Raw genomic sequence first — 69,638 nt, 5'->3', positions numbered from 1 at the left:
TGAAGGCGTGAAGTCCAGCAGAACATTCAGTGATGCACTTCACTATCTCAGACTTTAACTCTTCATCAGGGATATGAGTGTCAAAAAATCCCGGAGTATCAATCACTGAAATGTCTTTTCCATTGATCTTCTCCTGTTTTATCTGAGTACCATGGTTTGCAGAGCTGGGACCGCCTTTTACAGTGAAGCCCAGTTTGGTGTCTTTGCCCAGGATGGTGTTTCCAGTGCTGCTTTTACCCTGTCCAGTTTTACCAAGCAGCACGATCCTCCGTTCCTCAGCTAATAAACAGGAAACAGACAGACACAAGTTCAGGGACATGATGACAGCAGGTATGAAGTGGAAGTGAAGTCATTGTCATTGTGATACACAGCACAGCACACGATGACACAACCAGTGTGGTTAAGAGTGTGTGGGGACAGTGCTTTTGCTCAGTGGCATAATATGTGTTAGTAAGTGACCCATTTTGTCCAATCTTAAAAAAGAACCGATTATGAAGAATAGTTTTATGTATTAATCAAAGCAATGAAAACATTTCAGGACAGTGGTGGTGACCTGGGGTGTAAGAAAGTGGGCTCATATCTAAAGGGTTTCGGGTTCGAATGCCGATCTGCCAAGGTGCCACTAAGGTGCCACTGAGCAAAGCACCGTCCCCACACACTGCTCCCCGGGTGTCCACTGCTCACCAAGGGTGATGGTTAAATACAGAGGACACATTACAGATTCATCCGTCAAGCACACCTTGAAGGTTCGCAGAAAAATGATAGATAGGTACTTACTCATGGTTGGGTTTGATGCTCGGTCTGAAAACACTGAAGTGCTGCTGCAGAGCGAAGTGAGTCTGTGTGAAGGAAGAAAGTGAGGCTCACACCTCAACTTCCTGGAACGCCCCACGCTCAAGATGCTTCTTCAAACATTAAACCAGACAAAAGCTGAAATGGAAAGATCTCAAGGATGCGTGTGGCAGCGGGGGGGAGGTTGAGAATGGGCGAAGAAGAAAGTGGTCGTAACTCCAAATAATGATTGTTTTAATCATTTAAGGGTGGTAGTAGCCTAGTGGGTAAAACACTCGCCTATGAACCAGAAGACCCAGGTTTAAACCCCATCGTGTCCCTGAGCAGGACACTTAACCCTGAGTGTCTCCAGGGGGGGACTGTCCCTGTAACTACTGGTTGTAAGTCGCTCTGGATAAGGGCGTCTGGTAAATGCTGTAAATGTAGATGTAAATTTACCTATTACAAAATGATACGAGCAGCATTAGTCATTTTTTTTAGAACCATTTCAACTAAATCCCTTTTTATCACGATTAATGGCTCTTGTAGCTATGCAGTAACCGCATAAATACTCCAGGTGATGTAAACTCAGGACTTCCTGCTGTGTGGGTTCCTTTCATTTTCACATATTCTCTCTTCTTCTCTGTTGTAAAAAGGCCTGAAGAAGACGGACCACATTTAATAAAAAAAATATTAAACGTGATTAAATAACCTGAAACGATGGAATGAAAGAGACCGGCCATTTTTAATTGTCTTTTAATGAGCAACATAGATTACCTGGTTACCGCAGTAGGAAGGAGGATTGGATTGATTTCCAACACATGTCGTACATACCAAAGATCGGGGAAGCTGTTTGCATGTTGAACTTTCTGTTGCAGGTTTGAGCATCTGCAGCGTCGCGTTGATGCCGAAGCACTCGAGCCCACGCCGCCAGTGGTTTCCTACCACAGGCCATCAGACATCGGAACGCTCAGGGACCTTCCAGTTTCGACTGGCATGAGCAAATCGCACATGTTTGTTTCATTATTGAGAGGTTTTGAGTTTGGAAAGTGCAGTGATCGTTTCTGCTCCTTCGTTTCCCATCTTTACGTCTATGGTCGCTGCTGCTGCCTTGCTTGCTGCTCCGTGCCATCAACAGCTTGAGCACCAACATGCCCTCCAACTACGACAGGTACTGCACCCACTGGGCCTGCAACAGCACGAATCGCTCTGAAGTAGAGTGATATTGCACATGCTAAAAAAGGCACCCATTGTCACGGTCCTGGTGTGGGACCAGAACGTGAGCGCGTGTTTGAAGAAACGAGAAACCCCGTTGCGATTGGACGGGGGTTTCATGTGTGAACGAGAGGCCGGCGTGAGCCGCAACTCCACATGGATGCTGTCGTCCACATTCTAGGTTGAATCGGGGAAGGGACAGGATGAGAGGGAAGAGTGGAGCGGTGAGGAGACGAGCAGGTTTGAGAGTTTAGAAAGTGAAAGTGAAGTGATTGTCACATGTGATACACAGCAGCACAGCACTCGGTGACACATCAAAATTTGTCCTCTGCAGTTAAACCATCACCCTTGGTGAGCAGTGGGCAGCCATGACAGGCGCCCGGGGAGCAGGGTGTGGGGACGGTGCTTTGCTCAGTGGCACCTTGGCGGGGCCACGTCCCTTAACCGCCAGGCCACCACTGTCCCAGATGGAGACGGAGAAGGAGCCGAGTCGAGTTGACGAATGCTAATCAAAGACTGAGCCGCTGGCAGGAGTCATGTAACCTCATCTCCGTGTTGCTCCCGGTCACATGGATGGAATCATGTGACACCCATGAGCATTCCTACTGAAAGACTTCTTCAAAGTCTCCTTGGCCTTCTCTCGGATTTGACCCAGAGTCAGGGTCCCGGTGCTTTCATGTCTAATTCTCTTCTCATCCTCCTGAATTCTTCTCTCAACATCCTGCAGCATCTCGTTGGTGTAGAAGCCTCCGCCGTTCTGTTCCACCACCTGCTCTATGGTGTTGAGCTGCTTCTCCACCTGAATTCATGTTACTTCTGTATTCATGCTGCTGCTGGTTCCAGTATTTCTTGTCGATCACATGTGCTCCTACTTTTGATGCACACCAATTTGCCTGCTTGGCTAACAGGTCTACAGAGGATGCTGTAGCTGTTGCTCTTCATGCTACCCTGTCCCACCTGGAGCACCTGGGGAGCTATACCTCCCCTTATAGACTTTAGCTCTGCTTTTAACACCATCCTCCCTCACAGATTGGTGTGTAAGCCGTCAGATCTGGGACTCCCAAATTCCACCTCTCTCTGGATGAAGGCCTTCCTGACAGAAAGGGTCAGGATGGGCCCTCACATCTCATTTACATTTACATTTACATTTACGGCATTTGGCAGACGCCCTTATCCAGAGCGACTTACAACGTGCTTTTCAAGTTACCATCGATGAAGAGATCAATTCCGGTTCACTAGGACCCCAACTATGAATACATCTATTTAATTCACTCTGTTGTAGATTCTGTACACAAAGTTCGACAACAAGAAAATTACAATTTAATCTAAATATTCTTTAAAGAGGAAGGTCTTGAGCTGTCGTTGAAGGTGCTCAGTGACTGAGCTGTTCTGACCTCGAGGGGAAGTTCATTCCACCACTGAGGGGCAAGACGGAGAAGAGTCTAGATGAGCGTCTTCCTTTTACCTTCAGAGATGGAGGGACCAGGCGAGCAGTACTGGAGGCTCGTAGTAAACGAGGTGCAGTACGAGGTGTAATAAGGGCTGTGAGGTAGGATGGTGCTGCTCCATGTTTGGCTTTGTAGGCCAGCATCAGTATTTTGAACCTGATGCGTGCAGCTACTGGGAGCCAGTGAAGGGAACGTAGCAGAGGGGTGGTGTGGGAGAATTGGGAAGGTTGAAGATCAGTCGTGCTGCTGCATTTGTATGAGTTGAAGAGGTCGGATGGTACATAGGGTAGACCAGCTAGAAGGGAGTTGCAGTAGTCCAGTCGTGAGATTACTAAGGACTGAACCAGTAGTTGGGTGGCCTGGGTTGACAGGGTAAAGGCGGATTCGTCTGATATTGTAGAGAAGGAATCTACATGAGCGGGAAAGATTGCTGATGTGAGTTGAGAATGTAAGAATGGACATCGCGGGAGCCTGCTTTGTCTTGCATAACAGATGTCTGCAAGAAGTGTAACATTCCTGTGTCGACGGTTGTGGGTGAAGATTCGACACCCCGGTTTTTACATGTCTTTTGTCCGACATCAACGTGCGAAGTATCAGCCGTCAGGACCGCCCACCCTCTTTGTCTTCACCAAATGGGAGGCACCGGGGGCGTGACATCAGAAACAACAGGTTCTGATTGGTCAGTGACAACTTCCTGTAGGCCAGTGACAACTTCCTGTAGGCCAGTGACAACTTCCTGTAGGCCAGTGACAACTTCCTGTAGGCCAGGGGTATAAAAGCCTGCGCACATGTGGAAAATGGGACTCTGGGCTCTCTTGCTCAGAGGTTTTTCCATCGGAAACCGGAAGGTTTCTGAGTCTTTCTCTCCTCCTCTTTTTCACTTCTCCCTCTTTACTCTTTCTTCTCATTTTTACTTTCTCTGTAACCTTGGTACCTTTTTACATTCAATATTCACATGTAACCACAATAATTATTTACCGGTGTTAATAAATTAGAAACTGTTCATTTTTAACCTCTATTGTGCCATGCCTCTTTCTGCCAGGTAACATCAAATTGGAGTGGTTGAATACAGTGCTTTGTGTGGAGGGAGAAAGAGTTTTTTTTCTACTCACTCTATTCTCTTCTCCCACACCACATGGTCTTTTTTACAAATGGTGATCCCGACGTGATACCTTTGCTCGGATGTGGATCTGTGACCGTAAGTCTCTTTTTACTGCATAGGGAGGAATAGAATCTATGTGCTTTAATTTAAAAAAAAAGGATCTACATATCCTAAAAGCCCGGGACCGTAGAAACCGAGGCATTTCTAAAATCCAGGTCCACTCCGACAAGGTATAAAATGAACATAGACTAATTACTGTATCACTTACAATGTGGCATGTAGATATGGCTGGCACAATAGATGAACCACAAACCAAACTGTAACCAGTAATACCAGGATTTTGTGACATTTTAGATTACCGGTATTCCATTGAAACATCATAAACCATGTCCCACGGTGAACAATTTGATAAGAACTGATCAGGGATTGGAAATTGCACTGTTAAATTAATTGTTTTTATTTTAATTCATGTTCAGAGTTGGTTGTCTATTGTTACGCCAAGGTTGCGGGCTGTTGCAGAAGGAGAGAGCTGCGAGTTGTCTAGGTAAATAGCAAGATCCTGATGTGGTGAAGAATCTGCTGTGAATGAATATTAGTTCAGTTTTGGTGGGATTGAGTTGGAGGTGATGGGCTGCCATCCAAGACGAGATGTCTGTTAGACATGCAGAGATTTTGGAAGCAGCATGAAGATCAGAGGGGGAAAGGAGAAGAAGGAGTTGTGTGTCGTCAGCATAGCAGTGGTAGGATAATCCATGTGAGGAAAATACCTCACCAGTGATCCTCGTGTAGGAGGGAGAAAAGGAGAGGACCTAGCACCGAGCCTTGAGGGACACCAGTGGAGAGTCTACGTGAGGTAGAAGGTGGATCCTTTCCAAGTCACTTGGTAAAGATCGCTCATCAAGGTAGGAAGCAAACCACTGCCATGCTGAGCCCGAATTCCAAGCCTCTTCAGGATTGACAAGAGATCTTGTGGTTAACGGTGTCAAATGCAGCAGATAGGTCGAGGAGAATAAGAACTGATGACAGTTTTGCCAATCTGGCTGCATGTAGCTGCTCGGTAACCGCCAAAAGGGCAGTCTCGGTGGAATGAGTTGTTCTGAAGCCAGACTGGTTAGGATCCAGGAGGTTGTTCTGTGATAAATGGAGTGATAGCTGGTTGTAGACACAGCGCTTAAGGATTTTGGATAGAAATGAGAGGAGGGAAACTGGTCTGTAATTGTTAATGTCTGTAGGATCGCAGTGGGTTTCTTTAGGATTGGAAGAACCCCTGGCTGTTTTGAAGGCGGATGGTACGTGGCCAGATGAGATTGAGCTGTTTATGATATAAGAAATGAAAGGGATGAGGTCAGGGGGAGATAGTTTGAAACATTGCAGAAGGTATTGGATCTAGTGGACAGGTGGTTGGGTTGCCTGTGGATATAATCTGAATGATTTCATCAGATGTGATCTTAGAAAATTGATTTAGAGTAGTTTGTCGAATTTTCAGAGGGAAGAGTAGGATTAGTGGTGGAGAATGTCTCACAGATTTTTCAATCTTCCCTGTGAAGAAGTTGGCAAAATCATCAGCTGTTAATGAAGTTGGGGCAGGGGGAGTCGGGGGGTTGAGTAGGGATAAGAAATGTTGTGGAGTTTTTGAGGGTTGTGGGCAGAGGCTTCTAGTTTTGCTTTGTAGAAAGCAGTTTAGCAAGTAGTGAGGTTAGAAGAAAATTTGCGCAGAAGACATCTCTCCTCGGTCATCAGCGTCAGCACTGGCCTCTCCTCAGGGCTGTGTGCCAAGACCACAATAGCAACATCGTTTGTGTCAAATTTGCAGATGACACCACTGTGGTGGGGCTTAATTACTGGGAGGAGATGAGTCTTCCTAAAGGCTACGAGGTGGATCTGCTGTCAGTGTGGAGCACAGACAATACCCTGCTCACGAACACACCAAAGACCAAGGAGACTGTTTGCGGATTTCAGGAAGAGGAAAACAGAACCAAATCGGTGGGGACAGTGAGGGGGAGGGTTTCACGAAGGACCTGTCCTGGGCTGTGAACTCAACAGAGCTGGTAAAGAAGGTTTTTTAAAGTCTTTAAAGGAGACTGCTGGTGTCCTTCTACCGCTGTTGCATTGAGAGCTTCCTGTGCTGAGGCCTCTGCGTGTGGTTTTCTAGCTGCAGGAACTCATGGCTGTTCTTTACCCGCTCTGGACGAGCTGCACAGCTCTCGCTGCCTCAAGAGAGCATTCAACATCTCAAAGGACTCCTCACATCCCGATCATGACCTGTTCGGAGCATTCAGGAGCGTTGAAAACCAGGAGAAACAGACTAAACACAGCTTCTACCCTGTTGTCATCAGGACATGTAATGTGCTGTTAACATTGGCATGTTATTGTTTCAATTTGTGTTGCATTTATTACAAAAAAACGAAATATGTCACTTGTCTCTTGCGCCGTCCCATTCAATTCAAAGAACTTTATTAGTCCCCTGACGGGCAATATAGTTCCATCAGTCATAACACGTAAGTGATTTTTCTTAAATTAACACTACACAGATTTAAGGAATCATCAAGTTCATTTTATTGAACAGGACATTTCAGCTGCACTGACAATGAAGAATAATGATAGAAGCCGAAATTGGCTTCTATCCAGTCAAATCCCTCTAGTATACATCACTGTCATTGGAATAACCAATCACATCATGTGAATCAGGCTGTGAAAGAAACACACATCATCGGGATTAAAAGCAGAGCAGATGTGTTAGTGAGGTGTTACGTTATCATTATTTTTTTTCCCATTGAAATGAACAAGTCATCTTAGATTTAGATCAGATTTTGGGGCACTAAGATGACCAACAAAAAATTTAATCTAGTTGAACGTATTTATCTCCTATTTGTTATGTTATGTCATGGCCAGGCACCGCGATTGGGCATTGATCACTCGTGGCTGAATCTGATTAAACGAGAGTGATCAGGCTTTTAATGGAAGTTCCTGCACTGACGTGGACACGCTTAACGTGGCCTCACTTAAGGTTGTCTGAAGAAGCAGTCACGTTGCTAATGGACTTTTGTATTATTTATGTGTATGTGTACACATGTTAAGACCACTGATGTGCTGTGGGATGGGAAAATACTGGAAAGATTCTGTTCAAGGTGTTTTGGAAAGTAATTATTGCATTTATGTTAAGTAAAACTGTTTTGTACTATTATGAAAATGGTTGTTCAATGGGCTGAAAGCACAAGTATGTGGGTTGATTCTGTAAAAGTGATAGCAGATATTGAACGAATGTAATATTCGAATGTGTATTCCTGTTGAGATTAACCTGTGAGAAGACTGAAAACGTAATGTCATTCAGGAAATGAGAATATGTAAAATTGTTTGTAAAGTTGAGTGTAAAATCTATTTTTCTTGAGATAAAGAAAATGACTGCACGAGTGAACGATTCCTGCCTGGTTTTTCTCTGTTAAATACAGAAACCGCAGACACAAATACTTTTTTTAAAATCTGTCACAGTCCCGGGGCGCTGGGATCTGTAACACACCTCGTATACTCCGAGCCTCCAGTACTGCTCGCCTGGTCCCTCCATCTCTGAAGGTACGAGGAAGACGCTCATCTAGACTCTTCTCCGTCTTGGCCCCTCGGTGGTGGAAGGAACTTCCCCTCGAGGTCAGAACATCACAGTTGCTGAGCATTTTCATTTCAATGGAAGCTTAGATGTTCCTCTTTAGAGAATATTTATATTAGCTTGTAATTTGTCTTATAGTCTGATTAATGCAAGAAAAAACTACAACTGAGTGAATAAAACTGATTGTTTTCATGGTTTAGTTCTAGTGAACCAGAATTGATCACTTCATTGATCTGGATCAGGGAATCTGCCAAATGTAAATATAATGTACATTTTTATTTTATTTCAATATACATTGAAACAGAATAATTAAAATACATTTCCATTCAAATACAAATGTACAGTGCATCCTTTGTTTAGAGCTTGGAATTTAGTTTGTGTAACAATTTCACAAGAATTTTCACTGCCACAAAAAAAAGAACATTTACTTCAGCTGATGCAATTCTGTTTTCAAATTCTGGACTTCAGCTACACATGCGCACGGCAAATGCTACCCTGCATACATGAAAAAAAGCCAAATAAATGTTCACCAGAACAAATTACAATGAATTTATGGAATATTCTTAAAACAAGCTTTGCTGTTCATCTCTATTAAGGATCTACAGTTAGGATAGTCGGGAGGAAATGTTCTAAAAAGCTGTAAACAAGTCTGAACAAAATGTTTTTTGTAATTGTTTTGTCGAAGAAGGAAAGAAGCAACGCATATCCATCAGGCATTTTTGGACTTGGATATGAGCTTTGACAGTTTTTACCTCCCTTTAATCCATGTTTGGTCACGTCTATGGTTGCTGACGCTGCCTTATCTATTACTTCGGTTAAACTCTCTGTGCCATCAACAGCACTGGCTCCAACAACTCCTCCAACAACTCCTCCAACTACAACAGGTACGACAAACAATGGACCAGTAACTATTCCTAACACTGCTGGTGTTAGACCCAGTAATGCACCCAGGAGCGATTCCTACTGTAAAACCAGCTGCTTTCTTCACATTTACACAACACATTCACCTTGGCCTTCTCTCTGCTTCCAGCTGATGTCAGGGTCCCATTACTCTCCTGGACAATTCTCTGCTCTTCCTCCTGGATTCTTCTCTCAACCTCCTGCAGCATCTCGTTGGTGTAGCAGCAGCCTCCGCCATTCTGTTCCACCACCTGTTCTATGGTGTTGAGCAGCTTCTCCACCTGAACTTTGTTACTCCTGTATTCATGCTGGTCCTGGTTCCAGTATTTGTTGTCGATCACATGGGCTCGACCTCCACACTTCTGCACGAGCATCTTCAGCTCATTGTTCTCTTCCACAAAATCATCAATGGTCTGATCTTCATCTAGCTGGTCACCATGAGTGAAGAGAACCAAACTGTACTTTAGAGCATTCTCACCAAAACGATTTGGTGATCATCTTCACCACTTCTATCTCTTGTTTTGTGTATCTGTCCACTTTTAGCACAATGATGAAGGCGTTGAAGTCAGCAGAACATTCAGTCATGCACTTCATTATCTCAGACTTTAACTCTTCATCAGGGAGATGAGTGTCAAAAAAATCCAGGAGTAATCAATCACTGAAATGACTTTTCCATTGATCTTCTCCTGTTTTTATCTGAGTACCATGGTTTGCAGAGCTGGGACCGCCTTTTACAGTGAAGCCCAGTTTGGTGTCTTTGCCCAGGATGGTGTTTCCAGTGCTGCGTTTACCCTGTCCAGTTTTACCAAGCAGCACGATCCTCCGTTCCTCAGCTAATAAACAGGAAACAGACAGACACAAGTTCAGGGACATGATGACAGCAGGTAATGAAGTCATTGTCATTGTGATACACAGCACAGCACACGATGACACAACCAGTGTGGTTAAGAGTGTGTGGGGACAGTGCTTTTGCTCAGTGGCATAATATACATTTACATTTACAGCATTTTTCAGACGCCCTTATCCAGAGCGACTTACAATCAGTAGTTACAGGGACAGTCCCCCCCTGGAGCAACTTAGGGTTAAGTGTCTTGCTCAGGGACACAATGGTAGTAAGTGAGATTTGAACCCGGGTCTTCTGGTTCATAGGCGAGTGTGTTACCCACTAGGCTACTACCACCCTACTAATATGTGTTAGTAAGTGACCCATTTTGTCCAATCTTAAAAAAGAACTGATTATGAAGAATAGTTTTATGTATTAATCAAATCAATGACAACATTTCAGGACAGTGGTGGTGACCTGGGGTGTAAGAAAGTGGGCTCATATCTAAAGGGTTTCGGGTTCGAATGCCGATCTGCCAAGGTGCCACTAAGGTGCCACTGAGCAAAGCACCGTCCCCACACACTGCTCCCCGGGTGTCCACTGCTCACCAAGGGTGATGGTTAAATACAGAGGACACCTTACAGATTCATCCGTCAAGCACACCTTGAAGGTTCGCAGAAAAATGATAGATAGGTACTTACTCATGGTTGGGTTTGATGCTCGGTCTGAAAACACTGAAGTGCTGCTGCAGAGCGAACTGAGTCTGTGTGAAGGAAGAAAGTGAGGCTCACACCTCAACTTCCTGGAACGCCCCACGCTCAAGATGCTTCTTCAAACATTAAACCAGACAAAAGCTGAAATGGAAAGATCTCAAGGATGCGTGTGGCAGCGGGGGAGGTTGAGAATGGTCGAAGAAAGTGGTCGTAACTCCAAATAATGATTGTTTTAATCATTTAAGGGGTGGTAGTAGCCTAGTGGGTAAAACACTCGCCTATGAACCAGAAGACCCAGGTTTAAACCCCATCGTGTCCCTGAGCAGGACACTTAACCCTGAGTGTCTCCAGGGGGGGACTGTCCCTGTAACTACTGGTTGTAAGTCGCTCTGGATAAGGGCGTCTGGTAAATGCTGTAAATGTAGATGTAAATTTACCTATACACAATGATACGAGCAGCATAAGTAATTTTTTTAGAACCATTTCCAACTAAATCCCTTTTTATCACGATTAATGGCTCTTGTAGCTATGCAGTAACCGCATAAATACTCCAGGTGATGTAAACTCAGGACTTCCTGCTGTGTGGGTTTGTCAGGATTGCCTGCAGCTGGGCTCCACACCGGAACCCAATCCTGACGCCCCATAAATGCCGGAAGTTTCCGCCCGTTCGGGGTCGCTGGCATTTTCGTGGACTCTGCACGAACTTGACCTGGTTTTGTTATGAGTGTTTTGAGTTCTGGCAATCGCCCACACGCCTACGGGTTAGTTTCAGTTCGTTATTAAGTTAAATCGTTTTCGGCCACCGCGCCGCTGTTTATTTGTATTTCTTTATTGTTTGTTGTAATAAAAACCCCTTCCCAGAATGTCAGACCTCTGCGCTTCCTTCCCCCGTAAGTCCGTAGTCGTGACAGAATGCCAGCGACCCACCCAAAAGCGCAGAGGTAAAAAGCAGAGGAGAAGAAACGCCGCGAAGGACGCAGCCCGGCGCGCGAACGCGGACGGCAGGGGAGAGACGCGCCGCCCGTTCTGGTGGAGCGTTTCTCCCCGAGAAGCCGTGGTACGCGGCGCCGCGTGATGACGTCACCCCCCGGGAAACTCCGCGAAACCCGGAAGCGACAACGTCGGCGGGTGAGTGGGCGGAGCGAGGACGTTGGCGTCGGCAGCAGCGAGGAAGTGACGTGGGCAGCGAGCGCAGTAGATGCGACCCCCACGATCTTCGCCATGTCGAGCCAAGAACTCTGCGCTCTGCTGGCAAGGCTCCCCGTGGACTGGGACGACACGGACGACGACGAGAGCACGGGAGACGAGAGTTGGGCTCCGCCCATCGCACCAGTCTGCGATCGTCGCAAGGTCCGTGGGGACCCACGTCACTTCCAGGGGGGTGAGAAGCGACAACAACGGCGGCGTCCCTCCAGCGAGGGGATGGGCAGCCTCCAGCCCGAATGGCCAGAGTACTGTCCCTGGGAGTTGATCGCACCCTGGGCCAGGATGTCCGCAGGGTGGACGACCCTCGGAGTCACAGGTGGGAGGACACGGATGACGAAAGCGACAATGACGTGGATTTTCGTTGGGCAGTCGGGGCCGGGATGGCTCCACCCAGCGCGCGCGTCCGAGATTGTCGCGACATCCGTGAAGATCCACGTGACTTCCGAGGGTATGAGGTCGACACGGACCAACACGAGGATGACGCCGATTGGGCAGTCGGTGCCGGGATGGCTCCGCCCATCGTGCCCGTCCGTTGCGAGGTCCGTGGAAACCCACGTCAGTCCCAGAGGTGCGACAACAGTGAGGAGGAGGACAGCGATGCGGGCGTAAGCTGGTGGAACAGGGCGACAGGAGGTCGCCAACCAGCAACTGCACTGTCGGAACTGCCTCACAGGGAAGATGCCCTCCCAGTTCCAGTCGCCGACCCGCCTTCCCTCTGCTCGGACGTTCCCCAGCTGAACGGCAGCGCATCACCAGCGCCCCTGCATGCTGGAGAAGACGTCCACCACCCCCCACGCCACACGCCCACCACCATCTCCAGCGACGCTGCCTGGCAGCAGGGAGAGACCGACAGGAGTTTTCGGGACTTCCAGCAGAGACTGAGGGCGGAGTTTGATCGGCCAGAGCCTGAGCCAGGGATTGAACTCTGCCCCTCCACCACATCCAGCGCCAGTCAGGATCCGGGGCAAGAAGACCAAGCACTGGCGGGGCGACGAGAAGGTCGCGCCTCCCGAGATTCTGACTGTGCCCCCTGAGGAGGTCCCGGAGAGCTCAGAGAGGGAACCAGACGACCCTCTCTTCTGTCTGTCTCTGTCTGTGTGTGTGTGCGTGGCATATGTGTCCGTATGTCGCCCCCACTTCCCCTCTTTGTGTCCACCAGATGGTGACCCAGCAGCAGAGCCGAACCCCAGGGAGGGAGTTCCCAACCTGACTGCACCGGTCCAAGGCGAGGTGGACGAGCCCCAAGGTACCCCTAAGTCCAGCCGGGGGGGGTGCTCCCCCAAAGAATTTTTTGGGGGGGTGCAGTTCGGGTTGGGGACTCCTCCTGAGGGGAGGGGAGGTGGGGAAGCGATGGAGCTGGGTCCTCCGGTAGCCAGTGAGGAGGGGCGGGCCAGGCATGGGCCTGCGTCTGCCTCCAGAGGGGTGGAGCGCCATAGAGCCCCCGGGTAGGCATGAGGACCCAGCTGGGACAGGCAGGAAGAGGGCCTGCTTGTCCCAACGGACGCAGAAGGGGCTAGCCGGATGGTCTGGCAATGCCCCCCCTTGGCACCAGGGCCGTGCAGCGAGAGGGGCTGCATAGTCCCAGAAGGCACCAGCCTGGGGTGCCTGGAACAGTCGCCGGAGGCTCTGGGACAATCTCCCTGCGCGGTGCAGGGGGTGACACAAGACGTGTCAGAGGGGACATGTGGAGACAGGGCCCACACGTACCCAGATGGATCGGCCCTGATTATTGTGTGCAGGTACGGGAGTCCGGGGGCCGCCATGCGGGACCACGCCGGGGAGCCAGGCCGAGGGTCCGGGGCCGCAAAGCGGGACCACGCCGTGAAGCCAGGCCGAGGGTCCGGGGCCGCCAAGCGGGACCACGCCGGGGAGCCAGCCCGAGGCAACCGGGGCGCCACGCCTGACCACGCCGGGGAGCCAGCCCGAGGCAAACCGGGCCGCCACGCCTGACCACGTCCGGGGAGCCAAGGCCCGAGGCACCGGGGCCGCCACGCTGACCACGCCGGGGAGCCAGCCCGAGGCACCGGGGGCCGCCACGCCTGACCACGCCGGGGAGCCAGCCCGAGGCACCGGGGCCGCCAGACCCTGACCACGCCGGGGAGCCAGCCGAGGGACCGGGGGCCGCCACGCCTGACCCCACGCCGGGGGAGCCAGCCCGAGTGGACCGGGGCCGCCACGCCTGACCACGCCGGGGAGCACAGCCCGAGGGACCGGGGCCGGCCACGCCTGACCACGCCGGGGAGCCAGCCCGAGGGGACCGGGGCCGCCACGCCTGACCCACGCCGGGGAGCCAGCCCGAGGGACCGGGGGCCGCCACGCCTGACCACGCCGGGGAGCCAGCCCGGGGGACCGGGGCCTCACACGCCTGACCACGCCGGGGATCCAGCCCGAGGGACCGGGTCCTCCAAGGGGAGGATACAGCAGGGCAGGAGCCCTGTGGTTGCCGCCGTCCGCCCCGCCGCCTCCACTGATGGTACTGTTGGGGCTCCGAGGACGTAGCCCTTGGAGGGGGGGCTCTGTCAGGATTGCCTGCAGCTGGGCTCCACACCGGAACTCAATCCTGACGCCCCATAAATGCCGGAAGTTTCCGCCCTTTCGGGGTCGCTGGCATTTTCGTGAACTCGCTGCACGAACTTGACCTAGTTTTGTTTTCATGTGTTTTGAGTTCTGGCAATCGCCACACGCCTACGGGTTTGTTTCAGTTCATTATTTACGTTAAATTGTTTTCGGCCATCGCGCCATTGTTTATTTGTATTTCTTTATTGTTTGTTGTAATAAAAACCCCTTCCCAGAATGTCAGACCTCTGCGCTTCCTTCCCCCGTAAGTCCGTAGTCGTGACAGGGTTCCTTTCATTTTCACACATTCTCTCTCTTCTTCTCTGTTGTAAAAAGGCCTGAAGAAGACGGACCACATTTAATAAAAAAATATTAAACGTGATTAAAATAACCTGAAACGATGGAATGAAAGAGACCGGCCATTTTTAATTGTCTTTTAATGAGCAACATAGATTACCTGGTTACCGCAGTAGGAAGGAGGATTGGATTGATTTCCCACACATGTCGTACATGCGCATGATACCAAAGATCGGGGAAGCTGTTTGCATGTTGAACTTTCTGTTGCAGGTTTGAGCATCTGCAGCGTCGCGTTGATGCCGAAGCACTCGAGCCCACGCCGCCAGTGGTTTCCTACCACAGGCCATCAGACATCGGAACGCTCAGGGACCTTCCAGTTTCGACTGGCATGAGCAAATCTCACATGTTTGTTTCATTATTGAGAGGTTTTGAGTTTGGAAAGTGCAGTGATCGTTTCTGCTCCTTCGTTTCCCATCTTTACGTCTATGATCGCTGCTGCTGCCTTGCTTGCTGCTCCGTGCCATCAACAGCTTGAGCACCAACATGCCCTCCAACTACGACAGGTACTGCACCCACTGGGCCTGCAACAGCACGAATCGCTCTGAAGTAGAGTGATATTGCACATGCTAAAAAAGGCACCCATTGTCACGGTCCTGGTGTGGGACCAGAACGTGAGCGCGTGTTCGAAGAAACGAGAAACCCCGTTGCGATTGGACGGGGGTTTCATGTGTGAACGAGAGCCGGCGTGAGCCGCAACTCCACATGGATGCTGTCGTCCACGTTCTAGGTTGAATCGGGGAAGGGACAGGATGAGAGGGAAGAGTGGAGCGGTGAGGAGACGAGCAGGATTGAGAGTTTAGAAAGTGAGAGTGAAGTGATTGTCACATGTGATACACAGCAGCACAGCACTCGGTGACACATCAAAATTTGTCCTCTGCAGTTAAACCATCACCCTTGGTGAGCAGTGGGCAGCCATGACAGGCGCCCGGGGAGCAGTGTGTGGGGACGGTGCTTTGCTCAGTGGCACCTTGGCGGGGCCACGTCCTTAACCGCCAGGCCACCACTGTCCCAGATGGAGACGGAGAAGGAGCCGAGTCGAGTTGACGAATGCTAATCAAAGACTGAGCCGCTGGCAGGAGTCACGTAACCTCATCTCCGTGTTGCTCCCGGTCACATGGATGGAATCATGTGACACCCATGAGCATTCCTACTGAAAGACCAGCTGCACTTTATTCAAAGTCTCCTTGGCCTTCTCTTGGATTTGACCCAGAGTCAGGGTCCCGGTGCTTTCATGTCTAATTCTCTTCTCATCCTCCTGAATTCTTCTCTCAACATCCTGCAGCATCTCGTTGGTGTAGAAGCCTCCGCCGTTCTGTTCCACCACCTGCTCTATGGTGTTGAGCAGCTTCTCCACCTGAATTCATGTTACTTCTGTATTCATGCTGCTGCTGGTTCCAGTATTTCTTGTCGATCACATGTGCTCCTACTTTTGATGCACACCAATTTGCCTGCTTGGCTAACAGGTCTACAGAGGATGCTGTAGCTGTTGCTCTTCATGCTACCCTGTCCCACCTGGAGCACCTGGGGAGCTACACCTCCCCTTATAGACTTTAGCTCTGCTTTTAACACCATCCTCCCTCACAGATTGGTGTGTAAGCCGTCAGATCTGGGACTCCCAAATTCCACCTCTCTCTGGATGAAGGCCTTCCTGACAGAAAGGGTCATGATGGGCCCTCACATCTCCTCGGTCATCAGCGTCAGCACTGGCTCTCCTCAGGGCTGTGTGCCAAGCCCACAACAGCAACATCGTTGTGTCAAATTTGCAGATGACACCACTGTGGTGGGGCTTAATTCTGGAGGAGATGAGTCTTCCTACAGGCACGAGGTGGATCTGCTGTCAGTGTGGAGCACAGACAATAACCTGCTCACGAACACACCAAAGACCAAGGAGACTGTTGCGGATTTCAGGAAGAGGAAAACAGAAACCAAACCACTTTACATTGGTGGGGACAGTGATGGGGAGGGTGTTCACGAAGGACCTGTCCTGGGCTGTGAACTCAACAGAGCTGGAAGGTTTTTAAAGTCTTTAAAGAGACTGCTGGTGTCCTTCTACCGCTGTTGCATTGAGAGCTTCCTGTGCTGAGGCCTCTGCGTGTGGTTTTCTAGCTGCAGGAAATCATGGCTGTTCTTTACCCGCTCTGGACGAGCTGCACAGCTCTCGCTGCCTCAAGAGAGCATACAACATCTCAAAGGACTCCTCACATCCCGATCATGACCTGTTCCGGAGCATTCAGGAGCGTTGAAAACCAGGAGAAACAGACTAAACAACAGCTTCTACCCTGTTGTCATCAGGACATGTAATGTGCTGTTAACATTGGCATGTTTATTGTTTCAATTTGTGTTGCATTTATTATAAAAAAACGAAATATGTCACTTGTCTCTTGCGCCGTCCATTCAATTCAAAGAACTTTATTTGTCCCCGACGGGCAATATAGTTCCATCAGTCATAACACGTAAGTGATTTTTCTTAAATTAACACTACAACAGATTTGAGGAATCATCAAGTTCATTTTATTGGAACAGGACATTTCAGCTGCACTGACAATGAAGAATAATGAGCCGCTCCCAGATTCCACATCTATCCTACATCACAATGCGCTGGAGGCCTTCATGAATGCATTGGTTTGTGAAGAAATTGGCTTCTATCCAGTCAAATCCCTCTAGTATACATCACTGTCATTGGAATAACCAATCACATCATGTGAATCAGGCTGTGAAAGAAACACACATCATCGGGATTAAAGCAGAGCGGATGTGTTAGTGAGGTGTTACGTTATCATTATTTTTTTTCCCATTGAAATGAACAAGTTCATCTTAGATTTAGATCAGATTTTGGGGCACTAAAGATGACCAACAAAAATTTTTAATCTAGTTGAACGTATTTATCTCCTATTTGTTATGTATGTCATGGCCAGGCACTGCGAATGGGCATTGATCACTCGTGGCTGAATCTGATTAAACGAGAGTGATCAGGCTTTTATATGGAAGTTCCTGCACTGACGTGGACACGCTTAACGTGGCCTCACTTTAAGGTGTTCTGAAGAAGCAGTCACGTTGCTAATGGACTTTTGCATTATTTATGTGTATGTGTACACATGTTAAGACCACTGATGTGCTGTGGGATGGGAAAATACTGGAAAGATTCTGTTAAAGGTGTTTTTGAAAGTAATTATTGCATTTATGTTAAGTAAAACTGTTTTGTACTATTATGAAAATGGTTGTTCAATGGGCTGAAAGCACAAGTATGTGGGTTGATTCTGTAAAAGTGATAGCAGATATTGAACGAATGTAATATTCGAATGTGTATTCCTGTTGAGATTAACCTGTGAGAAGACTGAAAACGTTATGTAATTCAGGAAATGAGAATATGTAAATGAGTGTAAAATCTATTTTTCTTGAGATAAAGAAAATGCCTGCACGAGCGAACGACACTAACGATTCCTGCCTGTGTTTTCTCTGTTAAATACAGAAACCGCAGACACAAATACACTTTTTTTAAATCTGTCACAGTCCCGGGGCGCTGGGATCTGTAACACACCTCGTATACTCCGAGCCTCCAGTACTGCTCGCCTGGTCCCTCCATCTCTGAAGGTACGAGGAAGACGCTCATCTAGACTCTTCTCCGTCTTGGCCCCTCGGTGGTGGAATGAACTTCCCCTCGAGGTCAGAACATCACAGTTGCTGAGCATTTTCATTTCAATGGAAGCTTTAGATGTTCCTCTTTAGAGAATATTTATATTAGCTTGTAATTTTCTTATAGTCTGATTATGCAAGAAAAACTACAACTGAGTGAATAAAACGATTGTTTTCATGGTTTAGTTCTAGTGAACCAGAATTGATCACTTCATTGATCTGGATCAGGGAATCTGCCAAATGTAAATATAATGTACATTTATAATTTTATTTCAATATACATTGAAACAGGAATAATTAAAATACATTTCCATTCAAATACAATGTACAGTGCATCCTTTTGTTTAGAGCTTTGGAATTTAGTTTGTGTAACAATTTCACAAGAATTTTCACTGCCACAAAAAAAGAACATTTTACTTCAGCTGGATGCAATTCTGTTTTCAAATTCTGGACTTCAGCTACACATGCGCACGGCAAATGCTACCCTGCATACATGAAAAAAGCCAAATAAAGGTTCACCAGAACAAATTCCAATGAATTTTATGGAATATTCTTTAAAACAAGCTTTGCTGTTCATCTCATTAAGGATCTACAGTTAGGATAGTCGGGAGGAAATGTTCTAAAAGCTGTAACAAGTCTGAACAAAATGTTTTTTGTAATTGTTTATGTCGAAGAAGGAAAGAAGCAACGCATAATCCATCAGGCATTTTTGGACTTGGATATGAGCTTTGACAGTTTTTTATGTCCCTTTAATCCATGTTTGGTCACGTCTATGGTTGCTGCCGCTACCTTATCTATTAATTCGTTTAAACTCTCTGTGCCATCAACAGCACTGGCTCCAACAACTCCTCCAACAACTCCTCCAACTACAACAGGTACGACAAACAATGGACCAGTAACTATTCCTAACACTGCTGGTGTTAGACCCAGTAATGCACCCAGGAGCATTCCTACTGTAAAACCAGCTGCTTTCTTCAACATTTTACACAACACATTCGCCTTGGCCTTCTCTCTGCTTCCAGCTGATGTCAGGCTCCCATTACTCTCCTGGACAATTCTCTGCTCTTCCTCCTGGATTCTTCTCTCAACATTCTGCAGCATCTCGTTGGTGTAGCAGCCTCCGCCATTCTGTTCCACCACCTGTTCTATGGTGTTGAGCAGCTTCTCCACCTGAACTTTGTTACTTCTGTATTCATGCTGCTGCTGATTCCAGTATTTGTTGTCGATCACAAGGGCTCTACCTCCACACTTCTGCACAAGCATCTTCAGCTCATTGTTCTCTTCCACAAAATCATCAATGGTCTGATCTTCATCTAGCTGGTCACCATGAGTGAAGAGCACCAAACTGTACTTTAGAGCATCTTCACCAAACGATTCTGTAATCTTCTTCACTACTTCTATCTCTTGTTCTGTGTATCTGTCCACTTTTAGCACAATGATGAAGGCGTGAAGTCCAGCAGAACATTCAGTCATGCACTTCACTATCTCAGACTTTAACTCTTCATCAGGGAGATGAGTGTCAAAAAATCCCGGAGTATCAATCACTGAAATGACTTTTCCATTGATCTTCTCCTGTTTTATCTGAGTACCATGGTTTGCAGAGCTGGGACCGCCTTTTACAGTGAAGCCCAGTTTGGTGTCTTTGCCCAGGATGGTGTTTCCAGTGCTGCTTTTACCCTGTCCAGTTTTACCAAGCAGCACGATCCTCCGTTCCTCAGCTAATAAACAGGAAACAGACAGACACAAGTTCAGGGACATGATGACAGCAGGTAATGAAGTCATTGTCATTGTGATACACAGCACAGCACACGATGACACAACCAGTGTGGTTAAGAGTGTGTGGGGACAGTGCTTTTGCTCAGTGGCATAATATGTGTTAGTAAGTGACCCATTATGTCCAATCTTAAAAAAGAACCGATTATGAGGAATAGTTTTATGTATTAATCAAAGCAATGACAACATTTCAGGACAGTGGTGGTGGCCTGGGGGGTAAGAAAGTGGGCTCATATCTAAAGGGTTTCGGGTTCGAATGCCGATCTGCCAAGGTGCCACTGAGGTGCCACTGAGCAAAGCACCGTCCCCACACACTGCTCCCCGGGCGCCTGTCACAGTGTCCACTGCTCACCAAGGGTGATGGTTAAATACAGAGGACACATTACAGATTCATCTTCTTGTTTCCGTCAAGCACACCTTGAAGGATCGCAGAAAAATGATAGATAGGTACTTACTCATGGTTGGGTTTGATGCTCGGTCTGAAAACACTGAAGTGCTGCTGCAGAGCGAACTGAGTCTGTGTGAAGGAAGAAAGTGAGGCTCACACCTCCACTTCCTGGAACGCCCTACGCTCAAGATGCTTCTTCAAACATTAAACCAGACAAAAGCTGAAATGGAAAGATCTCAAGGATGCGTGTAGCAGCGGGGGAGGTTGAGAATGGGCGAAGAAAGTGGTCGTAACTCCAAATAATGATTGTTTTAATCATTTAAGGGTGGTAGTAGCCTAGTGGGTAAAACACTCGCCTATGAACTAGAAGACCCAGGTTTAAACCCCATCGTGTCCCTGAGCAGGACACTTAACCCTGAGTGTCTCCAGGGGGGGACTGTCCCTGTAACTACTGGTTGTAAGTCGCTCTGGATAAGGGCGTCTGGTAAATGCTGTAAATGTAGATGTAAATTTACCTATTACACAATGATACGAGCAGCATAAGTAATTTTTTTAGAACCATTTCCAACTAAATCCCTTTTTATCACGATTAATGGCTCTTGTAGCTATGCAGTAACCGCATAAATACTCCAGGTGATGTAAACTCAGGACTTCCTGCTGTGTGGGTTCCTTTCATTTTCACACATTCTCTCTCTTCTTCTCTGTTGTAAAAAGGCCTGAAGAAGACGGACCACATTTAATAAAAAAATATTAAACGTGATTAAAATAACCTGAAACGATGGAATGAAAGAGACCGGCCATTTTTAATTGTCTTTTAATGAGCAACATAGATTACCTGGTTACCGCAGTAGGAAGGAGGATTGGATTGATTTCCAACACATGTCGTACATACCAAAGATCGGGGAAGCTGTTTGCATGTTGAACTTTCTGTTGCAGGTTTGAGCATCTGCAGCGTCGCGTTGATGCCGAAGCACTCGAGCCCACGCCGCCAGTGGTTTCCTACCACAGGCCATCAGACATCGGAACGCTCAGGGACCTTCCAGTTTCGACTGGCATGAGCAAATCGCACATGTTTGTTTCATTATTGAGAGGTTTTGAGTTTGGAAAGTGCAGTGATCGTTTCTGCTCCTTCGTTTCCCATCTTTACGTCTATGATCGCTGCTGCTGCCTTGCTTGCTGCTCCGTGCCATCAACAGCTTGAGCACCAACATCCAACTACGACAGGTACTGCACCCACTGGGCCTGCAACAGCACGAATCGCTCTGAAGTAGAGTGATATTGCACATGCTAAAAAAGGCACCCATTGTCACGGTCCTGGTGTGGGACCAGAACGTGAGCGCGTGTTTGAAGAAACGAGAAACCCCGTTGCGATTGGACGGGGGTTTCATGTGTGAACGAGAGCCGGCGTGAGCCGCAACTCCACATGGATGCTGTCGTCCACGTTCTAGGTTGAATCGGGGAAGGGACAGGATGAGAGGGAAGAGTGGAGCGGTGAGGAGACGAGCAGGTTTGAGAGTTTAGAAAGTGAAAGTGAAGTGATTGTCACATGTGATACACAGCAGCACAGCACTCGGTGACACATCAAAATTTGTCCTCTGCAGTTAAACCATCACCCTTGGTGAGCAGTGGGCAGCCATGACAGGCGCCCGGGGAGCAGTGTGTGGGGACGGTGCTTTGCTCAGTGGCACCTTGGCGGGGCCACGTCCTTAACCGCCAGGCCACCACTGTCCCAGATGGAGACGGAGAAGGAGCCGAGTCGAGTTGACGAATGCTAATCAAAGACTGAGCCGCTGGCAGGAGTCACGTAACCTCATCTCCGTGTTGCTCCCGGTCACATGGATGGAATCATGTGACACCCATGAGCATTCCTACTGAAAGACCAGCTGCACTTTATTCAAAGTCTCCTTGGCCTTCTCTTGGATTTGACCCAGAGTCAGGGTCCCGGTGCTTTCATGTCTAATTCTCTTCTCATCCTCCTGAATTCTTCTCTCAACGTCCTGCAGCATCTCGTTGGTGTAGAAGCCTCCGCCGTTCTGTTCCACCACCTGTTCTATGGTGTTGAGCAGCTTCTCCACCTGAATTCATGTTACTTCTGTATTCATGCTGCTGCTGGTTCCAGTATTTCTTGTCGATCACATGTGCTCCTACTTTTGATGCACACCAATTTGCCTGCTTGGCTAACAGGTCTACAGAGGATGCTGTAGCTGTTGCTCTTCATGCTACCCTGTCCCACCTGGAGCACCTGGGGAGCTACACCTCCCCTTATAGACTTTAGCTCTGCTTTTAACACCATCCTCCCTCACAGATTGGTGTGTAAGCCGTCAGATCTGGGACTCCCAAATTCCACCTCTCTCTGGATGAAGGCCTTCCTGACAGAAAGGGTCATGATGGGCCCTCACATCTCCTCGGTCATCAGCGTCAGCACTGGCTCTCCTCAGGGCTGTGTGCCAAGCCCACAACAGCAACATCATTGTGTCAAATTTGCAGATGACACCACTGAGGTGGGGCTTAATTCTGGAGGAGATGAGTCTTCCTACAGGCACGAGGTGGATCTGCTGTCAGTGTGGAGCACAGACAATAACCTGCTCACAAACACACCAAAGACCAAGGAGACTGTTGCGGATTTCAGGAAGAGGAAAACAGAAACCAAACCACTTTACATTGGTGGGGACGGTGATGGGGAGGGTGTTCACGAAGGACCTGTCCTGGGCTGTGAACTCAACAGAGCTGGTGAAGAAGGTTTTTAAAGTCTTTAAAGAGACTGCTGGTGTCCTTCTACCGCTGTTGCATTGAGAGCTTCCTGTGCTGAGGCCTCTGCGTGTGGTTTTCTAGCTGCAGGAAATCATGGCTGTTCTTTACCCGCTCTGGACGAGCTGCACAGCTCTCGCTGCCTCAAGAGAGCATACAACATCTCAACGGACTCCTCACATCCCGATCATGACCTGTTCCGGAGCATTCAGGAGCGTTGAAAACCAGGAGAAACAGACTAAACAACAGCTTCTACTCTGTTGTCATCAGGACATGTAATGTGCTGTTAACATTGGCATGTTTATTGTTTCAATTTGTGTTGCATTTATTATAAAAAAACGAAATATGTCACTTGTCTCTTGCGCCGTCCATTCAATTCAAAGAACTTTATTTGTCCCTGACGGGCAATATAGTTCCATCAGTCATAACACGTAAGTGATTTTTCTTAAATTAACACTACAACAGATTTAAGGAATCATCAAGTTCATTTTATTGGAACAGGACATTTCAGCTGCACTGAAAATGAAGAATAATGATAGAGGCCGAAATTGGCTTCTATCCGGTCAAATCCCTCTAGTATACATCACTGTCATTGGAATAACCAATCACATCATGTGAATCAGGCTGTGAAAGAAACACACATCATCGGGATTAAAGCAGAGCAGATGTGTTAGTGAGGTGTTACGTTATCATTATTTTTTTTCATCTTAGATTTAGATCAGATTTTGGGGCACTAAAGATGACCAACAAAAAATTTTAATCTAGTTGAACGTATTTATCTCCTATTTGTTATGTATGTCATGGCCAGGCACTGCGAGAGTGATCAGGCTTTTATATGGACGTGGACACGTTTAACGTGGCCTCACTTTAAGGTGTTCTGAAGAAGCAGTCACGTTGCTAATGGACTTTTGTTTCGTGCTTATTTGTTTTCCCTGTTAAATAAACCCCATTACCGTAAAAATGTCGAGCTTCTATGCCTCATCTCATCCGCGACGCATGATAATGTAATTTATGAAACTAATGATAATGTCCATGTTTGCTCCGGCTGCCTTCTTTACTGCTTCAGCTGGACCTTCTGTACCATCTACTGCCAATCCTCCCACCAGCCCTCCTGCTATTCCTCCAACTGCAGGAGCTGCAGTTCTTGCAAACCCCAGTAGACCACCTAGCAAGCTTCCTACAACCAGTCCTGAGGCAAAACCAAGCAATTTAATCAAAACTTTAGAAAACGTTCTTTTGAGTTTCTTGTGACGTGTTTGTAATTCTGATCTCATCTTCCTGACTTCCTCCACCTCCTGCAGCATCTCAATTGTGTAGTGGTCTCCACCGTTCTGATCCACCATCTGCTCCATGGCGTTCAGCAGCTTCTCCACTTCAACTCTGTTACTTCTGTTTTCATAATTTTTGTTCCAGTATCTGTTGTCAATCACATGACAGCGACCTCCACACTTCTGCATGAGTTTCTTCAGCTCAACGCTCTGGTCGACAAAGTCCTGAATGGTCTGATGTTCTTCCAGCTGATCACCATGAGTGAAAAGAACCACGCTGTATCTGAAGACACCTTCACCAAGCAACGTTGTGATCTTCTCCACCACTTCCTTCTCTTGTGCTGTGTACCTTTCTACTTTGAGCACAATGAGGAACACATGGGGTCCTGGAGAACATTCAGTGATACTCCTCGATATCTCTGACTTCAGTTTCTCCTCAGGTGAGTCAGGATCAAAAAGTCCAGGTGTGTCGGTGAGCTGAATTTGCTTCCTGTTGAGAATCTTCTGCTCTGTTCCACTTCTGTAGTTTGGAAAGTTTGGTCCTGACGTCACGGTGAACAGGTTCTCTCTCAGGATGGTGTTCCTAGTGCTGCTCTTACCGTTACCTTTCTTACCAAGCAGAACAATCCTCATTTCTTTGCCTGGAAAAGAAACTTAATCAATAAAATATTTAACAAGTCAAATGCAATATGAAAATGGATCCAACTTAAGAATTTTATTACATTTATTGAATTTTGTCTCTCTTTCTTACCATCAACTAACAGCACCGAATGAAAACCGAAAGTAAAAAAGTTTGTCAAAAAGTCATTGAAATGTCACCAAACTTACAATCCATCGTTTTCACTGCCACGAGCAGGACAGAGATGTATTTCCAGATGTAAAACCACAGTCCAGAAAATGACAGATATGGGTTTCGACCCGTCTTTTAAACGTAAAGATCAGACAGAAGACACGGATCCTGTAACGTGAGTCAGTTTAAGTAACGTGCGCCATAAAGCAGGGTAGCGCGCCAGGAACTGAGTGGGCGGAGTCAGCGTGAGGAAGGGTGTGGCACGTGACCAAACTGACAAAACACTGCTGCACTCTGCATTTACAGCAGGTGTCACAAAAATGCGGTTTCCATTAAACTCTGAATACCATGGTCTGCAGAGCAGGGCTTGTCCTTCACAGTGAAGACCAGTTTGCCCAGGATGGTGTTTCCAGGGCTGCTTTTACCCTGTCCAGTTTCACCAAGCAGCACGATCATCCGTTCCTCAGCTAATAAATATAAAACAATTAGACTGTAAAAACACTTAAAAAACACATTCCCGTCCTGACAAACATCGGTAAAGTGGGTTTGAAAAGATTTTAGGCCCCTGACAAAAGTTTGAGATATTTGTCATTAGGCAAATTTCAAATATATTTGATTTAATTGTTCCTCAAGCCTATTTTTAATAGGTGCCTTTTTCAACATTTCAACATGGTAAAAGTCCCAGCTTTTACAAGGCTGACCAGAGGTGGGCGTTTCAGGTCCTGAAACAGCTCCACAAGTTCCTCTGTGATGCTTGATCTTCTTGACTGTTTCTTTGCTTGTCTCAGTGAGGGACATTTGGAGAAAAGGTCAGAGGTCAGTGTAAGCTGTTGGAGTTTTCTGCTCATTTATGAATTTTTTCCTTATGATGTGATTAACAGTTTCTGTTCAGCTCACAAGAAATCAATACGCACTGAAAAGCATGATGCCTAAACTATATTGGTGGATAAATGTGGGCACCCCAACAGAGAATGTAATTGAACCTCGGTTTGAAAATATAAGAGCATATGGGTATTTTTGACCATTCTTCCATATAAAATCTTTTATTTCAGTTAAACTAGATGGCTGTGGAGCATGGACAGCCTGCTTCAAATCATCTCATAGTACGGAACGTTCTGCTTCTCCCTCTGCATGGAAGCCCATGTTCATTTTGTCATTGATGTGCTTATTAATAACTTCAAGCATGAGACTGATGAATTTGTTGATTATGTGTTGAACTGACACGACCCTTGACTTTAACAGGAACCCCAGTCCCTGAACTACACACAGACACACAGCATGATTTCTATTTACCATGTAAAGTGCTGTCTTTATGACCAAATAAGGTCATCAGTCCAAAGTACTTATTGTTAAAAATTGAATCCGGCTTGTCCAAATGAGAGTTTGCACAACCATACAGACGTTTGAGCAAACTGTGCCGAATTGTAGAAGGATGTCAAGATACATCGTCTGCTGCAAGATTTAAAGATGATCTACACAGTAGAAGTGCTTGAATTAAATTAACTCTGCAACTTTTCGTGTCTACCTGTTTTCTGGACAAAAAAATGGCAGCATGTCAGATGTAAGCCAACAAATCACTTTACATTAATATTTCAATGGAGAATAAATTAATATGTATTAATTTACAATATTTCTTAAAAGCACTTTCTTTGGGGCAACAGACCCTCTAAAAAAATAGAATGTAAAGAACTATGGGATATAGCATGTCATGGGTGTACTGTTATTGCTATATTTTGCTAAAAATGTAAGTTTCCAGTATGGAAGTTGATATGGAACTGTAATCCGATGAAAGATCTAGTAGCTGAACACACTTCTGAACAAACCTGGTGCCATTGCACGTGACAAGTTATAGAATGTGGGGAAGAATTGGGACATTTCACCTGTACTCTGGATTGAAGTCCCTTCTTTACACCAGGTGGCGCTGTGCATTCATCAGAACAGTCATCAGATTACTTTCTAAACTCATAAGTGTTCCAAACAGTGAATAAATCAGGTGAAAATAATAAAAACCTGCAGCAGGATTTTGTTTTTTATTTTTAAGTGAAGAGGTTGACAGAACTTGAAGTTTACAGTTCAAAAGGTAAAAATCCTCACTGGGATTAAAAATGAATGTCACATCACTCGCGTAATTGAGGATAATTAAATAAAATATCAGTCAGTTAATTAATTTTTTTTAACATAAAGCTTTAGTTGTCAAATGTAATTAATTTTTACATCACATTTTCACAAATTCACATGCATTTCATGTCACTTCTAACTCACTTGATTTATCCAGTGTCATGATAAAATCTCGACATGGACCTCACTGACTTTCATAGACTCCCAACAAAAGTTCACGTGAGGAGAGAGTCAAGAAGCAGCTCACATGAACTTGATCCTTCAGAGGTTTTACTTGGCTGCCATGCTGCCAAACTTGATCTCATACTTCCGGATTTTTGGAATTCAGAATCAGAGCTTCCTCATCGTTCAGTAAGTATAATCAGGCTGGACGAGGTTTTTATCATCATTACAAGGCACCTGCTGACATGGACTCCTTGATTTCACATCTTATCCTGCTGCAAGGTAAGCAGAAGAGGTGGGAAGAAAATTTGTCTTTTGAAACATGTTCTTCTGAGCATTAGGCTGGGAAGTACTTTATGAAGATCAGGCAGCGTTCCTGGTCTACACTGTTACTGTAGATCTTTATCAATCCCTCGGGAAATTTAGTAGAACAGTGTTTATTCAGATCTTTTTGGTTCACAGCCATCACTGATAAATGAAACCCTTTCGGGACGTATTTAATTCCTGAAATTTTGAAGCAAAGATTTTTGCAGAGAATGTTGACCAAAGGTGAATTGTCACTCATTTTTAACTCTGTACGACAGGTTTCTTGATCTTCTCTGCTTGTTCTCCATATCAGTATATCATGATTTCGAACATCATGACCTGGTACGATGCACAGAATTACTGCCGGACAAAATACATAGACTTGGCCACCATCGAGAACCTGGATGACGATAACACGATTTTTAGTCTTGCTACTAACCAGGGTTATACTGGATGGTTCTGGATTGGTCTGTACAACGACATCAACAGCTGGAGATGGTCACTAAATGACAGCAATTTCTACACCCAGTCAAATGTCCAGTACAGGAACTGGGGGTCTGGGCAGCCGGATAATTACCAGGGTCACCAGGCTTGTGCTCGGATGCTGAGCGACGGTTCGTGGGACGATTTAAACTGCGAGGAAGTGATACCCTTCATTTGTTATGGCGGTGAGTTTCATCACGTGCAATTCCCTCTTTGTTCTTATGTTGAAGTCTTCAACTTCAAGCATTTGGATAGGATTTGGCATTTTTGAATTGGCCACTGGTGTGAGAGTGTGATTGGACGGTGTGTGCACCCTGTGGTGGGTCCCAGCCATCCAAAATTGATCTTTTATGGAGTTAAATGATAATTGAACCTACCTCTAGTACCCTGCACAGTATATTGATGGTGTTCTGTTTTATGGACATTTATGGATTTTGCCTCAACAGAAGCCAGTGGTTTTATTTTCATCAGTGAGGCCAAGAGCTGGACTGAAGCTCAGAGCTTCTGTAGGCAGAACTACAAAGACCTGGCCAGCGTGAGGAACGATGCTGAGAACCAACAGATCCAGATTCTTATACCAACAGGAGGAGACGCCTGGATCGGACTCTTCAGAGACACGTGGAAATGGTCTGACAAAAGCAGCCTGTCCTTCACATTCTGGGCTCCTGGGGAACCAAATAACTATTTGGGGGGGTCAGAAAATTGTGGACAAATCTACATCTATAATGGCTATCCTGGAAATTGGAATGACCTTAATTGCACCTCCTTACTCCCATTTTTCTGCTATGCTGGTAAGTTTAATTGGTATTTATAATACGATGCTGGGTTTCGGATTGTCCACTGACCTCAGTCCAATTTTTTGGTCTTTCCAAATCCTGGGCTCCTTATATAGGTCTTTTGGTGCATGGGTCCCCTAAATCACCTCCCCTTTTACATGTGCATTTCAAAATGCACAGTTTTAACATTTTAATTATTTTCTCTTACATTGAAACTCAGGTCTACATTTTAAAAATGTATTTGAATTGTACTGAATTAATATGATTTGACTGTCAGGTATCAGTTGCATCTACTGCTGATTCAACAAATACACTACTTAAATATATCACAGTAAACAGTTATAGATTACGAATTTCCTTTAGCTGGACCACTTTCAATTTTAGTGGCACGCCCCTCTCCCTCTAACTCTCCCACTCTCATCAGCACAATTGATGTTCTATCAGAATCTCAGGGTAGGAACCATGTTCACACTCTGTTTTCTGTTCTATGGGCTCTTCTCCAACACGAAACAGATCAGTAAGGATGTTTTTTATTTGAACCAGATTCTACAACCCCATCATCCTCTACCTTGAACACCACAACTGATCTTCCAGCAAAATCTCAGGGTAGGAACCATGTTCACAGAGTGCTTTATATTCCATGGACTGTTATCCAACAATAAAATCACAAATACCAACCAACATGGAAAAGATCGAAAGGGCTGTTTTTTTTATCAGAACCAGATTCTACAACCCCGTCTCCCTCCACCCTCATCACCACCACTGATGTTCCAGCAAAATCTCAGGGTAGGAACCATGTTCACAATCTGCTTTATATTCCATGGGCTGTTCTCCAACATTGAACAGATCGGTAAGGATTTTTTTTTTTATCAGAACCAGATTCTACAACCCCGTCACCCTCCACCCTCATCACCACAACTGATCTTCTAGCAGAATCTCAGGGTAGGAACCATGTTCACACTCTGTTTTCGGTTCCATGGGCTCTTCTCCAACACAGTAAAGATCAGTAAGGATGTTTTATTTTTATTATCAGAACCAGATTCTACAATCCCGTCAGCCTCCACCCTCATCACCACAACTGATCTTCCAGCAGAATCTCAGGGTAGGAACCATGTTCACACTCTGTAATCTGTTCCATGGGCTCTTCTTCAACATGGTTCAGATCAGTAAGGATGTTTTTTTATTGGAACCAGATTCTACAACCCCATCATCCTCCACCCTCATCACCACAACTGACCTTCTAGCAGAATCTCAGGGTAGGAACCGTGTTCACACACTGCTTTATATTCCATGGACTGTTCTCCAACATGGTACAGATCAGTAAGGATGTTTTTTTTTTTAAAACCAGATTCTACAACCCCATCACCCTCCACCCTCATCACCACAACTGATCTTCCAGCAGAATCTCAGGGTAAAAAACTGTGTTCACACTCTGTTTTCTGTTACATGTGCTCTTATTCCAACATGATACAGATCAGTAAGGATGTTTTATTTTTATTGGAACCAGATTCTACAACCCCATCATCCTCCACCCTCATCACCACAACTGATCTTCTATCAGAATCTCAGGGTAGGAACCATGTTCACAATCTGCTTTAAATTTCATGGACTGTTCTCCAAAATGAAACAGATCAGTAAGGATGTTTTTTTATTGGAACCAGATTCTACAACCCCATCACCCTCCACCCTCATCACCACAACTGATCTTCCAGTTAAATTCTCTGTTTCTGCTGGTGGCACATTAACAATGGAAGAGGTCAAAGTTCAGCAATATTCAACAATGACCGTGGTGTCTGCACAGGCTCGCCAAGCAGTGCTTGGTGGACTAGACACCCTTTATCTTGCCCTTTTGGAATGCCTGTCATTTAGGCCTATAATATGAACATGCTGTTTAACATGAGCAAGTAAAAGAAGTCTTGATTTTATAAGGAATGCCTTAAGCTTTTCATAAAATCAAGATATTCTAATAATTTGAGGAATGGTTTCAACGCTGCTTTGCAGAGTTCAATCTTTTGTCATCTAGCTGACTCAGAGTAAGGCCTTTAAATTCCATGGGATGTTCTCCACTGTTCTCTTAACCTGGCTGTTCCAGGGTACCTGGTGGAACTGAGCGCCATACTCCACACTTCTCAAAGGAACCAGTCAGACTCAGATATAAGCGTTGTTCTGGAGAAGGTGAGTGTGGGGTGACTTGTACAAATCCTGATGGCACCACTGTGTTCCTGATTTACACACCTAACCACATCTGACTCTGATCTTTCTGTTCCAGCTTCGCCAGAAGCTAATAAGTAGAGGCGTTCCTGGTGACTTCAGTCTCACATTAAGGAGGATTCATTGATTATTGCATTGGCTAATGTTGTGTTCATATATAAATGTCTTCTTTCTACACGAAAAGGGTAGTGTTTCCTGGGAAATTTTCTATTTTAGTCGAATTCTATCTTAGCATTTTAGTCTAGATTTAGTCGATGAAAATAGTATTTTAGTCTCTTTATTTTAGTAATGCATTTCTATTTAACCCATTCAATATACTACAAGCACCTAGTAGGACAGACAAAAGCAACGTTTTCATAAATAAAATCAGGTTATCTTATTATTTTATTGCCTTTAAATGTAAATGTAAAGAAACTGGGGATGTTTCGTTGATCTGATTACATGGATTAGTTTGTGTTTTGACACGATTTTTCTTCATGGCAGCTTTTGTACTTTGTCTTGTACCTTTAGAAATAGTCACATTTGAAACCTTGGATTGGTTGGACATACCTGAACATGAGAGATTAGGATTGAAATAAAGTCTTATTGATATCTGTGTCACCTCCCTGGTTACCACTGACATGCCGAAAAACCTGATGTACGTCATGTCTTTAAAACTAGCAGAAAAACAAATGCGTTCTAGTGAAGATAAATACAAGATGCAATGCAAAACTTCCTCATTTAAAACGTAGCGCAGTGGGGCAGAGGAGTAGCAGGGAATTTGTAAGGAGCATTCACCAGAACCTTCCTCATGCCATTGAAAGATACAGCACATTCCAAATTATTATGCAAATTGTATTTAAAGTGTCAAAAAGGAAACAGGTTGTGTTTTTAAAACTACACTCATGGATGGTATTGTGTCTCAGGGCATTTTGCATCACTGAAATCAGACATTTCGGACACTTGCAATAAATAGTTTGCCATGTAAGACAAATTAATTGAAGCAAAAACTAATTAGCAAAACGTTGCACATTATTAAGCAGATTTTAAAGCAATATGGGAAGAAAAAAGGTTCCGTCTGCTGCCAAAAAGCGTGAAATAGTTGAATGACTTGTACAAGGAATGAAAACATTAGATATTTCACTTAATCTAAAGTGTGATCAGAGATGTGTGGCTGATGGGTTCAAGCAGATGAAGGTATAATGAGGAAAGTTTCTGCCAGATAAACACTTCAGATTAAGAGAGCAACAGCTAAAACGCCATTACAAAGCAGCGAAAAGCGGCTTCAGCAGGCCCAGAAATACACAAAGATTCATTTTATGTAATTAATTTTTACATCACATTTTCAATGAACATAATGAAAGATTACCACAAATTCACATGCATTTCACGTCACTTCTAACTGTCAATTGATTCGACATGGACCTCACTTACTTTCATAGACTCCCAACAAGAGTTCACATGGAGGAGAGAGTCAAGAAGATTAAGCAGCTCACATGAACTTGTTCCTTCAGAGGTTTTAATTTGTGGACCTGAAACCCCCCCACAGGGAAGCAGCCAACAGCCAGATTGCATCCACAGACTCTGTCTGTCATGCAGCCAAACTTGATCTCATATCTCCGGATTTTTGGAATTCCGAATCAGAGTTTCCTCATCGTTCAGTAAGTATAAAGGAGCTGGACGAGGGTTTTAATCATCATTATAAGGCACCTGCTGACATGGACTGCTTGATTTCACATCTTATCCTGCTGCAAGGTAAGAAGAAGAGGTGGGAAGAAAATGTGTCTTTTGAATCATGTTCTTCTGAGCATTAGGCTGGGATATACAGTACAGGCCAAAGATTTGGGCACAGCTTCTCTCATTCAATGTGTTTTCTTTATATTTATGACCATTTACATTGGTAGATTCTCACTGAACGCATCAAAACTATGAATGAACACGTGTGGAATGGTCATGAAAATAAAGAAAACAAATTGAGTGAGAAGGTGTGTCCAAATGTTTGGCCTGTACTGTATGAAGATCAGGCAGCGTTCCTGCTCTACACTGTAATGTAGAATAGTTTCAGATCTCTTTAATTGACTTGTATACAGGGTCTGTACATCTTTATCAATCCCTCAGGAAATTTAGAATTTAGTGTTTATTCAGATCTTTTTGGTTCACAGTCCTCACTGATAAATTCATGAAATTTGGAAGTCTTTTGCAAAGAATGTTGACCAAAGGTGAATTGTCACTCATTTTTAACTCTGTACGACAGGTTTCTTGATCTTCTCTGCTTGTTCTCCATATCAGTATATCATGAGTAGGGACTTCATGACCTGGTACGATGCACAGAATTACTGCCGGACAAAATACATAGACTTGGCCACCATCGAGAACCTGGATGACGATAACACGATTTTTAGTCTTGCTACTAACCAGGGTTATACTGGATGGTTCTGGATTGGTCTGTACAACGACATAAACAGCTGGAGATGGTCACTAAATAACAGCAATTTCTACACCCAGTCAAATGTCCAGTACAGGAACTGGGGGTCTGGGCAGCCGGATAATTACCAGGGTCACCAGGCTTGTGCTCGGATGCTGAGCGACGGTTCGTGGGACGATTTAAACTGCGAGGAAGTGATACCCTTCATTTGTTATGGCGGTGAGTTTCATCACGTGCAATTCCCTCTTTGTTATTATGTTGAAGTCTTCAACTTCAAGCATTTGGATAGGATTTGGCAATCTTGAATTTGCCACTGGTGTGAGAGTGTGATTGGACGGTGTGTGCACCCTGTGGTGGGTCCCAGCCATCCAAAACTGATCTTTTACGGAGTTAAATGATAATTGAACCTACCTCTAGTACCCTGCACAGTATGTTGATGGTGTTCTCTCATTTATGGATTTTGCCTCAACAGAAGCCAGTGGTTTTATTTTCATCAGTGAGGCCAAAAGCTGGACTGAAGCTCAGAGCTTCTGTAGGCAGAACTACACAGACCTGGCCAGCGTGAGGAACGATGCTGAGAACCAACAGATCCAGAGTCTTATACCAACAGGAGGAGACGCCTGGATCGGACTCTTCAGAGACACATGGAAATGGTCTGACAAAAGCAGCCTGTCCTTCACATTCTGGGCTCCTGGGGAACCAAATAACAATTTGGGGAGGTCAGAAAACTGTGGACAAATCTACATCTATAATGGCTATCCTGGATATTGGAATGACCTTTACTGCACCTTCTTACTCCCATTTTTCTGCTATGCTGGTAAGTTTAATTGGTCTTGATAATACAATGCTGGGTTTTGGATTGTCCACTGACCTCAGTCCAATTTTTTGGTTTAGTCTTTCCAAATCCTGGGCTCCTAATATAGGTCTTTTGGTGCATGGGTCCCCTAAATTACCTCCCCTTTTACATGGACTTGGAAGGGGCACCAAGACAAGCATGGTCACATGTGTCACCAGTTCAGATGTTCAGGTTCAGAAGGTAAAGAAAGTCCTTGTCCTCATCCTCGTCATCCTCTGCTTATCCGGGTCTGGGTCGCAGAGCCAGCATCCCATGTAGGGAATCGCAGACAGCCCTCTCCCCAGCCACCTCCTCCAGCTCCTCCGGCAGGATCCCAAGGCGTTCACAGACCAGACTGGAGATATCATTTCTCCAGCAGGTCCTGGGTTAACCCGGGGGCCTCCTGCCGGCAGGACATGCTCGAAACACCTCCCCAGGGAGGCGTCCTGACCAGATGCCCAAACCACCTCAACTGGCTCCTTTCGATGTGTAGGAGCAGTGGTTCTACTCTGGCTGCTTGTATCCGCAATCTTGTTTTTTTGGTCATTACCCAAAGCTCATGACCATAGGTGAGGATTGGGATGTAGATCGACTGGTAAATTGAGAGCCTTACTTTCTGGCTCAGAAAAGGTCTGTTCAGGGTCCGCATCACTGCAGACGCTGTCCCAATCCGCCTGTCGATCTCCTGCTCCCTTCTTCCCTCACTCGTGAACAAGACTCCGAGATACTTAAACTCCTCCATTTGAGGCAGGAACTCTCTCCCGACCCGGAGTTGGCAAGCCACACTTTTCTGGTCGAGAACCATGGTCTCAGATTTGGAGATGCTGATCCTCATCCCAGTCGCTTCACACTCGGCTGCGAACCTACCCAGGAAGACCTGGAGGTCAGAGCCTGATGAAGCTAGGAGGACCACATCATCTGCAAAAGGCAGAGACGAGATTCTCCTGCAACCAAACTCGACACCGTCCACACCACGGCTGCGCCTAGAAATTCTGTCCATATAGGTTATGAACAGAACCGGTGACAAAGGGCAGCCCTGACGGAGTCCAACCCTCACAAACACAACATTGCTCCTCCTCAATCTGAGATTGAACTATCGACCCTCCTCTCCAGTACCTTGGAGTAGACCTTTCCAGGGAGGCTGAGGAGTGTGATCCCCCTATAGTTGGAACACACCCTCTGGTACCCTTTCTTAAAAATGGGGACCACCACCCCAGTCTGCCACTCCACCGGAACTGGCCCCAATGTCCACGCAATGTTGCAGAGGCCTGTCAACCACAACTGCCCTACAACATCCACAGCCATAAGATACCCAGGACCTCTTTGGAGCCAGTCGGTAGTCTTTCTCCATGGCCTCACCGAACTCGAGATTTGCCCGAGATTTTGCCTTCGCGACTGCCACTGCTGTATCTCGCTTGGCCGTCCGGTACCTGTCTGCTGCTTCTGGAGACCCACAGACCAGCCATGCCGTCTAGGCCTCCTTCTTCAGCCTGACAGCTCCACTAACCTCTGGTGTCCACAGTGGGTATGGGGGCTACCGCCACGACTGGTACCGGCTACCTTGCGACCACAGCTAGCAACAGCCACCTCAACAATTGCAGAGCGGAACAAGGTCCATTCGGACAAGGTCCATGTCCTCCACTGCTGTTAGGACATGGTCAAAGCTCAGCCGGAAGTGGGAATTGAAGACATTCGTGACAGGTTCTTCTGCCAGGCATTCCCAGCGGGACCTTTACTTTATGTTTGGGTCTGCCAGGTCTATGTGGCATCTTCCCCTGCCATCTGATCCAACTCACCACCAGGTGGTGATCAGTTGACAGCTCCGCTCCTCTCTTCACCCGAGTGTCCAAAACATATGGTCGCAGGTCAGATGATACGACTACAAAGTCAATCATCGACCTGTGACCTAGGTTGCACTGGTACCTAGTGTACCGATGGGCATCCTTAAGTGCGAACATGGTGTTTGTTATGCCCAAACAGCGGCTTGCACAGAAGTCCAATAACGAAACACGACTCAAGTTCAGATCTGGCAGGCCGTTCCTCCCAATCACGCCCATCCAGGTCATGCTGTCATTGCCCAAGTGAGCATTGAAGTCCCCCAGCAGAACAATGGAGTCCCCAATCGGAGCACTATCTAGAACTCGTCTCAGGGACTCCAAAAAGGGTGGGTTCTCTGAGCTGTTATTTGGCGCATAAGTAGAAACAACAGTCAGGACCCGTTACCCGACCAGAATGTGCAGGGAAGCTACCCTCTTGTCCCCCAGAGTAAACCCCAACAAACAGGCTGAGAGTCTTAGGGTTAACAAAATAAAGTCAACCCCACCCGGAGCAATTCCAGCAAAGGAGAGTGTCCAACCAAGACTTTGGTTAAAGAGATAATGCTATGTGTTGAGTTGAGTCCAACTATGTCTAGCCGTTACCACTCAACAGCTTCCACAAGGTCTTGCTCCTTCCCCACCAGAGAGGTGACATTCCTTGTCCCAATAACCAGTTTCCTTGTCCGGGGATCGGACCGCCAAATCTCCCACCTCAGTCTACCACCCGATCCACATTGCACCGGACCCTTCATGTTCTTCCTGTGGGTGGTGGGTTCACAGTTGGATGAGCCCTTGTATCCGGTTCAGGCTCCTAGGCCTGGCTCCAGGTACATTTGCTCTGGAGTACACTTGCTCTTTGTTCTTTCTGCCATAAAAGATCTTCTGAACCGTTCTTTGTCTCACCCTTTACCAAAGACCAAATTTATCATAGGAAACCCTACCAGGGGCACCAAGTGCCCAGAACAACACAGCTCCTAGGATCATTAAGACTCTCAAACTCCTCCACCACGATAAGTTGATGGATCCAGACCCAGAAGCTGTCTCATAAACAGACGGTTATTAAATAAACTGATGGAATGGGTCTATTGTCTCTTCCGCAGCTTTTATAGACCTTATTAGAGGCTTATTTCAAAGAACGCACAGAGCGGTGGAGTGAAAGTCAGACCACATATGTCATACCACTCAGCCAATCAAGTTAGTGCATTTCCGGCGAAAAACAATGCGACTTGATTCTGAGAGCAGACCGAAAAAATTGAAATTCTATCTAACATGGGACAGATCAGTAAGGATGTTTTTTTATTGGAACCAGACTCTACAACCCTGTCACCCTCCACACTCATTACCACAACTGATCTTCCAGCAGAATCTCAGGGTAGAAACCATGTTCACAGAGTGCTTTATATTCCATGTATTGTTCTCCAAAAATAAAATCACAAATACCAACCTACACAGAAAAGATCAGAAGGATTTTTTTTTTCAGAACCAGATTCTACAACACCATCACCCTCCACCCTCATCACCACAACTGATCTTCCAGCAGAATCTCAGGGTAGGAACCATGTTCACACTCTGTTTTCTGTTCCATGGGCTCTTCTCCAAAATGGTACAGATCAGTAAGGATGTTTTTTTATTGGAACCAGATTCTACAACCCCATCACCCTCCACCCTCATCACCACAACTGATCTTCTAGTAGAATCTCAGGGTAGGAATCGTGTTCACCCTCAGCTTTATATTCTATGGACTGTTCTCCAACTATAAAATCACAAATACCAACCAACATGGTATAGATCAGTAAGGATGTTTTTTTTTGGACCAGATTCTACAACCCCATCACCCTCCACCCTCATCACCACAACTGATCTTCTAGCAGAATCTCAGGGTAGGAATTGTGTTCACACTCAGCTTTATATTGCATTAACTGTTCTCCAACTATAAAATCACAAATACCAACCAACATGGTACAGATCAGTAAGGATGTTTTTTTTATTGGAACAAGATTCTACAACCCTATCATCCTCCACCCTCATCACCACAACTGATCTTCTATCAGAATCTCAGGGTAGGAACCGTGTTTACAATCTGCTTTAAATTCCATGGACTGTTCTCCAACATGGTACAGATCAGTATAAATGTTTTTTTTTTGGAACCAGGTTCTACAACCCCATCACCCTCTACCTTCATCACCACAACTGATCTTCTAGCAGAATCTCAGGGTAGGAATTGTGTTCAAACTCAGCTTTATATTCCATTAACTGTTCTCCAACTATAAAATCACAAATACCAACCAACATGGTACAGATCAGTAAGGATGTTTTTTTATTGGAACCAGATTCTACAACCCCATCACCCTCCACCCTGATTACCACAACTGATCTTCCAGCAGAATCTCTGGGTAGGAACCATGTTCACACTCTGTTATCTGTTCCATGGGCTCTTCTCCAACATGGTTCAGATCAGTAAGGATGTTTTTTTATTGGAACCAGATTCTACAAACCCGTCACCCTCCACCCTTAACACCACAACTGATCTTCTATCAGAATCTCAGGGTAGGAACCGTGTTCACACACTGCTTTATATTCCATGGACTGTTCTCCAACATGGTACAGATCAATAAGGATGTTTTTTTTTTTTAAACCAGATTCTACAACCCCATCATCCTCCACCCTCATCACCACAACTGATCTTCCAGCAGAATCTCAGGGTAAAAAACTGTGTTCACACTCTGTTTTCTGTTACATGTGCTCTTCTCCAACATGGTTCAGATCAGTAAGGATGTTTTTTTATTGGAACCAGATTCTACAACCCCATCGCCCTCCACCCTCATTACCACAACTGATCTTCCGGCAGAATCTCAGGGTAGGAACCATGTTCACACTCTGTTATCTGTTCCATGGGCTCTTCTCCAACATGGTACAGATCAGTAAGGATGTTTTATTTTTATTGGAACCAGATTCTACAACCCCATCGTCCTCCACCCTCATCACCACAACTGATCTTCCAGCAGAATCTCAGGGTAAAAAACTGTGTTCACACTCTGTTTTCTGTTACATGTGCTCTTCTCCAACATGGTGCAGATCAGTACGGATGTTTTATTTTTATTGGAACCAGATTCTACAACCCCATCATCCTCCACCCTCATCACCACAACTGATCTTCTATCAGAATCTCAGGGTAGGAACCGTGTTCACAATCTGCTTTAAATTCCATGGACTGTTCTCCAACATGGTACAGATCAGTATAGATGTTTTTTTTTGGAACCAGTTTCTACAACCCCATCACCCTCTACCTTCATCTCCACAACTGATCTTCCAGTTAAATTCTCTGTTTCTGCTGGTGGCACATTAGTAATGGAAGAGGTTAAAGTTCAGCAATAATCAACATTGACCGTGGTGTCTGCACAGGCTCGCCAAGCAGTGCTTGGTGGACTAGACGCCCTTTATCTTGCCCTTTTTGAATGTGTGTCATTTAGGCCTATAACATGAACATGCTGTTTAACGTGAGCAAATAAAAGAAGTCTCGATGTCTCTTCGTTTTATAAAATCAAGATATTCTAAAAATTTGAGGAATTGTTTCAGCTCTGCTTTGCTGAGTTCAATCTGTTGTCACCTAGCAGACTATCAGAGTAAGGCCTATAAATTCCATGGGATGTTCTCTGCTGTTCTCTTAACTTGGCTGTTCCAGGGTACCTGGTGGGACTGAGCGTCGTACTCCACACTTCTCAAAGGAACCAGTCAGACTCATATATAAGCGTTCTTCTGGAGAAGGTGAGTGTGGGGTGACTTGTACAAATCCTGATGCCGACCCTGTGTTCCTGATCTACACACCTAACTACATCTGACTCTGATCTTTCTGTTCCAGCTTCGCCAGAAGCTAATAAGTAGAGGCGTTCCTGGCAACTTCAGTCTCACATTAAGGAGGATTCATTGATTATTGCATTCTCTAATGTTGTGTTCGCATGTAAATGTAGAAGTGTTTCCTTGGAAAATTTCCCATCCCAGGAATTTGCATTTTGAACGATGATGGTAGATTTTTTCGTCTTATTCTATCTAAGCATTTTAGTCTAGTTTTAGTCAATGAAAATAGTATTTTAGTCTCTTTTTTTTTTTTGTAATGCATTTTTATTTAACCCAGTCAATATAGTACAAGCACCTAGTAGGACAGACAAAAGCAACCATTTCATTAATAATATTAAGTTATCTTATTATTATATTATTGTCTATAAATGTAAATGTAAAGAAACTGGGGATGTTTCGTTGATCTGATTACATTAGTTTTAGTTTGTGCTTTTAACAGGATTTTCCTTCATGGCAGCTTTTGTACTTTGTCTTGTATCTTTAGAAATAGTCACATTTGAAACCTTGGATTAGTTGGACACACCTGAACATGAGTTTAGGTTTGAAATAAAGTGTTAATGATATCTCCTCCCTGGCTACCACAGACATGCAGTAAAACCTGATTTGGGATCATGTTTGTAAAACTATCAGAAAAATAAATGCTTTCTAGTCAAGATACAAGATGCGATGCAAAACTTCCTCATTTAAAGAGTAGCGCATTGGGGCAGATAAGTAGGTGGTAGTAGCCTAGTGGGTAACACACTCGCCCATGAACCAGAAGACCCAGGTTCAAATCCCACTTACTACCATTGTGTCCCTGAGCAAGACACTTAACCCTAAGTTGCTCTAGGGGGACTGTTCCTGTAACTACTGATTGTAAGTCACTCTGGATAAGGGCATCTGATAAATGCTGTAAATGTAAATGTAAATGTAAGTAGCGGGGGATTTGTAAGGAGCATTCACCAGAACCTTCCTCATGCTATCGAAAGATACAGACATTAACTCCTTCCTAACTCACCTTATCTTGTTTCAAGGTAGCTGAAAAGTCAGAATATCCTCATCTTATTACCACATATTATTTACCACATTGGAACCATAGAAATTAAATTGTTGGGTAAAATAAACTCTCCGTCATTTGCAGAAGTTGGCAATTCAGGTTGAGAAGATACACCACATTCCAAATTATTATGCAAATTGTATTTAAAGTGTCAAAGAGGAAACAGGTTTTGTTTTTACAACTACACTCATGGATGGTATTGTGTCTCAGGGCATTTTGCATCACTGAAATCAGTCAATAATAAATAGTTTGCCATGTAAGACAAATTAACGAACAAAGACGATGCACATTATTAAGCAGACCTGCATTTTCAAGAAATATGGGAAGGAAAAAGTTCCGTCTGCTGCCAAAAAGCATGAAACAGTTGAATGCCTTGTACAAGGAATGAAAGCATTAGAAATTTCACTTAATCTAAAGTCTGATCAGATGTGTGTGTCTGATGGGTTCAAGCAGATAAAGGCTCAATGAGGAAGTTTTCTGCCAGATAAATACATCAGTTTAAGAGAGCAGCAGCTAAAATGCCTTCACAAAACAGCAAAAATGTATTTGAAGCTGCTTGTGCCTCTGGAGTCCAGCAAATGTGAAGGTGTAGCTCCTCCACTGGCTTGCAATTATGCTTAAACCAATCCTAACAAGCAGAAACGTCTTCAGCGGGCCCAGAAATACACAAAGACTCATTTTAAGCAGTCTTAATCACTGATGAGTGCCCTGCAACCCTGGATGGTCCAGATGGATGGGATGGTGAAAGAATGCTTTACATAATAAAATCATCTTCATGCATGACAACGCACACTCTCATGGTGCAAGGAATACCTCTGCATCATTGGCACCACTGAAACACGTCATAAGTGGATTCATTTTACAGTGACCTTAGGAAACAAGACTTCTAGACGCACGTTTAAAATGCTGTGTGGCAGAGGACCACCCTGTACACAATGGATGCTGAACAATTAAATTCATCATTAATGAGCACTCATTAAACATTGGTGACAATTTTTGACTACACACTAGGCTACATGCTCAGTCCTGATTTTATTCAACCATCATTTAGCTTTTAATGATATATAAATAAATGGAGTTTCAGAAACATTCTCTTTGAAAATAAATCTGTCAATAAATCCTCTTTTCCCAAGACATGTCCTCTTTTTGAGACCTGGAAATGATTTTTTTTGTGCTTAACATTCGTCACATCATGGGCATCCTACCTGTGTAATAATGGACATGCAATGGCAGGAAATGGCCGCAGAAACAGAAAGTCAGTATTTGATGTGCACTTTCAAAATACTCAAGACTTGCTTCATTATCAGATATCTAGAGCCACAGTGACACCTAGTGGACAAAACTCTCATCAGGCATCTTACAATCAGTAGTGACAGGGACAGTCCCCCTGGAGACACTCTGGGTGAAGTGTCTTGCTCAGGAACACAATGGTTGAGTCTGGAACTTTGTGGTCTTCTGGTCCATAGGTGAATGTCTTACCCACTTGGCCACTTTCAGGCTTGAATGAAAAAGTTTATTGTGCATAAGAAACACAGCGGTACACACAGAATGGAACAGTAGCAGATGAGAGGAGGAAAGCTACATGACATGTACAGTAAAGGAATGTAACACAAAATTGCATTGAGGATAAGAAAACACCACACAATCCCCAGACAGTAAAAACCTGTTGACCAACACAGCAATGTGACAGAGTTAAAAGAACACTAATCAGAACTTAAATGAATCCACAACCAAATATAACAGTTTTCGGTCTGTAAAAGTGACACTAATTAGTGTTAAATGTTAGTGACTCCGCCCCTTCCCAGGTATCAAGCCCATGTGGGTGGTACTCAGGTACCCGACAGGTGGTCCATATCAGCCCCATCTTAATATGAACCCCAGAACCCAGATGGGGAGCAAGAGTCACCCCTGATTTACTCACCGTCATGAGAAAGACTCATATTCTAGGATTTCTCCTAGAAATTTCATGTACATCAGATACCGTGAGTGAGCCCCTCCAGGACAGAGCTAGAAAGGACTTGAATTTCCAGTCCAAAGTCTTCAGAGGTTCTGCGTCCTTTTTGCAACTCCATCGAAGTCTCCATTGTTTCATCTTCATTCTGCTTTGAGAACTTGTGTGATGGTCCTTCACTTCACTTTCTTGTCATTTGCAAAAGTGATGTGTCAACTGAATAGAATGTCCTCATCTAATGGGTTTCATTTATTGTTAGATCAACATTGCATCATTTATAAAATCTTTTTTTTAATTCCATGACACCCGAGTAAGTTCATCTTGAAAACATCATTGGTTACCCCAAAATTATAACTGTTATAATTATTATAATTACTGATGAGGAGGAGCAAATGCATCCCCTATGTCCTGGAAGCATCTAATTTTGGGGATCAATTTTATAATATCGCTCAACTCATCCACGCTGTCCTGCAGCTGATCTGCCGTCTCCCGCACCTTCAGGACAAACTTCATGGTTGCTGATTTCACCTCTGTGTTTCTCTCTTCACTTCCTGGCTGCTCTTCAGCCATGTTCTCAGGGTTCAGCAGCTCCAGCTTGCTGCTGTCGTCACTGCTCTGCGGAGCCCTCGACTGTTTGATGTTGTGAATCTCTTTGGCGTCCACGGCGATGAAGAAAATGTCCACAGCCACGAAAAAAGCTGATAAGATCCCTGTAGCCACTTCTGCAATTCTGGCAGCCTGAGCTGCTACTTTACCCAGATTTACAACCTGTAGTAAACGCACCAGCTCCGGAATGGCCCCCAGGCCTCTTCCCAACCTGCATCCAACGTTCACCGCATTCCTAAGCCTGGCTGATGGATGTGCACCATCACTAAATGAGCCCACGTTTTCCAGAGCCTGCAAGCCTTCAGAAATGTACTGCAGACTCTTGACCACCGAATTCATCTTCTCCTCGAACTCTCTGACAATATTTTTGATGCTCTGCCGGTCCGAGGACTGGTTGACCATGTTGGTGATGTTGGAGATCCCGGCTGTTGCGCCACCAGCGACCGCGACCCCGACCCCCACCCCGGTCACAATCAGAGAAGCCCCCAAAGTGACGGGGGCCAAGATGAGTCCCACTATGGAAGTGATTCCTCCGACCACCCCCACCACTCCTCCAGTCAGGCTGCCTATCGTGGCTCCATAGTGGAACTTCTCCAGGCCATCGGCCAGGGCCCTCAGCTTGATCACACTGCTTTGGAGATCCTCAACAGTGGCCACACTCTACAAAAGACACGTTGAAAGGTTTATTTCCAGAAGGAACGTGACTGACTTTCAACATGTGCTGAAAATGACGTCAGATGTTGCGTCTACTTTAAAAATGTTGTAATCTTGCTCGTTGTTTTAATGCAAATGTAATAACAGAACTACTAATGATAAAATATCAGAAATGATTATATTATTATTATATTAATCACAGTATCATCATACTGATGCAAGATCTTCATTTTGAGAAACCATAGCCATGCAACAACCATGCAAGAGGAGCCAATGCAGCTCTTTGTGTTCCAACAGTGGACGAATTTGTAGGACCTGCATTCAAAATCACAGGCAATCATATTATATTCAATATTTCTTGTATTCAGGGCACAACACATATAAAAAATAAGGTTGGATTTTTAAATTTAAAGTGAAGTGATTGTCACATGTGATACACAGCAGCACAGCACACAGTGCACACAGTGAAATTTGTCCTCTGCATTTAACCCATCACCCTGAGTGAGCAGTGGGCAGCCATGACCGGCGCCCGGGGAGCAGTGTGTGGGGACGGTGCTTTGCTCAGTGGCACCTCAGTGGTACCTTGGCGGATCGGGATTCGAACCGGCAACCTTCTGATTACGGGGCCGCTTCCTTAACCGCTAGGCCACCACTGCCCATGGATGCACATGTTTTGTGGTGGTTATGGACACTAAGAATGGAACACAAGAAACATCTTTTGAAAGTGAAGCATGTTTGATCAATCTGTTTTTTCCTTTTTTTTACCTTCATGGCTGCTTTGTTCACTATTGTCATCATCAAAAGTTGCTTGATGAGATGCTTATTAACATGAGTGAATGATAAGAAATTGTTCAGCATGAAACTCCAGGACATTTGGAAACCATCCCCAATTAAGACCTATTTTCAGTCGCATAGCTGTGCTTATGATCATTTTTTTATTAATTTAGGCAGCAGCCACCCATAATTGGAGGGTTGCAGGTTCCTGAACCACGTGCTGTGCTGCAGGGTTTCACAACGACGAGAAAACACATCACTTTCACCTTTTCTGCTAGAATTCTGATGACGCCGGGTTTACACAAGATGTCTTTGGCTGACGGTCTGTCTTCCGGTTTGACCTGAAGGGCTTCGCGGATGATGTCGCCGAGATCCGGTGACAGGCTGTCCGGGAGGGCGGGGTACTCTGCGTTCAGGATCTTGGGGATGAGTTTAATGGTGCTCTCTGCAGTGAACTGCAACAGAGAACAAACACTGTGGGCTGGAACTGTGTGGGCAGGAGGAATCCTGGGAGGTTGAAGGCACCGTTCTTACAGGCCACTTTAGCATGCACAGTAGATACGTTAGACACCCCAGAAGCCAGATGTCACTGTTGGCAGGAACAAAAAGTAAAAGTAAGTTTTTTTTATGTAGCGTACATCCTCCCAGCTTATCTAACAGCATCAGTACCTTTTATCGTGATACACGTCACCGCTCAGCAGCTCCGGTGGGATGTTGCTCACGTCGCCGTCTGCGCCACTGTCTGGTCCAGCCCTGAAAAACACATGCAAACTCCGCAATGAGACAGACATTTCCCATTTCTCAGGACTTTATGAAAGAGGGACCACACCTGTCTTTAATCTCTTGGACTTCTCCCAAACATACTGATCCAAATTCAGTGAAGAACACATTCTGAGTAAATAAAACGTATGATTACATATAACAAGCTATGCAGAAGAGTTTAAGGTACTAAGAGCAGACCATCTTCTCCCCACAACCTCATGTCCAAAAGTAATAAATTCAGTAGGAAAAAAGCTGCACCTGGGGTCTCAAGTCCTTGTGAACAACGCTGTTGTCGTGTAGGTGCTTGAGGGCCATGCAGATCTCGACAATCCAGTCCAAAATCTGCAAGAAAGCATCCGATCCATCACGATATGGAGCATCGGCACCTCGCTGTAATATTATTATAGATTTTACAGCGTTCCAGCATACCTGTTCCTCAGAAAATGGCTGACCAAGTTTACCCTGAGCGTCAACCTTCTGAAACAGGCTTCTGTCCTCATGGTGATCCGTCAAAACATATAAGGTGTCACCTTCTGGATAAAAGGTCCTCACGTTCGCATCATTCAGTAAATCATGAGAAATTATTATTTAATTCACCTGTAAATGACTGCTGATGTCCCACAATGTGGGGATGTTCCAGCTTTTGGAGAATTTCATTCACCACAAAAATGTCCTGAAGAAGACAGCACACAGGTAACAACGTCACTACAGACAGGACTGCTCAGAACGTTCTGTTCTTGGGTGGGAAACAATAATTTGGTCCATTAAATGGTTCAAAACTCATGTTGTAGCTGGACACTTTCAAAGCTTCATTCTTTTAGAGTATCCTGTGCATCAGCAGATGTTGATTTCAGATTTCAAACTTCATTTTTCGATACAAAATCTACTTACGTCCGCGTTTCGTATCTCTCTGACTGTGTAGACGTGGCCTTCCTTGGACCTGACCAGCACCTCGTTCATCTCCTGCTTCACCACGGTGAAACCACGCTTCTCCAGCACCGTCTGCTTGGCACCCATCTTCTCCAACCTTCTGCACCGACACGGAACTCACTGAAAATCTCTGATTAGAGGTGAGACTGCAGTCGGTTAAATACACTCATGCTGCCGCTGTTCACAACGAAAGTGAAAGTAAAGGAGAGCGACATGTGACACCTCTAGATTGAGGTGGGGCACCTCAAGGATCTGTATTAGGGCCAGAAATGTTTATTATTTATGTACAAGACAGAGTATCAAATATATTAACGTTTTTACAATTAACATTGTGGTGGAACATGTTCTTGCACGCCTCTGAAACGTTACTATGGTAACGAGTGTCAAGTGAGGCTGAATGAGGCATTGTCATCCTGTTTAAACAAGACTGATCCGGAAGAGTCGTTGTCCAAAAACGTTTCCCAAGATGTGTGTACTAATTCGCGTCTGACCTTGAAAGTCCTAACTGTTGTGAAGTTCTTCCCGTTGTCCTGCTTTTGATGGAGCAGTGACGTCACCCAGGGTTCAGGGAGGCAGGGTTCAGCAGGCCCCAGGCCAGGCATAAGACGCAGACATGGGGGGGGGCTGCCTGAGCCAGAGGAGGTGTGGGGGTTTTGCTATTCCTTTGCGTAACCCCCAAACAAACGGTCTTTTCCTTTTGAATCCTACAACGTTTGTGCTCACTCACCTCACCTCTGCTGCGGTCATTTTTTTCAGGTGTAAAATTGCAGCAAATTTTGGAGGTGATTGTAGAAGAAATAAATCCATATCCGTGGTTTAAACTGTGTGAATGTTAACGTGACAATTCGAGGACGCGCTTGCAGAAATGCTTTGAGCTGGGGAACAAGTCATCGTACGGGGAGAGGACATGGACAAGCTGGGGAGGAGGACTGGAGGTGCTTGGTCTGTGAGAGGGAGGCAGAAGGTAAGTGGGGATGGGATTGGAGCCATGGACGGTGTTCTGGCTCTGTGGGGAGCAGCGGGGAAAGAGGCAAGGGACAGAGGAGAACAGGAAGACGGCTGGTTTGAGGACAGTTCAGGAGCGTGGGCTGGACGGGAGGATGTCTTGGGTGGCAGGAAGGTGGGGTAACATGGAATATTGCTGTTTTCTTCCTCCGCTTATCCTGGTCCTGGTCGGGAATCCCAGACATCCTTCTCCCCAGCAACGTCCACCAGCTCCTCCAGCTAGATCCCGAGGCGTTCCCAAACCAGATTGGAGATACAGTGGAGGAAATAATTATTTGACCCCTTGCTGATTTTGTAAGTTTGTCCAATGACAAAGACGCTGGGTTTCCACTAGATGTCTTTGGCTGATCGTCTGTCAACCGGTTTGACCTGAAGGGCTTCGCGGATGATGGCGCTGAGATCCGGTGACAGGATGTCCGGGAGGGCGGGGTACTCGGTGTTCAGGATCTTGGGGATTAGTTTAATGGTGCTCTCTGCAGTGAACTGCAACAGAGAACAAACACTGTGGGCTGGAACTGTGTGGGCAGGAGGAATCCTGGGAGGTTGAAGGCGCCGTTCTTACAGGCCACTTTAGCATGCACAGTAGATACGTTAGACACCCCAGAAGCCAGATGTCACTGTTGGCAGGAACAAAAAGTAAAAGTAAGTTTTTTTTTTTTTATGTAGTGTACATCCTCCCAGCTTATCTAACAGCATCAGTACCTTTTATCGTGATACACGTCACCGCTCAGCAGCTCCGGTGGGATGTTGCTGATGTCGCCATCGTCGCCACTGTCTGGTCCTGCCCTGAAAAACACATGCAAACTCCGCAATGAGGCAGACATTTCCCATTTCTCAAGACTTTGTGAAAGAGGGACCACACCTGTCTTTAATCTCTTGGACTTCCCCCAAACAGACTGATCCAAATTCAGTGTATTTTTTGCTGCAATTGTTTGAAAATGGAAGGAGCACAAAATGACCATCAATCGACCTCGGTCTGGGGCTCCACACAAGATCTCACCTTGTGGGCTCTCAATGGTTCTGAGAAAGGTGAGAAATCATCCTAGAACCACACGGGAGGAGTTAGTTAATGATCTCAAAATAGCTGGGACCACAGTCACCAAGAAAACCATTGGAAACACATTACACCGCAATGGATTAAAATCCTGCAGTGCTCGCAAGGTCCCCCTGCTCAAGAAGGCACATGTGCAGGCCCGTCTGAAGTTTGCCAATGAACACCTGAATGATTGGGTGTTCCAGCACGACAATGACCCAAAACATACAGCAAAAGCAACAAAGGAGTGGCTCAAGAAGAAGCACATTAAGGTCATGGAGTGGCCTAGTCAGTCTCCTGACCTTAATCCAATAGAACACCTATGGAGGGAGCTGAAGCTCAAAGTTGCACAGAGACAGCCACGAAACCTTAGTGATTTAGAGATAATCTGCAAAGAGGAGTGGACCAAAATTCCTCCTAAAATGTATGCAAACTTGGTCATCAAGTACAAGAAACGTTTGACCTCTGTGCTTGCAAACAAGGGTTTTGCCATAAGTATGAAGTCTAGTTTAAATGTCTGTTCACATTTGGGAAAGGGACTGAACAGAACCGGTGACAAAGGGCAGCCCTGGCGGAGTCCAACCCTCACCAGGAACAGGTACTGCCAGCTATATGGACCAAACTCACACTCCTCCAGTACAGGGACTGAATGGCCCTTAACAAAAGGCCATCCACCCCACACTCCTGGAGCGCCCCCTATAGCGTGCCCTTGGGGACACGGTCATAAGCCTTCTCCAAACACATGTGGACTCCCATGCCCCCTCCATCACCCTAGCAAGGATAAAGAGCTGGTCCACAGTTGCATGGCCAGGACAAAAACCGCATTGCTCCTCCTCAATCTGAGATTCAACTATCAACCAGACTCTCCTCTCCAGTAGTCTCTCTGGAGTAGACTTTTCCAAGAAGGCTGAGGAGTGTGATCCCCCTAAATTTGGAACACACCCTCTGGTCCCTCTTCTTAAAAACGGGGACCACCACCCCAGTCTACCACTCCACCAGAACTGCCCCCAATGTCCACGCAATGTCAATGACAGCCCTACAACATCCATAGCCATGAGATACTGAGGACGGATCTTATCCTAGGGGTTCTGCCACTGTGTAGCTTTTTTACTACCTCAGCAACTGCCCCTGAGATTGGACAGTCCATACCCAGGAATACCCTTGAAATGCACATTGGAACAATTGAGGAACTCCACAAAGTATTCCTTCCACCGCCTGACTACAGCACCAGTTGATGTCAGCAGCCCTCCATCTACACTGTAAACAGTGTGAGCAAGTTGCTGCCTTCCTCTCCTGGGGTGTCGGATGGTTTGCCAGAACCTCTTTGGAGGCGTCCTGCAACCTAGGCTGCCCTGGTACCAAGTGTACTGGACATCCTTATGTTCGAACATGGTGTTTGTTAGGGCCAAACTGTGGCTTGCACAGAAGTCCAATAACGAAACACCACTTGATTTCAGATCTGGTGTACCGTTCCTCCCAATCACGCCCCGACAGGTCATGTTGTCATTGCCCACATGAGCGTTGGCAATGACATTGTCCCCCAGCAGGACAATGGAGTCCCCAGTCGGAGCACTATCTAGCACTCGTACCAGGGACTCCAAAAAGGGTGGGTACTCTGAGCTGTTATTCGGCACATAAGCACAAAAAACAGTCAGGACCCATTCCCCGACCCGAAGGCGCAGGGAAGCTACCCTCTCATCCCCCGGGGCAAACCCCAACAAACAGGCTGAGAGTCTTGGGGCTAAAAAAAGCTAACCCCAGCCCTCCATCTCTCACCCGGAGCAACTCCAGCAAACAAGAGTGTCCAACCTCTCTCAAGGACTTAGGTTCCAGAGCCAATGCTATGTGTCGAGGTGGGTCTGACTATATTTAGCCGGTATCGCTCAACCTCAAGCTCCAGCTCCTTTCCCACCAGATATGTGACGTTCCATGTCCCAATAGCCAGTTTCCTTGTCCAGGGATCAGACTGCCAAAGCTCCCGCCTCGGTCTGCCACCTGATCTTTATTGACCCTTCATGTTCCTTCTGCAGGTGATGGTTCCACAGTTGGATGAGCCCATGTATCCGGTTCGGGCTGGGCCCGGCCGGGCCCAATGGGCAAAAGCCTGGCCACCAGGTGCTCGCTCACGGGCCGCAACCCCAGGGTGGGACCCCGGTAACCCTCTGGGCCGGGTACACTGGCTCTTTGTTTTTTCCACCAAGTGCCCCAGACAACACAGCTCCTAGGATCATTGAGGTTCTCAAACTCCTCCACCACGATAAGGTGACGGCTCAAGGAGGAGACATGGAATATCGTCTTAGCAAAAGTGGCAGGCAAACTTAAGGTCAAGGACAAGCAAAGGTTGTACTCACAAGGTACAATCAGTCAGGCTTAGATAAAGAAGGCTAGCGTCTCTGGGAAATAAATTCAACAAAGAGCGGACAGGATCTCCTCAGGGTCACCTGGCTTTTATACTCACTGCTGCCCGCTCTCACTTTTGCTTCCGGGTCGTTGTCTCCCCGACTGATCTAGCTCCCTCTGATGGGCTGAAGGTGGTATGTTGCATGCACGTAGTCCTGTATGATGCACCTTTGTTTTATATTAAATCCCCTTCCTTATGCCATCGAAAGATACAGACATGGACTCCTTCCTAACTCGCCTTATCTTGTTTTAAGGTAGCTGAAAAGTCTTATTAGCACATATTATTTACCACATTGGAACCATAGAAATTAAATTGTTGGGTAAAATAAACTAATAACCCCAACCCTCCATCTCCATCATTTGCAGAAGTTGGCAGTTCAGGTTGAGAAGATACACCACATTCCAAATTATTATGCAAATTGTATTTAAAGTGTCAAAGAGGAAACATGTTGTGTTTTTACAACTACACTCATGGATGGTATTGTGTCTCAGGGCATTTTGCGTCACTGAAATCAGTCATCTCGGACACTTGTAATAAATAGTTTGCCATGTAAGACAAATTAATTGAAGCAAAAACATTGAACAAAGACGTTGCACATTATTAACACTAGAAGTCCCAGAGATTAGCCATTTGGCTTTTCTACCTATAAAACCCACAGGATAGTCAATTGACTAGAAGACTTTTAACTAATATCCTTAATCACCTGTGAACAGAAGTTTTTCTCATGTAAACAAGGCGGGGCCATGCTGAGCCACTTCAAGGTCACTTGTGTTTCACTTTGATATCTTAGGGAGAGATGAACACACATGGGTTTTTTTCCTTTGTTGAAGAGATTTATTGATAAAACAACGTACAAAATAAAATAAACAACAAACCAATCATTTTTACAAATATTTACAAATAATAATAAAAAGTGAGTGAGTACATTTCAGCAATGACAAAGCATTTGTTCATTTCTTGCTTTCTTCGCAGCCATATGAGAGCTAGCCAACTCTCGTGCAAGCTCCACCAGGAAGTCCACCCGTCTTTCCTGCTTCCCGGTGCATGCTTGATATAGCACATGTGCATTCAATGCTGCCATGTCAATCATATTATAGAACACGGCAACTGGCCAGCGGCGTGTTCCTCTGTGGACAGTGTACTCCCGCACCATCTGGTCCATCACATCCACGCCACACTTTGTGGTGTTGTAAAGGGTGACAGTAACCACTGATATCATGAATTGGAACTGAGGGACTGAGGGAGATTTTTTTTTTTTACTTTATTTATTTATTTGTTTATTATTATTTTTTTATTTTATTTTATATGAGCAGGCAGAGGAGAGAGCACACAAAAACAAAATTCACCTTTTTGTTTTATAATTCAGTGATGATTCTGTACATGTTTATCAACCATGGACATTTGTGAACAAACATACATTGGAGTGGACTGTGTTCAAAAACACCAAACACTCCATTTTCAAACACTTCTTGGGGGGAAGGGGAGTGACACATTCCAATCGGTCATTTACAAATGAATGGGAGCCATTTGTCAGTGATTGAGTTGTTAGTTCCCAACCAAGGGGCCATTTGGCCTACCTCTGCTAGAGCTGAGGGGTCAGAAAAACCTGGGACTTCTAGTGTTAACCCATCACCCTGAGTGGGCAGTGCTTTGCTCAGTGGCACCCTGGCAGATCGGGATTCGAACCAGCAACCTTCTGTCACTAGGTGTCTTGAACTTCATCTAATAATGGACATGGAATGGAAGGAAATGGCAGCAGAAACAGAAAGTCAGTATTTGATGTGCACTTTCAAAATACTAAACACTTACTTCATTTTCAGATATCTAGAGCCACAGTGACACCGAGTGGACAAAACACTCATCAGGCTTAAATCAGTAGTGACAGGGACAGTCTCCCTGGAGACAAGCAGGGTTAAGTGACTTGCTCAGGAACACAATGGTTGAGCCTGGAACTTTGTGGTCTTCTGGTCCATAGGTGAATGTCTTACCCACTTGGCCGCTTTCAGGCTTGAATGAAAAAGTTTATTGTACATAAGAAACACAGCGGTACACACATAATGGAGCCGTAGCAGATGAGAGGAGGAAAGCTTGACATCTACATGACATCTACAGTAAAGGGACGTAACACAAGATTGCATTGAGGGTAAGAAAACCCCACACAATCCCCAGACAGTAAAAACCTGTTGACCAACACAGCAATGTGACAGAGTTAAAAGAACACTAATCAGAACTTAAATGAATCCACAACCAAATATAACAGTTTTCAATCTGTAAAAGTGACACTAATTAGTGTTAAATGTTAGTGACTCCGCCCCTTCCCAGGTATCAAGCCCATATGGGTGGTACTCAGGTACCCGACAGGTGGTCCATATCAGCCCCATCTTAATATGAACCCCAGAACCCAGATGGGGAGCAAGAGTCACCCCTGATTTACCCGCCGTCATGAGAAAGACTCATATTCTAGGATTTCTCCTTGAAATTTCATGTACATCAGATTCTGAGCCCCTCCAGGACAGAGCAAGAAAGGACTTGAATTTCCAGTCCAAAGTCTTCAGAGGTTCTGCGCCCTTTTTGCAACTCCATCAAAGTTTCCATCGTTTCATCTTCATTCTGCTTTGAGAACTTGTGTGATGGTCCTTCACTTCACTTTCTTGTCATTTGCAAAAGTGATGTGTCAACTGAATAGAACGTCCTCATCTAATGGGTTTCATTTATTGTTAGATCAACATTGCATCATTTATAAAATCTTTTTTTTAATTCCATGACACCCGAGTAAGTTCATCTTGAAAACATCATTGGTTACCCCAAAATTATAACTGTTATAATTATTATAATTACTGATGAGGAGGAGCAAATGCATCCCCTATGTCCTGGAAGCATCTAATTTTGGGATGAAGGTGATAATGTCGCTCAACTCATCCACGCTGTCCTGCAGCTGATCTGCCGTCTCCCGCACCTTCAGGACAAACTTCATGGTTGCTGATTTCACCTCTGTGTTTCTCTCTTCACTTCCTGGCTGCTCTTGAGCCATGTTCTCAGGGTTCAGCAGCTCCAGCTTGCTGCTATCATCACTGCTCTGCGGAGCCCTCGAGTGCTTGATGTTGTGAATCTCTTTGGCATCCACGGCAATGAAGAAAATGTCCACGGCCACGAAAAAAGCTGAGAAGATCCCTGTAGCCACTTCTGCGATTCTGATGGCCCTGGCAGCCTGAGCTGCTACTTTACCCAGATTTACAACCTGTAGTAAACGCACCAGCTCCGGAATGGCCCCCAGGCCTCTACCCAACCTGCATCCAACGTTCATCGCCTTCCCACCACTGGCTGATGGATGTGCACCATCACTGGCTGAGCCCATGAGTTCCAGAGCCTGCAAGCCTTCAGAAATGTGCTGCAGACTCTTGACCACCGAATTCATCTTCTCCTCGAACTCTCTGACAATGTTTTTGATGCTCTGCCGGTCTGAGGACTGGTTGACCATGTTGGTGATGTTGGAGATCCCAGCTGTTGCGCCACCAGCGACCGCAACCCCGACCCCCACCCCGGTCACAATCAGAGAAACCCCCAAAGTGAAGGGGGCCAAGATGAGTCCCACTATGGAGGTGATTCCTCCGACCGCCCCCACCACTCCTCCAGTCAGGCTCCCTATCGTGGCTCCATAGTGGATTTTCTCCAGGCCATCGGCCAGGGCCCTCAGCTTGATCAGGCTGCCATGGAGATCTTCAACGGTGTCCACACTCTGCAAAAGACACGTTGAAAGGTTTATTTCCAGAAGGAACGTGACTGACTTTCAGCATGGGCTTAAAATTGCGTCTACTTTAAAAATGTTGTAGTACATTTAAAAATATTGTAAATACATTTAAAAATGTATTTTCCTATTTCATTTTTGTTTTATTGTATATATGTACTAACAGGCAAGGCAAGGAAAATTTTTGTTTAAAAGATTGCGTCTACTTTAAAAATGTTGTAATCTTGCTCGTTGTTTTTCATTATAAGATCACATCAATTTAATGCAAATGTAATAACAGAACTACTAATGATAAAATATCAGAAATTATTTTATTATTATTATATTAATCACAGTATCATCATATCATGACAGGTCATGATGCAAGATCTTCATTTTGTGAAACTTAAGCCCTGCTACAGCCATGCAATAGGAGCCAATGCAGCTCATTGTTTTCCTACTGTGGACGAAGTTCCAGCAGTGGACATAAAAAATAAGGTTGGACGCATGTACTCTGCAGTGGATATGGACACTAAGAATGCAACACAAGAGACACAAGTGAAGCATGTTTGATTAATCTGTTTTTTCCTTTTTTTTACCTCATTGGCTGCTTTGTTCACTATTGTCATCATCAAAAGTTGCTTGATGAGATGCTCATTAACATGAGTGAATGATAAGAAATTGTTCACAGCATGAACCTTCAGGACGTTTGAAAACCGTCCCCGTTAGGGCTGCACGATATATCGGAACATTATCGTTATCGCAATAATAGTATACGCGATATCTGTAACGCAAAGAGTTGCGATAAATGAAATTTATGCTGCGTCCGTCATCGCATATTATATACTATTGTGACGAGCTGTCGCAGCGAGGTCAGGAAAGGAGAAATTGGCTCAATCGTGAGGGTTTCGGAATAACGCTTTTTATTGAACGGAAGCCAATAGGTGGCGCAAACAGCCAATACCTACTCCCCCAGCTTCCAAATAACAGGGAGGCATCTCTTCTTCTCCTCCAGACCTACACAACTACGTCCCGGTGTAAAGTTTCTCCCCTTGCACACACTACATTAAATCCCCATAACACACAAATCCTGAACCCCAACAGAACACATTTACCCGTAACATGGTTAACTATTTGGTCCCCGGGAGCGCCCGTCCCGTCGGCGCGTATCTCACCCGCAAGTCATGCTGACCCCAACTCATGGCCAGCCTCCGCCGACACACAACATATTGTATGTGAAAAGCAGTACGCGAGGCGAGTACAGCGTCATATTCGAAACATGGCGGGAAATGGCTCTTTTCAAGTGCAAAATGTAAAAATGTAATTCAAATGTAGTACCTACTCAAGTAGTATGCGATTTTGGACGCAGCATTAATTTATGTGCCAAGCATCTGTGTGTCCAAATTTGACGAATCAGACGGGCCCTTACTATCTTTATACCCGCGTCCAAAGTAGGTGATATAATGCTATTGGCTAGACCGGGCCATGTAATGTTTACATGTTCATATTAATTTTGATTTATGTGAATGTTGACAATATGTTAGTGTTTTCACTACATACCATGTATTTGAGGCCTGTACACTTTTAATAGTATTTTCCTATATCATTTTTGTTTTATTGTATATATATATACTAACAGGCAAGGCAAGGAAAATTTTTGTTTAAAAGATGTTCTTGTTTTAAGGCACTCTTGAAGAGGTTATGCTTACATGTAAATAAAAAGTCATCTTTGAAAGCAATTCATATTGTGTTGGCAGGTGTACCACTGGGGTGGTAGTAGCCAAGTGGGTAACACACTCACCTATGAACCAGAAGACCAGTCCTATCGTGCAGCCCTAGTCCCCATTGTCCAACTTAAAAAGACGAGTGTGAAACGCTGCCATCACGGTAAAAGCATAGCAGCATTAGGCAGCAGCCACCCATAATCGGAGGGTTGCGGGTTCCAGAACCGCGTGCTGTGCTGCAGGGTTTCACAACGACGAGAAAACACATCACTTTCACCTTTGCTGTTAAAAAACTGATGACGCCGGGTTTCCACAAGATGTCTTTGGCTGACGGTCTGTCTTCCGGTTTGACCTGAAGGGCTTCGCGGATGATGTCGCCGAGATCCGGTGACAGGCTGTCCGGGAGGGCGGGGTACTCTGCGTTTAGGATCTTGGGGATGAGTTTAATGGTGCTTCCTGCAGTGAACTGCAACAGAGAACAAACACTGTGGGCTGGAACTGTGTGGGCAGGAGGAATCCTGGGAGATTGAAGGCGCCGTTCTTACAGGCCACTTTAGCATGCACAGTAGATACGTTAGACACCCCAGAAGCCAGATGTCACTGTTGGCAGGAACAAAAAGTAAAACTAAGTTTGTTTTTTTTTATGTAGCGTACATCCTCCCAGCTTATCTAACAGCATCAGTACCTTTTATCTTCATACATGTGACCGCTCAGCAGCTCCGGTGGGAAGTTGCTGACGTCGCTGTGGGCGCCACTGTCTGGTCCAGCCCTGAAAAACACATGCAAACTCCGCAATGAGACAGACATTTCCCATTTCTCAAGGCTTTGTGAAAGAGGGACCACACCTGTCTTTAATATCTTGGACTTCCCCCAAACAGACTGATCCAAATTCAGTGAAGAACACATTCTGAGGAAATAAAACGTATAATTACATATAACGAGCTATGCAGAAGAGTTTAAGGTGCTAACAGCAGACCATCTTCTCCCCAGAACCTCAGGTTATATCCAAAGGTAATAAATTCAGTAGGAATAAAGCTGCACCTGGGGTCTCAAGTCCTTGTGAACAACACTGTTGTCGTGTAGGTGCTTGAGGGCCATGCAGATCTCGACAATCCAGTCCAAAATCTGCAAGAAAGCATCCGATCCATCATGATATGGAGCATCGGCACCTCGCTGTAACATTATTATAGATTTTACAGCGTTCCAGCGTACCTGTTCCTCAGAAAACGGCTGACCAAGTTTACCCTGGTCGTCAACCTTCTGAAACAGGCTCCTGTCCTCATGGTGGTCCATCAAAACATATAAGGTGTCACCTTCTGAAAAGAAAGTTCCTCACGTTCGCATCATTTAGTAAATCATGAGAAATTATTATTTAATTCACCTGTAAATGACTGCTGATGTCCCACAATGTGGGGATGTTCCAGCTTTTGGAGAATTTTTTTCACCACAAAAACGTCCTGAAGAAGACAACACACAGGTAACAACGTCACTACAGACAGGACCGCTCAGAACGTGGGAGGGAAAAATGGTTTAAAACTCATATTGTAGCTGGACACTTCAAAGCTTCATTGTTTTAGAGTATGTGGATTTCAGATTTCAAACTTTTTTCGATTTAAAATCTACTTACGTCCGCGTTTCGTATCTCTCTGGCTGTGTAGACGTGGCCTTCCTTGGACCTGACCAGCACCTCGTTCTTCTCCTGCTTCAGCACGGTGAAACCACGCTTCTCCAGCACCGTCTGCTTGGCGCCCATCTTCTCCAACCTTCTACAACGACCCAGAACTCACGAAACAACTCTGATCGGACGGGAGACAGCAGTCGGCCTCCGGTTACAGGCGCTCACGGTGCACCGTGACGTCACGCTGCCGTTGTTCACAACGAAAGCGAAAGTAAACGAGTGTCACGTGACCCGACCGCCCCGCCCACTCCCTCCCCGGTTACATTTACGCCATTTATCGGTCACTGAATATTGATTTCAGCAGTGTCGAATCGATCGTTTTTATTTCCCTCTAGCAGAGCGTGAGAACAATCACTGTGTGTGACGTCACTGCGAATCAACCGCTTGTTTGTACTCAAGAACAGAACGTCATTATGTGGAATCAGATGAAGACACCAGGATGACAGTCATGAGTTCGGCCTGGACGGGTGGAGGCGTGGAGATTTAGGAGGACTTGTGGAAAGACCAAAGGCTGGTGAAAAGGCACAAGACCTTCAAGGGGCACAGTTTATGACTGGATAAAATGCTAAATATTTGTACAAATATGAATCTAGATTGGGGTGGGGCACCTCAAGGATCTGTATTAGGGCCAGAAATGTTTATTATTTAGTATCAATTTTTACAATTAACATTGTGGTGGAACGTGTTCTTGCATGCCTCCGGAACGTTACTATGGTAACGGGGTCAAGTGAGGCCGAATGAGGCATTGTCATTTTGTTTAAACAGGGCTGATCTGGAAGAGTCATGGTCCAAAAACGTTTCCCGAGATGTGTGTACTAATTTGCGTCTGACCCTGAAAGTCCTAACTATTGTGAAGTTCTCCCCGTTGACCTGCTTTTGATGGAGCAGTGACATCACCCAGGCTTCAGGGACGGCATAAGACGCGGGCAAGGCGGGGCTGCCTGAGACAGAGGAGGCAGGACAAGGACATTTCAGTGCAATGTGTGGTGGTTATTCCTTGGCATACCCCCCAAACAAGCTGTCATGTCCTTTTCAACCCTTCGGCGTTTGTCCCTCACTCACCCCACCTCTGTTGTGACAATTTTGTTCAGGTGTAAAATTGCAGCAAATTTTGGGGATGATCGCAGAAGACATAAATCCATAGAAAAAGTGATTTAAACTGTCATTAACTTTAGATAAAACAAAATTAATGTTATTTGGAAACTGACTTTGGTGTGGATTATATAAACACTGTGCAGTGTTCATTCAACTCTGGCATTTTTACTGTGTACTAGAGGAATTTCCAACCAGTCAGGGAGCCTCAGGCCTCACAGCCCAGAGTCACAAATTCTCCTTCAGTCACCCATAAGTTCTAAGGGAGCCTGCAGAACTGCTGTAGGGCTTTATTCCGAAAGATAGCGATGGAATGGCAGCTGTTGAAATCTGCAGCAGCCTGTCAGTGATAAATTTCCCATGTAAAAAAACTCACCCCATACGTAAATTTTCACCCCATACGTAAATTTACCACTAATATCTGAGGAGATGGAATCATGCAGGTCTTTTTACTGACACAAGCATATGTATCTTTAAACATCCAACACTGGTCTGTCTGGGTGTCCATTCTTATACCTTCTGTACTGCCAGTCTGTGTCCCCTGTCACCAGTAAGTCACATTCTCTCCACTGAACACATCTGCATAACCAGACTGCAATGTCACCACAAAAATGATCCTACCTACATGTGGTACCTTCCGCTATATATTTTATTGCACATGGTGAGTTGTGTGTTTTACATCTTAACTTTTCTGTCTCAGATGTTGTACTCTGTGTATGTGACAAATTAATTAAATAAGAATGTGGATAAAAGCACATGATAAAAGCTTAAAGAGAAACCACAGCGCTGGGTCCATGACTGAAATTGATCAGAGTCTGTGCATGTGTCAGCTGGGCGAAATGGAAAGATATTCTAAAACAGGAAAGCACCCGCAAGCAGGAAAGAGGTAAGAGTAGATTGGTCTTTAGTTTAAAGAATGCTGCAAGTCAGCAGAACTCACAAGAGACACAAGTTTTTCGGCTTTAGCGGGCTTCGACCACCAGGAGGTAATATTGCACTGTGATTGAACTGATCAGTGAGCCATGCCCCACTTATTAGGTTCACTTTAATAAGGGTCATATTCCGTTACAGTCTGCATCTTGTGGTGTGGTCAGACAGGCAGGTCTAAGTCGGAATACTAATCAGCATATGTCTTATTTTTGTTTATTTAACACAATACATTTCAGATACATAAACAACAAAGCATTGACTGCCTAATAGAAAGTGCAAAGCAGCTGTCTGATGCTAAATCAAGAAGACCCATGTCCCATTCGATGCTCTTCTGGATTGCTGAACACATTGCCATGTTAGTAAAAAGTGGAACCAGGTAACTGTCCACATGTCTTCAATCATCAAACATGTAAAATATTAACAATTAATTTAATGAATTCAATTTCTTAGGGCAATTTCACATCAAGCCAGACAGTAAAATACAAAAAATGATCCAAAAACCTGCGAAAAAAAAACAAACAAAAAAGAAATACAGTGAATTTAACACATTTAACTTTTCAGTTCGCTTTTATATTGATGGTAAGATGGACAGTGTAGAATATTACCTTGATGTACAAATTGGCTGCTGGTGGCGCTGTAAGTGCTTGAGACCCCACTATTGGTGCTGTTGGGATTACTCAAGTCCAGTGCCTGGTTGGAAGTCATTTTTATTGTAGGTGTCCCCAGAACACCTTCAGAAAAAGACAAGAGGCCAAGAAGGTTTAAAAATTATGTGAGAGATATTTTTTTTTTTCTGTTTTTCGTCTCCAGACATCTATACCATTTGTGTAGTTTCCAGTGAACAGGGTCACAAAGTAATTTGGGGTGGTAGCACGAACTAAGCTGCTGATGGTCTTCACAGTGAAGATGCAACGGATGGTGCTGTCAACGACTGATCCGGAAAAGTCACCAAAGCTGGACTGTAGAGAAATACAAACTATCAAGACCTCCACTTCTAAGTGCTAATGGATCACATTCATTAATTTGTTGGTTTCATAGAATAACTTACTGTGTTGTTTTGGGTTAGAAGTGCACCATTATTCAGAACTGCAAGGAATAACCTTGTTTTACCATTGTTGTTGGCACATACAAATGATGTGGCACTGTATCCCTGTGAAAACATAATTAAAAAAATTTGATTCATGGATCTTCACTATGTCTTTTGCAATAACAGTTAATTTGCTTACCGTTTGATTGCTAGTTGCAAGTGCTGTTGCGATGTAGCCTGCAGATGAACCACTTTGCTCAAAGATCATGTTGTCAGTAGACCCAACACGTCTGGAGGAAAAAAACAGGCAGGAGCCTGACACGGCTGGGTTGCAAGCAGCAGGAACGGCGAAACACGCTCGATCTACTGTGCAGTTAGCTCTTGATATAGGGGTCTGTTGGACAATACAAAGCAGAACATAATGACATTTTAAGCATGAATTGAAGACTTGTTATTTTAAGGCAGCAGATGTAAAAACCAAACCAACATTACTGAAAACTTAAATTTAAACACACTCACAGACACAGGCTGCACAGGATCCAAGCCAAGAGAAGTACTTGTGGTGGTACTGCTGCTGGCAACAGTTGTGCTTAGTTGTGTCACTGTCTTGCTGGTTGACATGCTGCTGCTAACAGATTTGCTGACTGCAAGGTTACTGCTAGTAGTGGTGCTGGATACAATATTGCTGCTACCAGAGTTGCTGGTTGATGTGACATTGCCAGCTGCACTGCTGTTATTTGGCTTGCCGTTAACACTTGTAAAGTTACTGTTTAATGTGATGTCGCCAGCTGCGCTGTTGTTGTTTGGATTGCCATTGACACCAGTAGAGATGTTATTTAATGTGATGTGGCCAGCTACACTGTTGTTGTTTGGAGTGCCATTGACACCAGTAGAGTTACTGTTTAATGTGATATTTCCAGCAGTACTGTTGTTGTTTGGACTGCCATTGACACCAATAGTGTTGTTGTTTAATGTGATGTTGCCAGCTGCGCTGTTGTTGTTTGGACTGCCGTTGACACCTGAAGAGTTGTTGTTTAATGTGATGTTTCCAGAAGCGCTGTTGTTGTTTGGGCTGCCGTTGACACCAGTAGAGATGTTGTTTAATGTGATATTGCCAGCTGCACTGTTGTTGCTTACACTTCCATTGAAACCAGTAGAGTTGCTTTTTAATGTGATGTTTCCAACTGTGATATTGTTGTTTGGATTGCCGTTGACACCTGTAGAGTTGGTGTTTAATGTGATGTTTCCAGCTGCACTGTTGTTGCTTGGATTTCCATTGAAACCAGTAGAGTTGTTGTTTAATGTGATGTTTCCAGCTGTATTATTGTTGTTTGGAGTGCCATTGGTACCAGTAGAGTTGCTGTTTAATGTGATGTTTCCAGCAGTACTGTTGTTATTTGGATTGCCATTTAAACCTTTAGAGTTGCTGTTTAATGAGATGTTGCCAGCTACACTGTTATTGTTTGGCTTGCTGTTGACACCAGTAGAGTTGTTGTTTAATGTGATGTCGCCAGCTGCGCTGTTGTTGTTTGGATTGCCATTGACACCAGTAGAGTTACTGTTTAATGTGATATTTCCAGTAGTAATGTTGTTGTTTGGACTGCCGTTGACACCAGTAGAGTTGTTGTTTAACATGATGTTGCCAGCTGCACTGTTGTTGTTTGGATTGCCATTGACACCAGTAGAGTTGTTGTTTAATGTGATGTTGCCAGCTGTCATGTTGTTGTTTGGATTGCCATTGACACCAGTAGAGTTACTGTTTAATGTGATATTTCCAGCAGTACTGTTGTTGTTCGGACTGCCGTTGACACCTGAAGAGTTGTTGTTTAATGTGACGTTTTCAGAAGCGCTATTGTTGTTTGGGCTGCCGTTGACCCCAGTAGAGTTGCTGTATAATGTGATGTTGCCAGCTACACTGTTGTTGTTTGGAGTGCCTTTTAAACCAGTAGAGTTGCTGTTTAATGTGATATTGCCAACTGTCATGTTGTTGTTTGGCTTGCCATTGACAATAGCAGTGTTTCCAGCAGTACTGTTGTTGTTTGGACTGCCGTTGACACCTGAAGAGTTGTTGTTTAATGTGATAATTCCAGAAGCGCTGTTGTTGTTCTGGCTGCCGTTGACCACAGTAGAGTTGTTATTTATTGTGATATTGCCAGCTGCACTGTTGTTGTTTGGACTGCCATTGACACCAGTAGAGTTGTTGTTTAATGTGATGTTGCCAGCTGCGCTGTTGTTGTTTGGACTGCCATTTACACCAGTAGAGATGTTGTTTAATGTTATGTTTCCAACAGTACTGTTGTTGTTTGGACTGCCGTTGACACCTGAAGAGTTGATGTTTAATGTGATGTTTCCAGAAGCGCTGTTGTTGTTTGGGCTGCCGTTGGCCCCAGTTAAGTTGTTATTTATTGTGATATTGCCAGCTACACTGTTGTTGTTTGGAGTGCCTTTGACACCAGTAGAGTTGTTGTTTAATGTGATCTTGCCAGCTGCACTGTTGTTGTTTGGATTGTCATTGACACCAGTAGAGTTGTTGTTTAATGTGATGTTGCCAGCTGCGCTGTTGTTGTTTGGATTGCCATTGACACCAGTATAGTTGTTATTTAATGTGATGTTGCCAGCTGCGATGTTGTTAATTAAAATGCTATTGACACTTAAAGTGTTATTTACTGTGATGTTGCCAGCTGCACTGTTTTTGATTAGACTGCCATTTACACCAGTAGAGTTGTTGTTTAATGTGATATTTCCAGCAGTACTGTTGTTGTTTGGACTGCCTTTGACACCAGTAGAGTTGTTGTTTAATGTGATGATGCCAGCTGCACTGTTGTTGCTTAGACTTCCATTGAAACCAGTAGAGTTTCTGTTTAATGTGATGTTTCCAGCTGTGTTATTGATATTTGGATTGACGTTGACACCTGTAGAGTTGTTGTTTAATGTGATGTTGCCAGCTGTATTGTTGTTGTTTGGACTGCCATTTACACCAGTAGAGTTGCTGTTTAATGTGATATTTCCAGCAGTACTGTTGTTGTTTGGACTGCCTTTGACACCAGTAGAGTTGCTGTTTAATGTTATGTTGCCAGCTGCACTGTTGTTGTTTGGCTTGCCGTTGACAACAGAAGAGTTGTTGTGTATTGTGATGTTGCCAGCTACGCTGTTGTTGTTTGGCTTGCCGTTGACACCAGAAGAGTTGTTGTTTAATGTAATGCTGCCAGCTGCGCTGTTGTTGTTTGACTTGCCGTTGGCACCAGAAGAGTTGTTGTTTAATGTGATGTTGCCAGCTGTATTGTTGTTGTTTGGACTGCCATTTACACCAGAAGAGTTGTTGTTTAGTGTGATGTTGCCAGCTGTATTGTTGTTGTTTGGACTGCCATTTACACCAGTCGAGATGTTGTTTAATGTGATGTTTCCAGCTGTATTGTTTTTGTTTGGACTGCCATTGATACTTGTAAAGTTGTTGTTTGATGTGATGTTTCCAGCTGTATTGTTGTTGTTGTTGTGACTGCCATTTACACCAGTAGAGTTATTGTTTAATGTGATGTTTCCAGCTGTATTGTTTTTGTTTGGACTGCCATTGATACTTGTAAAGTTGTTGTTTGATGTGATGTTTCCAGCTGTATTGTTGTTGTTTTGACTGCCATTTACACCAGTAGAGTTGTTGTTTAATGTGATGATGCCAGCTGCACTGTTGTTGCTTGGACTTCCATTGAAACCAGTAGAGTTTCTGTTTAATGTGATATTTCCAGCTGTGTTATTGATGTTTGGATTGACGTTGACACCTGTAGAGTTTTTGTTTAATGTGATGTTGCCAGCTGCACTGTTTTTGATTAGACTGCCATTTACACCAGTAGAGTTGTTGTTTAATGTGATATTTCCAGCAGTACTGTTGTTGTATGGACTGCCTTTGACACCAGTAGAGTTGTTGTTTAATGTGATGATGCCAGCTGCACTGTTGTTGCTTGGACTTCCATTGAAACCAGTAGAGTTTCTGTTTAATGTGATATTTCCAGCTGTGTTATTGATGTTTGGATTGACGTTGACACCTGTAGAGTTTTTGTTTAATGTGATGTTGCCAGCTGTATTGTTGTTGTTTGGACTGCCATTTACACCAGAAGAGTTGTTGTTTAATGTGATGTTGCCAGCTGTATTGTTGTTGTTTGGACTGCCATTTACACCAGTCGAGATGTTGTTTAATGTGATGTTTCCAGCTGTATTGTTTTTGTTTGGACTGCCATTGATACTTGTAAAGTTGTTGTTTGATGTGATGTTTCCAGCTGTATTGTTGTTGTTTTGACTGCCATTTACACCAGTAGAGTTGTTGTTTAATGTGATGATGCCAGCTGCACTGTAGTTGCTTGGACTTCCATTGAAACCAGTAGAATTTCTGTTTAATGTGATGTTTCCAGCTGTGTTATTGATGTTTGGATTGACGTTGACACCTGTAGAGTTTTTGTTTAATGTGATGTTGCCAGCTGCGCTGTTGATGTTTAGACTGCCATTCACACCAGTAGAGTTGTTGTTTAATGTGATGTTTCCAACAGTACTTTTGTTGTTTGGATTGCCATTTACACCAGTAGAGTTGTTGTTTAATATGATGTTGCCAGCTGCGCTGTTGTTGTATGGACTGCCATTGACACCAGTGGAGTTTTTGTTTAATGTGATGTTGCCAGCTGTCATGTTGTTGCTTGGCTTGCCATTGACAATAGCAGTGTTTCCAGCAGTACTGTTGTTGTTTGGACTGCCATTGACACCAGTAGAGTTGCTGTTTAATGTGATATTGCCAGCTGTAATGTTGTTGTTTGGCTTGCCGTTGACTACTGTAGAGTTGTTGTTTATTGTGATGTTTCCAGCTGTATTGTTGTTACTACGACTGCTGTTGAAACCAGTAGAGTAGTTGTTTGATGTGATGTTTCCAGCAGTACTGTTGTTGTTTGGACTGCCGTTGGCACCAGTAGAGTTGTTTTTTAATGTGATGTTGCCAGCTGCGCTGTTGTTAATTATACTGCCATTGACACCTAAAGAGTTGTTATTTACTGTGATGTTTCCAGCTGCATTGTTGTTGTTGTTTGGATTGCCATTGAAACCACTAAAGTTGCTGTTTAATGAGATGTTGCCAGGTATACTGTTATTGTTTTGCTTGCTGTTGACACCTGAAGAGTTGTTGTTTATTGTGATGTTTCCAGAAATGCTGTTGTTGTTTTGGCTGCCGTCGACCCCAGCAGAGTTGTTATTTATTGTGATATTGCCAGCTACACTGTTGTTGTTTGGAGTGCCTTTGAATTCAGTAGAATTGCTGTTTAATGTGATATTTCCAGCTGGGTTGTTGTTGTTTTTTGGACTGCTATTGACTCCAGTAGAGTTGTTGTTTATTGTGATGTTTCCAGCTGCGTTGTTGTTGTTTGGACTGCCATTGACACCAGTTGAAATGTTATTTAATGTGATGTTTCCAGCCGTATTGTTTTTGTTTGGACTGCCATTGATACTTGTAAAGTTGTTGTTTGATGTGATGTTTCCAGCTGTATTGTTGTTGATGTGACTGCCATTAACACCAGTAGAGTTGTTGTTTAATGTGATGTTTCCAGCTGTAATGTTTTTGTTTGGACTGCCATTGATACTTGTAAAGTTGTTGTTTGATGTGATGTTTCCCGCTGTATTGTTTTTGTTTGAACTTCCATTTACACCAGTAGAGTTGTTGTTTAGTGTGATGTTTCCAGCTGTATTGTTTTTTTTTGGACTGCCATTGATACTTGTAAAGTTGTTGTTTGATGTGATGTTTCCAGCTGTATTGTTGTTGTTTTGACTGCCATTTACACCAGTGGAGTTGTTGTTTAATGTGATGTTGCCAGCTGCACTGTTGTTGATTAGACTGCCATTTACACCAGTAGAGTTGTTGGTCAATGTTATATTTCCAGCATTACTGTTGTTGTTTGGACTGCCTTTGACACCGGTAGAGTTGTTGTTTAATGTGATGTTGCCAGCTGCACTGTTGTTGCTTGGACTTCCATTGAAACCAGTAGAGTTTCTGTTTAATGTGATGTTTCCAGCTGGGTTGTTGTTGTTTTTTGGACTGCTATTGACTCCAGTAGAGTTGTTGTTTATTGTGATGTTTCCAGCTGCGTTGTTGTTGTTTGGACTGCCATTGACACCAGTTGAAATGTTATTTAATGTGATGTTTCCAGCCGTATTGTTTTTGTTTGGACTGCCATTGATACTTGTAAAGTTGTTGTTTGATGTGATGTTTCCAGCTGTATTGTTGTTGTTGTGACTGCCATTAACACCAGTAGAGTTGTTGTTTAATGTGATGTTTCCAGCTGTAATGTTTTTGTTTGGACTGCCATTGATACTTGTAAAGTTGTTGTTTGATGTGATGTTTCCCGCTGTATTGTTTTTGTTTGAACTTCCATTTACACCAGTAGAGTTGTTGTTTAGTGTGATGTTTCCAGCTGTATTGTTTTTGTTTGGACTGCCATTGGTACTTGTAAAGTTGTTGTTTGATGTGATGTTTCCAGCTGTATTGTTGTTGTTTTGACTGCCATTTACACCAGTAGAGTTGTTGTTCAATGTGATATTTCCAACAGTACTTTTGTTGTTTGGACTGCCTTTGACACCAGTAGAGTTGTTGTTTAATGTGATGTTGCCAGCTGCACTGTTGTTGCTTGGACTTCCATTGAAACCAGTAGAGTTTCTGTTTAATGTGATGTTTCCAGCTGGGTTGTTGTTGTTTTTTGGACTGCTATTGACTCCAGTAGAGTTGTTGTTAATTGTGATGTTTCCAGCCGCGTTGTTGTTGTTGTTTGGACTGCCATTGACACTAGTTGAAATGTTATTTAATGTGATGTTTCCAGCTGTATTGTTTTTGTTTGGATTGCCATTGATACTTGTAAAGTTGTTGTTTGATGTGATGTTTCCAGCTGTATTGTTGTTTTTGTGACTGCCATTTACACCAGTAGAGTTGTTCTTTAATGTTATGTTTCCAGCTGTAATGTTTTTGTTTGGACTGCCATTGATACTTGTAAAGTTTTTGTTTGATGTGATGTTTCCAGCTGTATTGTTGTTGTTTGGACTGCCATTTACACCAGTAGAGTTGTTGTTTAATGTGATGTTGCCAGCTGCACTGTTTTTGATTAGACTGCCATTTACACCAGTAGAGTTGTTGTTTAATGTGATGTTGCCAGCTGCACTGTTGTTGCTTGGACTTCCATTGAAACCAGTAGAGTTTCTGTTTAATGTGATGTTTCCAGCTGTGTTATTGTTGTTTGGATTGACGTTGACACCTGTAGAGTTTTTTTTTAATGTGATGTTGCCAGCTGCGCTGTTGTTGTTTAGACTGCCATTCACACCAGTAGAGTTGTTGTTTAATTTGATGTTTCCAACAGTACTTTTGTTGTTTGGATTGCCATTTACACCAGTAGAGTTGTTGTTTAATATGATGTTGCCAGCTGCGCTGTTGTTGTATGGACTGCCATTGACACCAGTGGAGTTTTTGTTTAATGTGATGTTGCCAGCTGCGCTGTTGTTTTGACTGCCATTGACACCAGTGGAGTTGCTGTTTAATGTGATATTGCCAGCTGTCATGTTGTTGTTTGGCTTGCCGTTGACTCCTGTAGAGTTGTTGTTTATTGTGATTTTTCCAGCTGTATTGTTGTTGCTTGGACTGCTGTTGAAACCAGTAGAGTAGTTGTTTGATGTGATGTTTCCAGCAGTACTGTTGTTGTTTGGACTACCGTTGACACCAGTAGAGTTGTTATTTAATGTGATGTTGCCAGCTGTGCTGTTGTTAATTATACTGCCATTGACACCTAAAGAGTTGTTATTTACTGTGATGTTTCCAGCTGCATTGTTGTTGTTGTTTCGACTGCCATTGACACCAGTAGAGTTGCTTTTTAATGTGATATTGCCAGCTGTAATGTTGTTGTTTGGCTTGCCGTTGACTCCTGTAGAGTTGTTGTTTATTGTGATGTTTCCAGCTGTATTGTTGTTGCTTCGACTGCTGTTGAAACCAGTAGAGTAGTTGTTTGATGTGATGTTTCCAGCTGCACTTTTGTTGCTTAGAGTGCC

General features: G+C 44.7%; 7 protein-coding genes and 1 pseudogene across 7 annotated transcripts in view; 1 reads left to right on the top strand and 7 right to left on the bottom strand.

The window, feature by feature from the left end:
* Window positions 1-828, bottom strand: part of LOC114787712 (uncharacterized) — an 18,028-nt gene extending 17,200 nt beyond the window's left edge. The window contains exons 1-2 of the mRNA XM_028975569.1: window positions 778-828; window positions 1-279 (exon numbers count right to left, since the gene is read on the bottom strand). The exon at window positions 1-279 is cut by the window's left edge and continues 734 nt beyond it. Of these exons, the coding sequence (XP_028831402.1) occupies window positions 1-279; window positions 778-781 (283 nt within the window). The 5' untranslated portion in view covers window positions 782-828. The remainder of the gene's footprint in view (window positions 280-777) is intronic.
* A 1,723-nt stretch (window positions 829-2,551) lies between these two features.
* LOC114787653 (GTPase IMAP family member 4-like) lies at window positions 2,552-10,667 on the bottom strand (annotated as a pseudogene).
* Window positions 10,668-18,721: 8,054 nt separating this feature from the next.
* On the bottom strand, window positions 18,722-20,624 carry LOC114793824 (GTPase IMAP family member 4-like). The gene is made up of 2 exons (XM_028985955.1): window positions 20,554-20,624; window positions 18,722-20,043 (listed from the first exon to the last, which is right to left on the bottom strand). Exons 1-2 carry the CDS (start codon window positions 20,555-20,557, stop codon window positions 19,025-19,027), a joined length of 1,023 nt encoding a protein of 340 aa, XP_028841788.1. The 5' UTR covers window positions 20,558-20,624; the 3' UTR covers window positions 18,722-19,024.
* A 3,076-nt stretch (window positions 20,625-23,700) lies between these two features.
* LOC114793887 (GTPase IMAP family member 4-like) lies at window positions 23,701-25,502 on the bottom strand. Its single transcript, XM_028986036.1, has 2 exons — window positions 25,331-25,502; window positions 23,701-25,143 (listed from the first exon to the last, which is right to left on the bottom strand). Exons 1-2 carry the CDS (start codon window positions 25,335-25,337, stop codon window positions 24,218-24,220), a joined length of 933 nt encoding a protein of 310 aa, XP_028841869.1. The 5' UTR covers window positions 25,338-25,502; the 3' UTR covers window positions 23,701-24,217.
* A 2,232-nt stretch (window positions 25,503-27,734) lies between these two features.
* Window positions 27,735-40,463, top strand: LOC114787589 (C-type mannose receptor 2-like). Its single transcript, XM_028975313.1, has 29 exons — window positions 27,735-27,854; window positions 28,157-28,546; window positions 28,808-29,152; window positions 29,681-29,743; window positions 29,855-29,923; window positions 30,011-30,079; window positions 30,171-30,239; window positions 30,331-30,393; window positions 30,486-30,548; window positions 30,645-30,707; window positions 30,799-31,014; window positions 31,230-31,312; window positions 31,407-31,440; window positions 32,972-33,082; window positions 33,582-33,971; window positions 34,225-34,569; window positions 37,885-37,953; window positions 38,045-38,107; window positions 38,222-38,284; window positions 38,402-38,464; window positions 38,556-38,618; window positions 38,735-38,797; window positions 38,889-38,951; window positions 39,044-39,106; window positions 39,199-39,261; window positions 39,356-39,418; window positions 39,514-39,576; window positions 40,087-40,169; window positions 40,264-40,463. Exons 1-29 carry the CDS (start codon window positions 27,818-27,820, stop codon window positions 40,330-40,332), a joined length of 3,261 nt encoding a protein of 1,086 aa, XP_028831146.1. The 5' UTR covers window positions 27,735-27,817; the 3' UTR covers window positions 40,333-40,463.
* Window positions 40,464-43,618: 3,155 nt separating this feature from the next.
* LOC114787532 (5'-AMP-activated protein kinase catalytic subunit alpha-2-like) lies at window positions 43,619-47,059 on the bottom strand. Its single transcript, XM_028975180.1, has 9 exons — window positions 46,934-47,059; window positions 46,640-46,715; window positions 46,472-46,575; window positions 46,301-46,384; window positions 46,110-46,171; window positions 45,950-46,033; window positions 45,815-45,869; window positions 45,547-45,735; window positions 43,619-44,512 (listed from the first exon to the last, which is right to left on the bottom strand). The coding sequence occupies exons 1-9, from the start codon at window positions 47,057-47,059 to the stop codon at window positions 43,619-43,621; spliced, it is 1,674 nt and encodes a 557-aa protein (XP_028831013.1).
* Window positions 47,060-53,411: 6,352 nt separating this feature from the next.
* LOC114793518 (serine/threonine-protein kinase Nek5-like) lies at window positions 53,412-58,727 on the bottom strand. Its single transcript, XM_028985386.1, has 9 exons — window positions 58,487-58,727; window positions 58,241-58,316; window positions 58,072-58,175; window positions 57,901-57,984; window positions 57,705-57,766; window positions 57,545-57,628; window positions 57,405-57,459; window positions 57,137-57,325; window positions 53,412-55,147 (listed from the first exon to the last, which is right to left on the bottom strand). Exons 1-9 carry the CDS (start codon window positions 58,610-58,612, stop codon window positions 54,275-54,277), a joined length of 1,653 nt encoding a protein of 550 aa, XP_028841219.1. The 5' UTR covers window positions 58,613-58,727; the 3' UTR covers window positions 53,412-54,274.
* Window positions 58,728-60,844: 2,117 nt separating this feature from the next.
* LOC114792908 (probable serine/threonine-protein kinase DDB_G0282963) overlaps window positions 60,845-69,638 on the bottom strand; it is a 9,164-nt gene continuing 370 nt past the window's right edge. Inside the window, exons 1-6 of the mRNA XM_028984433.1 lie at window positions 62,106-69,638; window positions 61,786-61,980; window positions 61,608-61,709; window positions 61,380-61,518; window positions 61,165-61,290; window positions 60,845-61,060 (exon numbers count right to left, since the gene is read on the bottom strand). The exon at window positions 62,106-69,638 is cut by the window's right edge and continues 370 nt beyond it. Coding sequence (XP_028840266.1) covers window positions 61,017-61,060; window positions 61,165-61,290; window positions 61,380-61,518; window positions 61,608-61,709; window positions 61,786-61,980; window positions 62,106-69,155 — 7,656 coding nt within the window. The 5' untranslated portion in view covers window positions 69,156-69,638 and the 3' untranslated portion in view covers window positions 60,845-61,016. The remainder of the gene's footprint in view (window positions 61,061-61,164; window positions 61,291-61,379; window positions 61,519-61,607; window positions 61,710-61,785; window positions 61,981-62,105) is intronic.

The sequence above is a fragment of the Denticeps clupeoides genome, chromosome 1 (assembly GCF_900700375.1).
Source record: "Denticeps clupeoides chromosome 1, fDenClu1.1, whole genome shotgun sequence".
In the NCBI taxonomy this organism is placed as follows: Eukaryota; Metazoa; Chordata; class Actinopteri; order Clupeiformes; family Denticipitidae; genus Denticeps; species Denticeps clupeoides.
Note: the sequence above shows the minus strand (reverse complement) of the source record. Positions and strands in the feature narration are given on the sequence as shown.

Coding starts and splice junctions, on each gene's coding strand:
- LOC114793518 (XM_028985386.1), bottom strand. CDS start 58,612: ATGGGCGCCAAGCAGACGGTGCTGGAGAAGCGTGGTTTCACCGTGCTG. Junction 57,767..57,900: donor ACAAGGACTTGAGACCCCAG/GTGCAGCTTTAT, acceptor TTATTTCCTCAG/AATGTGTTCTTCACTGAATT. Junction 57,629..57,704: donor GTCCAAGATATTAAAGACAG/GTGTGGTCCCTC, acceptor TGTGTTTTTCAG/GGCTGGACCAGACAGTGGCG.
- LOC114787589 (XM_028975313.1), top strand. CDS start 27,818: ATGGACTCCTTGATTTCACATCTTATCCTGCTGCAAG. Junction 31,313..31,406: donor TAAGCGTTGTTCTGGAGAAG/GTGAGTGTGGGG, acceptor TTTCTGTTCCAG/CTTCGCCAGAAGCTAATAAG. Junction 39,419..39,513: donor TCTTCCAGCAGAATCTCAGG/GTAAAAAACTGT, acceptor TATTGGAACCAG/ATTCTACAACCCCATCATCC.
- LOC114787532 (XM_028975180.1), bottom strand. CDS start 47,059: ATGGGTGCCAAGCAGACGGTGCTGGAGAAGCGTGGTTTCACCGTGGTG. Junction 46,385..46,471: donor AGCCATTTTCTGAGGAACAG/GTATGCTGGAAC, acceptor GCTTTCTTGCAG/ATTTTGGACTGGATTGTCGA. Junction 45,870..45,949: donor GACGTGTATCACGATAAAAG/GTACTGATGCTG, acceptor TCCTGCCAACAG/TGACATCTGGCTTCTGGGGT.